Below are 72,089 nucleotides of genomic sequence, written 5' to 3'. Positions count from 1 at the left end.
GTGCGTAACACTAGGGTTACTCGTATGTCTACCGAGTTCGTTAACCGCAAAGGCAATGTCCGGCCTAGTAGAACCCATTGGATACAATTAAGCTACCAATAATCTGAGTGTATTCTCCATGAGAAGTACAATATTCGTGATTATTGGCTAGTTGTACGTTAGTATCTAACGGTGTCCAAGCTACTTGATTAACATCATTTGCAAGGATTTAATCACCACAATGAGATTGGCTTAACACGAGACCATACGGTCTTCTCACAATTTTAATCTCAAGGATTAAATATGCCAAGCCCACACCTTTGATCGCATGTCAAATCTCAAATTTAACATGTTCTCGGTAGATTGATCCTGTGATCGTTACTACCCACATTGAGTTTATCGTGTATAGACAAATAGTGATAACCTCGTCTGCATTACGTAGACATTATCGCATTTGTTTATACTAAAATCGTGACACATCATTGTATGATCAAAACCTACATGCCAAATACTAAGGCAATTGTTTCAACCCATACAATGATCTCACCAATTACACACTATCTTTCCATAGCGCGGAACCACAAAACTCTCAGGTTGTTCCATGTCTATTAAGAAAGCGATACATCCATTTCGATAAACTTCCAAGTCTCGCTAGACAGCTCTTGGGAAGTATCATCCTAATGGATTTCATTCTCATCACAAGAGAATATATATATTGAAGTAATTGTGGCACTTGCGTCGCATGTAATCTAAAATTACAAGCCTGGCCATTTTACTTTTAATATAACCAACCGGTTTTATCTTCCGACTAGTGATCCACTTAGGATCCCGAGGTTTTACAACCCGGAGGAAGAACAACTAGTTCCAAGTATGATTCTCTAAGATAGAATCTACTTTACTCTCGGTAGCCTCTCTCGGGTTCCAACCTGTAGAAATCACAACTTCTACATACGTTCGAGGCTCGTTTTCTAACAACCTTGTCAGAAAATTCAATTTATTTTTCTAGTAAACAAGTTAGAATATGCGCGTCACATTCTAGCATGTACTTCAGAAAATCTGGACCAAAGGATTTTTCAATCCTAGCTCTCTTGCTACGTCTAGCTTTGAGCTCGGGTTCTCTTTCATACCCTTCAACCATAGCTACGTCGAAAGTTTCTTTCAACGTGCTAGATCCTTTATTGAACCTTCACAGAAATACATCTTCAAGGAACGATGAATTTCTTGATTCAATTTATCGTGTTCTTATGTACGTCCAAACCATAGGACTCGTGTACTAAGAACCAATACACACATTTGGCAAGACACCCCCACATTTCAGGCATTCGTAAGACAGCATCCTACGTACCCATAATTCGTTAGAATTCCATGCGGGTCTTTCCTTAGAGCATAATCCAAAACAAGAAAGAAGAAGAAGGAAGAATGAAAGTACGAGTTAGGCAAAGTGCCTGTCTTTCCTTAAAACCGTATTTGCCACCTCTCAAAAGTGCTAGGAGCGTTGTGGCCTAGGTTTCCCAGGATAAAACGTACAACGGTTCGACGTTTGAGCACCCAAACGAACGAACCCGGCGAACAACAGCACGGGCAAAATACAGCTTCAAGAATGGAGTAGGAGCAGAATTTTGAGAGGAAAAGGGAATTTCTTTGTGTGTGTTCTTGTGTTGTATCTCACCTTCTTTCTAACATTGTGCCCAAAAAAAGGTTGCTCCCACAACATGTTTATATAAGAGATTGGTACTAAATAGCATCATCATGACACATTAACCAACATAAATTCAATTTAAAAATTGAATTATAATGTTTGAAACGGTCGTACTTATTATCGAAATAATATCAACGGTCACGAACTTAATATCCGATTAATTCGTACCGACTATAACGACCAGTTTCAAAAAAATATCTGAGTGACCGAGAAGTCCGTACAGACCCGAAAGTTTAGCAAATTGGGACCGAAAACCACACCCGAGTGGTCCGCAAGCACCGAAACGGTGCAGCACGAATCAATGCTTATAGCATTGACTCGTGCTCACCGAATCCACAGCACAAAAGGAGCTCACAACTTAATTTACTAATGAAGTTTGGAACTTTCGTCCATGCATCATTTCACGAATGCCACTTCAAAAGTTAATTGAACTTTCATCCTTTCGTCCATGCAATGCCACTTCATTAGCTAATTGGAACTTTCGTCCATTCAATGCCACTTAATTAGCTAATTAGAACTTTCGTCCATTCAATGCCACTTAATTACATTTGCAACTTTCGTGTAGTGCATATTAGAATGCTAATTTTAATTAGCATCTAAACTTAAGTTGACTTCTCTCAAATAGGTTCACTTTGAGAATCAATTTCTCATTCACCTATTACCCATTTTGAGCGTACATTATATCAAATTCTTCGTCTCACTACGAAGAACCCAAATCCACATTGGCCCGAACCAAATCGGAAGTGGATCCCACATATATTTGTACCACAAAGTAATCACTCAAAATGCTATTTTAATGCTATTTTTCCAACAGAGTGTTTTTCATGCATTTTGTAGGGATTTGGAGTCAAATTGAGCGTATTGGATGCATTTGCAGTCAATGAGAGCTAAGAAGAAGCTAAGGAGAACGCTAAAATACTTCAAAGAGAGCCATAGAGTGGTGTTTTCAATGGTATTGGTTATTTGGAAAATGCAATGCAAAAGTGGAACAAAAGAACAAGAAGTTGCAATTTTCGCTCATCTTAACTACTATGCGGTATTTGGATCATATCTCAGCCTAGAAATGTCCAAATGACGTGATTCTTGTTCCATTGGAAAGAAGACTCGAAGGGCTACAAATTTCATGAAACTATGGAGTCCAAATCTAATGTTAAAGGGGTCAAAATTGTTCTGGAAGTGGAAATTGCGTTGTAGAGTTGCCGGATTTCACGATTTTTGCATTGCTTTGCACACGGGCATGCGCCGCCTATGCGCCTCACCCCTGTATAGCTATATAAGCTAGCTTTCTCACTTTCTTATGCGGTTTTTGACCCATCTCGAACCCTAGGAGGCTGAGAGCTATTTTCCTTCATTTCCTTTCATCATTTTAGTTTATATTAGACTAGTTTTCTATTAGGAGATCAATATATCAAGCTTGTAACCATGGATTGGAGTTGGATTCCACCTCTACTTGGATACCTTCAATAGAAGTGTTTTCTTTCATTTATCTTGCTTTGATTTGTGCGTCTACATCTAAGATCAAAATATCTAGGCCTCTAACGCGCATTATGGGTAATCTTTTGAAATAGGTGTTTATCCCCAATATTATTGGATTGTTTGTGCACTTGGAGGTGGTTATCATTGGTTCATTCCCTATTTACATTCCTTATAGTTAATCCATTATTTAGTTATTTTATCATTGTTATAACTATAATTTATTCTGAGTTAAATTCTTGGGTTCTCATGCATTGATCTCATATCTCGATGCCTAGAGAATTGATAATTACACAAGTACGTGTCTAACTCCCAATCCTCAGTGAAACGACAAAACCCGTAGTACTTATCAATATTTTTTACAACGATCAGTCAACATCTATTGTGACTTCATCAACCTTATGATAGAGTATTGAAGCAAACGTAGAAGACGAGGGAGATGCAGCAATCGATTGAGCCTAACCAGTCAAGATCTTTGATTCCTAAGACATTTAATTGGCACGTATTATTTTCCTCTTCAACCGATTCCATCACGATAAGTGGTTGCTCCTGCTTAATAATAACAATTGTTGGTTTTACGGCCTAGGACAGCCGTTCGGCGGGTCAACACTACCATAAAATACTAGGTTAAAAGGAATACAGTATTTGAGAAAAATGGGGCAGAGTAACGTTAATAACTTGAATTCCGGATCCATTACAAGATGACTCCGAGAGGGTATTTATACAACGAGATAGATCCTCTATAAGGCAAGAAGAAGGAAAATAACTAAAATTATGCTTTGGAAACTATCGAGACTAGCACATTAATTGCCTAAAATAAGAAAATGAAACTACTTGCCGCCCAATGAAAGAATCTCCACGGAATCCGCCCTTAACCGCCTTTGGAACGCGCACTCAGTCGGGGACACGCCGACTGTCCAACCTGGTTGCCCATCTGGGCTAACTAGTAGCCCGGTCGGGGATACTCCAATTGCGGAGCCTGGTCGCCCGGGTGCCCATGCCTTCGCTACTTGTGAAGGAGGCCTCTTCCCTTGAACTGCTAAGCGTCCCAAGTAATCAGGACTGACTACCTCTGTTCTTCCAGGCTGAGTGCCCGACTGGGGGTATCTATCACCAGTCCCTCACTTTTCCGAAGTCTAGCCGAGTGACGACTTAGAAAAGTATAATAAAACCACCAAGTGCAGTACTCAAGCTCCCGACTAATTTCTCGCCATTTCCTTTAGCCTAGACGGGCACTCAGCTAAGCGTGTGTTGTGATGCTGACTCGTTTCGCCACCTTCCTAACTGGTTCCGAGAATAGGTACGGTCACTGACAGGTAATTATGGCAACTCCTCGATTCTCACCGGTTACAGCCTCGAGGCGGGTCTGTTCGTAACCGTCTCGTCAATCGTTACATTTCTCCCCACCGTTCGATGAGGGACACGTGTCGCGTTCTGGCCAGCCGGCCATACTTATAAATAGTCGTGCCCTTCTACTCATTCCCTTTCCGCACTTCTACTTCTCTATCTCTCCAAATTTCAGAAAACTCCTTTCCTCCTCTTCTTCTCTGGCGACCGGTGCTTTACCTCTTCTCGAGTCAGTTTCGTCTTCCCTCCGACCGTCGTCCCTTTCTTTTCGTCAAGGTCAACCCTCTCGCTTTTCCCTATCCTTTCTTTCTTCCGTTTTTATCATATCTTCGCCGCCACCGCCCGCTGCTTCTACCTCCGGTGCCTGTCAGGGCCAAACTTCTAACCTGTCGGCCACCACTTCTCTTCCAGCAGCGGCCTAGGGCCCCACCTAATTAGCCCCTGTAGACCCCCTGATTGACAGGGAGCCGGGCCACTTTGACAATTTGGAATGCCCGGTCGGCAACCGTTCCATCCTTCCCGAAGTCGATTATCAGCACGCCCGCCGGTTGTTGGGCACGACTATGGTAACTCGACGCTCAGGAAACCGGCTGGTCAGCGACCCCCCGGAGGCAAATACGTGGGGATCCACTACTAGTCGGTCCGCTGTGGGTTCCGAGTTCCTGTCTTTCATTTTCTCTCCCTTCTCCTCCGATACTATGGCATAGTGCCCGGGCAGTTGGTGCCTAACTCCTACCATCTCCTGGTCTCCTTTCTGACCTACTGCCACCATCTTGAGGTGCCGGCCTCTTTACCCCTCTTCCACCAACTCTTTCGGCACTCCGGGGTACGTTCAGATCCACTCCTTGGACGATCGCAAATTCCTGGACAAACTAAAATCCTATCCCATAAAGGCGGGAAGGAGGAGTTCTTTTTTGTTTTCCCGGCCGACTCCCAACCTGTCTTCGACTTCCTGTCTGCTTGGCAGTTGTGGTACTATCGCCTCGAGAAGAGGCCACCCCGCACAGACGATCTGCTGTCCTGGTCAAGCGGATCACTGAGGGTGAGCTCATATCCGCCAGGCGCTGGTCGCGACTAGGGGCCATGTAGAAGGCTGGCATCTTGTCGGACGATGCGACCAATACAGGTTTGCTTATGAATCCTGACTGACTGCCTGAATGTTGGAATTGTGTACAGACCTTCTAGGTTTTGTTTGCAGGGAACAACGATACTGAGTCGTCCTCAAGGGAGTCGGAAGAGGACGAGCAAGGAGACGAGGGGACTCTGGACACGCGCCACACGATTCCTCAGCCTGCCGTTGAACTTAGCTGTAACGACACTGCTCCGTCCTAGGTATCGTCCGAAGAACCCATGGCTGACTGCTGAGCGCTGCTCCGTGCTTTTGGCCGTGCCCGCCTGACTACCACAGATAAGGGTAAGGGCATGGCCACCTCGACCGACTCCACCCCACTACAAGCTGTCTGCAACTCAGCTCCACTGGTCATCGGTAGCTCGCCGACTGTCATTGTCTGGTCCGCCATAGATATTAGGCGGAGGAGGTCGACCACCCCAACTACAGCTAGTACCGCTCCTTCTCCTCGTCGGTTGGGAATCAAATGTCCGGGGGAGACCCATGTCGAAGCGCCGGCTGCCAAGAGCTTACTGGTCGGCCCCGAGGCCAACGAGTCAAAGGCCATCCACAAGGGTCAGTACCCGGTGAGCGAGTGGCTGGAGAAGGTTATCTTCTCCAAGGACCTTGAGTCCGTTGAGGAGGTCGATGCCGACTTTCTGCTTGATGGGGTCGCCTTCCGTACCTACCAAGTAGCCTAGTATGCTTTAATAATAATAATTATAATTTTAGTAGTACATGTTCAGTAGGAGTTTAATAAATGTAGATTAGTTATATATGGTCTCTAATATTATTATTATTATTATTATTATTATTATTATTATTATTATTATTATTATTATTATTATTATTAAGAAATAAGGAGAGACGCAACAGTTTAGTCGAATAAGGCGAACAAGAATCGGACGCATAGCAGATCCAGTCTTTGGGAAATCCGATTGAAAAGCTGAATGACCGGGCAATTTTGATGGGCAAGTTTGGAGGAAGCCGTTGATCCGGAACAGTATAAAAGATGGCCAAGCTTCACCTTCTTAATCATAATTAACTCCGGAACAATTCCGGAGGCGGCAATTTCCGGCGGTGGTGTCGATTTCTGGGCAAGCAGTTTTTCTAATTATCTGCAAGATTAATTCTAGCAACAACAATTCCTCTTTGTAGCAGCAACCATCGTTTTCTGGTTCCTTCTCTTTTAATATTACATATTGTTTTCTTCTGTTTTTTTTCCCAGTTAATGCATATTGAGTTAATCCGTTGACATTCAATTAGCAATAGTGAATTGTTGGGAATTGAGATTGTGATAAGAAAACAAAGCTGCCAGTTAAATTTGATTTAGTGATGCTTAATATTTGTTATGCCTAATGACGACATACGAACTGTACGTGTTTATAATTCAATTTACAATGAACAATCTGGATTAATATGAGTTTTAATATTGACAATTCAATATTTATGTTTTATTCTATAATTATGTATTGTGATTAATTATGTTAAAATTTGGTTCCTAGTCTTTATTCACTTCTATTTCGTTCCATAGTTATTCAATTATTTTTCTTGCCTGTAATTTCATTTAGTTAATCCATTTTAATTATCAATTCTGTTCTTTCGGCTCTTGATTATTATATTTTCTTAAGTTGTTTTCATTTGGTTTCCTGCGATTGAAACTTTATTTTAAATTTTATATTTTCATTCTTTAAGTAATTAAATTGCATATTATCAATTCCCTGTGGGATCGACCCTTGCCTTTGCACACTATTCACTACAGTGATTCGTGCACTTGCGAGGACATTATTTAAAATTGTCTATCACGGGCACCGAGGACTATCAGCCTGGGATGATGGACATCCAAAAGGAGATCTATGTCGTCCTACGGAGGAGATACAACGACTTCAGCCCTCACCGCTATAGGTTCCTGACTCCCTTAGTGGACTACACTACAGATCCAGCTACCCTCGCACATGACCAGGGGCAATCGACCAAGACCATTAGGCGGCTGGACAAATGGGTGGCCACCATGAAGCTCTGGCTGGGGCTAAAGATCCTGTCTTCTTTGATCTGGACGAGGAGGATGAGGGCGATCTGGGCGACCAGTTGTTGAGGCACCGCTCAACCCCGACTGCTGCCGCTTTGACTGACGCCTTCTCTAGACCATCGGTGGGAGCCACTGGCCAATCAGACAGTTAGAGTAGTAGCTCAGGAATCCCCTCCTCTTTTACCCTTCTGCATGTAATCTGACTACCCGCTACGAGCCCTTTTGAAATAAAACATTCTCTTGTCTTCTGTCCCCTGCTTGTTTTAGTGAATTTTGTTTAAGTCCTTTAGTGGATAAAGTTGACTGCGTACGAGACCCCCAAGAGACAAAACAAACTCCCAAAAATAGCCAAGTCACTTATTGGGCGAGGCTGACTGCCTACGAGCCCCTGAGAGACATTAATAATAATCAAAATGATTTTCAACCAAGCCATTCTAATATTTCTTGGGATGATAATCATGATTTTCAATCAAGTCATCCTAATTTTTGGGGTACTAATCAAAATGACTTTCAATCTAGTCATCTCAATCTTTATTGGGATAATAATCAAAATGATTTTCAACCAACTCCACCCCAACCTGAAAAATAATCTTTGGAGGACTTCTTGAATGATTATATTCAGGCTTGCAATAGGCAATCAGAAGCACATGATCAATGGTTCCAGATGCAACAAGAAGCTTATGAGCACCAGATGCAACAAGGAGAAGATGAACAATGATTCCAACAAAATGAGGCCACCTTTAAAAGATTGGAAGTACATTTAGAGCAAATTGCTAAATTTTTGCAAGGGCATGTGCCAGGTAAGTTACCTAGTCAACCTGAGGAAACTGAGGCTATAGGAAGTGGTGATATCAATGAAAACAAGTTAGAAGATAATACCATTTCAAAACATATTGAAAAATTGAATAATGATGTTGATGATATTATTGTTGAAAATGATGAACCTCAATTTCATAAATCTGATAATCCTTATGTGCCTCCCAAGCTCTCTGTGCCCCCAATCCCTATTGATGATCAAGCAGACAAATTGACCAAAAATGTGTTTGATGAAACTGTTGAGTTCCCAATTTTTACATCTATGAATTTGTCTGATAGATTTAACAAAGTTTTTGCAGTTAAGGGGTTGAATTTTACCGAAGATGGTAAGTTGGAGTTTGATAAAATCCAAAAAGAAAGTCTTTTGAATGGCGTTGATAAATTGGTTTCTTCTTGTTATTCTCACACTGCATGACTATATGAGAATTCTACAAATAAAAAATCTAACAAGGAAGGACCCTCTTCATCTTCTTTTCTTTCCTCTCACAACATTGGGGACAATGTTGAAAATAAGTATGGGGAAGGGGTTCTACCCACAAATCACAAAAAATTAAAAAATTTCAAATTTTTTAATTTTCTTAAACCTATTTATTTTAAAATTCTAGCATGAGTTTGAGCTTTATCTTTATAGTCTTTTAAATACTAATTGATAGAAATAATGCAGGTTTTTGACAGCTCTTAGTATGTATATTGCATGTGGCTAGTTGTTAATTTCTTTATTTTTATATTTTGAATAACTTTGTCAAAAACAAAAAACAAAAAAATCAAAAATAGACAAAAACAAAAAAATATCATAAATAGAATTTGCAAAATCACAAATACCCTTATATGTTTTATGCATTTTCTTCAATGGTTTATATGTTGATTTCACTTTATATAACCTTTTTCAAATTCTTAAATAATTCTTGAGTGCTATAAATTGTGGTGTAATGTGTTGGTTCAAGGATCACTTTGTGGCATAAGTGAGGTGAAATGAAAAAAAAAATATTTAAAAAATAAAATAAATGAGAGTGTTTTATTTATTTTATTTTATTTACAATATTTTAGATATTCTACTTCGCTGAATCAACCACCTACACATGTACCATAAATATATATATAAAAATAAGTGTTGTGGTCTGGTTTATGAGTACACACAAAATTGAAAACTCAAACATGCCTGGCATAAAATGGCGAGATTTTTTGGGAAAGTTCTCTTTGGAAAAAGTCATAAACAGAAACATAATGAGTGAACTTTAGAAGAGACGAGCATTTGCATTTTATTTTTAATAAATGCCTTGATCCTTGTTTCCTCCATGCATTGTGATAGAATATTTCTGAATTTGATTTAGGTTGAATTTGGTGAGTCTTCTCCTAGTTTTAATTCTTTCTTCTTCAATTACCATTCACTTTGATAATCACTCAAATTGTAGTTTGTGGAGTTGTATGCTACGTGGATACTAATTGAGTGTAATGTCCACTAAGCCATTTGTTTTACTCTATTTACTTTAGGTTGCTAAGTTTTATTATATTTGTTTTATTAAATTACTTTAATCGTCATTATATTTGCTTTATTAAATTGCTTTTATCTGCTAAGCTTTATTATAATTGATTTTAAGGGTTGATATTTAAATGATTGGTAGTATTAGGCATAGAGTGCAGAATTAGTAGTGGTATTGAATTCATGTTTTTAGATTTTTGTCATTCTGTTACATATCAAGTTGTCTGTGATTTCCCTTTGTTCCTAGTTTTTGATTATTTAGTTTTTCTAAGTTCTCTGCCTACTTTTGATTTAATCAGACTTCTTGGTAAACTCTTTAATTTATTCCTTCCAATTATTTTCAAATTAATTAAATTGCATCGTTACAATTTCCTGCAGGATAGACCCTTGCTTTGCACATTATCACTACAATTGATACGTGCACTTGCGAGGACATAATTAAAATTGTCCATCAATTTTTGGCGCCGTTGCCTGGCCGAAGAAGGCTCCAATATCTCCTTTTTTGTTCGGTCAGGATTTCCTTTTCCGCTTTGCATTGTTGGCCGGCTTTAATTTGTTGAAAGAGTTTCCACAACAAATAATAACTCTTCTTTTTGTGTTTTTTTTTACTTACATAACCCACATTAAAACTCAAAATAAAAATAACTTGTTAATACTAACCTAACTACGTACTACATTATAATTCTAGTTATTTATAATTATTAGATAAATATAAAATAAATAATAATTTAATATGATTATGCATAAAAGTATAACTAATTAATAAAAATTATTAATCCAACCATCATAAAATAAAGTATAAAATTACACTCATCAGCCATGACGAACTCCAAAACAGCAAGTCCCCCAGTGGGCGAGGTTGACTGCCTGCGAGCCCCCGATAGACAAAACGAACTCCAAAAAATAGCCAAGTCCTTCAGTGGAGCCCTTGAGAGGCAAGACGAACTCCAAAAACAACCAAGTCCCTTAATGGGTGAGGTTGTCTGCCTGCGAGCCCCCAAGAGACAAAACGAACTCCCAAAAATAGCCAAGTCCCTCAGTGGGAGAGGCTGACTGCCTGCGAGCCCCGAGAGACAAAACGAACTACAAAAAATAGCCAAGTCCCTCAGCGGGCAAGGCTGACTGCCTGCGAGCCCTCGAGAGACATAACGACCTCCAAAAAAGTGGGTAATGTTGACTGCCTGCCAGCCCCTGAGAGACAAAACGAACTCCAAAAAATAGTCAAGTCCCTCAGTGGTCGAGGCTGACTGACTGCGAGCCCCCGAGAGACATGATGAACTCCAAAAACTGCCAAGTCCCTCAGTGACTTGCTCGCGGCGTGATTACATGCCCAAACTTCCTGCCTGAGAATGTTGCTTAAAAAGGCGCAGTCAGTCGTCCTCGTTAGGAAGGGTGATAGGTTTTCCTAACTTGTTTGCGGTGTGGCCGCTCACCCAAACTTCATGCCTAAGAAGGCCGCCTGAAAAGGCGCAGTCAGCCTTCCTCGCTGGGAGGGGTGACATCTTCCAAACTTGCCCGTGGCGTGACCGCACACCCAAACTTCATGCCTGAGAAGGCCGCCTGAAAAGGCGCAGTCAGCCATCCTCGCTGGGAGAGGAGACGTCTAAATAGACCCGATTGATTACAACCAGCATCATAACGAACTAATCCGAACTTTATTGCTAAATGACTAGGTAACAAGCAACTAGTAAAGCTTTTGGCCAGTAAGGACTTATAACAAATTATTTTGAAATGAAACGAAGGCTAACTAACTATTGATAGATCTTATTCAAATGGTGAGCGTTTGAAGTGCGCTCCACTGGCTCGCCCTCTGTGGTCTCCAGTCGATAGGTTCCTGGGTAAACTTCTTCCGCTATTTTGTAAGGTCATTCCCACTTTATCGTCATTTTCCCTCCTTCGATTGGCCGACTGGCACTCCAATTGCGTAAGACCAGATAGCCTACTTGGTGATATCGTACCCGGGCCCTCTTGTCCTGGTAGCGCTTGACCGCTTGTTGGAATTTGGCCATTCGAGCATAAGTTGCATCACTCCTTTCCTCCAGGAAATTCTTTTCGATTTGCAGTGTTTCCTCATTGCCTTCATCATTGTATAATAGTATTCGCCAACTGGGTACTTGAATCTCAGTTGGGACCTTTGCCTCAAACCCGTATGCTAGCGAGAAGGGGATTTTAGTAGTTGCTCTACGGGGAGTCGTCCGATATGCCCATAAGACTTCTTCCAGTTGCTCGACCCAAGTACCCCCAAGCTCCTCTAACATTTTCCCCAAACCATCCAAGAGGGTAAGATTTAAGTTCTCTACTTGTCTATTTGGCTAGGGGTAAGCCATAGACACTTAGATATGTTGGATCCCATGTTGGACGCAAAACGTTGCGAATGCTCGGTTGTCAACTGCCTCCCATTGTTCGTGACCAACTGCTCAGGCAGCCCGAACCTACAAATAATATTTTTCCAAACGAAACGTTGGCATTGGTACTTTGTGATGGTGGCCAAGGGTTCGACTTCGGCCCACTTGGTGAAGTAATCCACGGCTGCTATGCAGAAACGCACCTGGCCGGGGGCTTGGGGAAACGACCCAAGTAAATTGACTCCCCACTTGGCAAAGGGGATCGCCGTCGTGACCGGGGTATAAAAGGTGGCTTGTTGGGTATCCCTTTTTGCAAACGACTGATAGGTCGGGCATCTCATTACTTCCTCCACGCAGTCTTTCACCATAGTCGGCCAGTAATAACCTTGAATAATGAGCTTTCGAGCCAACGTGTTGGCACCTTGGTGTGCTACGTAGATCCCTCAATGAGCCTCTATCATGACAATCTTAGCCTCATCGGGAGGCAAACAATGCAACAATGGTCCTCCGAAGGATCGTTTGTATAACTGGCCATGCATTATCTTGTGGGACTAGGCCCTTCTACGCATGCGGTCGGCGTCTTCCTTCTTGTCAGGCAGCTCGGACTCCTGCTTATAACTGATGATATTCGCAATCCAAAACCACTCGGGCTGGGTTTTGGGATCTGGATGGGGGGGGGGGGGGTAGGCATCCGGGTGATTGCACAGACCAGCAACGCCTCAGTGCTCGGCCTTTGGAGGAGGTTATCCTTGATCCATTCCCTATTTACATTCCTTATCGTTAATCCATTATTTAGTTATTTTATCATTGTTATCACTATGATTTATTCCTGAGTTGATTGCTTGGATTCTCATGCATTGATCTCATATTTCGGTGCTTAGAGAATTGATTATTACACAAGTATTTGCCTAACTCCCAATCCTCAGTGGAACAACAAAACCCGTAGTACTTATTATTATTTTTGACAACAATTAGTCAGCGTCTGTTGTGACTTCATCAACCTTATGGGGTATTGAAGCAAACGTAGAAGACGAGGGAGTTGCAGCAATCGATTGAGCCTAACTAGTCAAGATCTTTGATTCCTAAGACATTTAATTGGCCCATACTATTTGCCTCTTCAACCGATTCCATAACAATAAGTGGTGACTCCTGCTTAATAATAACAATTGTTGGTTTTACGGCTTAGGGCAGTCGTTCGGCGGGCCAACACTACCGTAAAATACTAGGTTAAAAGGAATAAAGTATTTGAGAACAAAGGGGCAGAGTAACCACCCTCGAGTCAAGAGCTCGCTTTCAATCTCAAAGAGCCGATTCTATGGCATCTTCGGTTAATAACTTGAATTCCATACTCGTTACAAGATGAAGCCGAGAGGGTATTTATACAAGGAGTTAGATCCTCTATAAGGCAAGAAGAAGGAAAATAACTAAAATTATGCATTGGAAACTACCAAGACCGGCGCATTAATTGCCTAAAATAAGAAAAGGAAACTACTTGCCGCCCAAGGAAAGAATCTCAACGGAATTCAACCTTAACTGCCTCTGGGACGCGCACTCGATCGGGGACACGCTGACTACCCAGCCTGGTCGCCCATCCGGGACAACTAGTAGCCCGGTCGGCAACACACCAATTGCGGAGCCTGGTCGCCCGGGTGCCCATGCCATTCGTTGCTTGTGAAGGAGGCCTCTTCCCTTGAACTGCTAAGCGTCCCAAGTAATCAGGACTGACTACCTCTGTTCTTCCAGGCTGAGTGCCCGATTGGGGCTATCTATCAACAATGTTTCTAATTCAAACCCCTCTGTTCTATCAAATGCAAAAAGTTTAGTACAATTGCAATTTCATATAAACCAGATTTTAGGATTGATTCCTCTAGAGTTGGAGATTTTGTAGAGTCGTCAAGTTTTTTTTTTTTGGTTGCGCGAATCAGATTGAAGGTAGCTAGTGTGTGGCTCCCTTTAGCTTAGTGTTCTCCCGGATATAAGTGGAAGAGATACGATGATCATATGATTTTGCCCTTCTCTATCAATTATTTTGGTATGTTTTTAGCATTCAATTTTTGCAAGTAATGTATATTCATTATTCTGACGCTATTCATGATTGCAACTCATAAAACAAAACCAGCACCTTTAAATCTAATATAATTATGAAATTGAAACAACAATCACCTGAAAATAACAATAATATTGTTGACCTATTTTAGATTCAAATATGTTCATTTTGCAAACTAGCACTAGTAACCCAATTGCGCATAAGACACTACCAACAAAAAAAGCGGGCAAGCAATGAAGACAAAGACAATGACAAACATATCCAACAGCGAATTAACAAAACTTAGAGCAATTCAAACCAAAAGTAGCATCTACTACTTAATATCATACCAACTACAATAAGTATTTGGATAATTGTTTTTAGAAAAGTGTAAACATTAATTTTTAATGCCAACTATAATGAACTTCTCCTATATAATCTTGCATTGATATACTTTGAATTATTTATTTAAATATAAAAGTTAGGCATTAAATTAGTCGCGCAATGCGCATGTAAAAAACTAGTTTTATTATAATCTTGTTGTATTCTATATTGCAATTATAAGTTTAATTTTGGAACAAGCAAAATAATGTTAAGATTGGATTTTTATTTTAGACAACATTGTTGAAGCTAAATTAGAATAGAATAAAAAATAAATGTAAAAGAAATGCACATTTAATTTTAGAATATGGAAATATAAGGAGAATTACTCTAAATACAAAATACTAGATAGGGAGCATAACTACGTAGAAACATACTAGATAATATTATACAACAACTTAGATTATAATTAAAAAGAAAAAAAAATAAGAAGAACAAATAGAATGCAATTATCAAGAATGACATACTCCAAGGATAAATTCTTGCAACATAACATTAATCCAAGACTAATCATATGGTGTCAAAGTCTTGAAGTTGAAAAGGATGCCTTAATTCATCTTACATAGAAGGAACATTACATAAACATATTGGAGTTCATAATGTAAAGAAAAATATTATCTCCCAAATTCTTGATTCTATATCAACTGCACATCTAAATGGAGTTAGAGCATCACTAACATGAATGGATTTTAACAGGGTATTGTCATGTCACATAGTGTGGTCTTGGTGAGGGTTAGGTACAAGTCTAGAGGGGGATGGATAGACTTGTACGGTCTCTTTTTTTTTTTTCAAAAAACTTTCTTTAACATCTCCCAATCAGGATGAAAATTGATTTCCTTGCTCCACCTCTTGGCTATTTTACTTGAATTCATCATTGTATTATCAAAAGTCCATGAACATCCTTCATGCTTTTCCTCCATCCTTAAAATCCTCCATGACAAAGAGTTTATTACTTTTCTAAGACTTATTCTGAAAGGACACCCCTCTTGTTTACATTCTACAATAAATCTAGATTTGTCATTCTTCACAAACTTTAGATCTTTTCCATTTTTAATGGCATAGTTATGAACAGTATTTTTAAATTCTTGCTTAAAGGCAAATGTCATTCCTAGAGTGAATTTAGGATCATTCATATCTGTACTTGCCCTAAAGTTAGTCCATAATCCACCACTTATCGCACCATCACTATCTGATTCCATAATTGAAGCATCATCAGAAAAGTTGTGGTCAAATATATCACTTTGCAAAGCCTTACTGCCCACCTCATTTTCTAAGTTATTCATTAAACCACTATCTTCAACTCCATAATCTATATGTTCATCAAACTCTATGTCATCCCTATTTTGAATATTCTCATCATCACCACTTAGTTTATTATACTCACTATCACTGCCATATCCAGCATTTTCACCCACAGATATTTACAAGAAAAAATCAAATCAAATTGTAACACAGATTCAAAGCAGTGATTTCTAAGCTAAATTTAAAGCAGTGATGGGTCCAAACTAAATTCACCCACAGATATTTACAAAGTATGCATTTTTTTTAGAGACAAAGTATGCATTTTAATACTTTGATTTTTGGATTACTTCCATGTCCCTTTTGCAGGTAAAATTTGACTCATCAGAATCAAATCATACAAACTGGAGGAGTTTTCCTACACACCTATGGACTGGCATAATCACATAAGCATTTCCCAAGAAGAACATTTTTAAGTTACCTACATCAGTTAATACCTAATGTTTTAGTTTAGTGAAATGAAATGATTGTTTAGATACTTCAGACATTCAGGAGAGTTTAGTTATTCATTATGTACTCAATGTTCTAATCAATTGGCACTCTAACTAATAATACACATAAATATTCATCACATAATGGTAGCACTCAAAAAATAAATAATTGAGAAGTATAAACTGAAACTTACCTATTGAATAATGGAAGTTGAATCATCAAACTCAGGAAGGGAGCATGTGTATAATTCTTCATCTCTCCATGATCTGTATCATCATCAACATTATAAAGGATTCAGTTCAAAATTCTACCTGAATTGCTCCCTAAAGAACAAAAATTACAGATCAATAGACAGTCCATGGAAACTGATTTGCTGTTACCATTTACTGTCTGAACATGGCAACTGAAATTTAAGATCATTTAGAACAAATACAAATAGAAATACAAGGCATCAGATTATTATTCTCTTCATCTGCCTTGTGAGAATTTATGAACACAAATGTTCAAGTAATAATCTTGCATGTTCAATACAACTAAATATTACATACTTAAACAAATTTAGTATCGTATTTCAACAAATAACATGGTCAATTATTCAACTTAAATTGCAAAAAAATATACATGCACGACAAAAAAATTTACCAGATCAACTGATTTAATATTTTAGCTAAATATTTTATTGTAAATTTTAGGTAATAGAATACTTATCTTCATTTCTTCGAACTCGTTTTCAGCTTCAAAACCCTTCTGCGTTTTTACACATATGTCGGATGTGTATTTATCTACAAATTACATGAAGAAATGAATTTGGGTTTCTCGGAAAATAGTTAAAATTACTTTTATATATTGTAAAATAAAACAAATTACCTGAAAGTGTAGGATCTTTCATGCGCTGCCATTGAAGACCATATTATCGTAGAAGGGTTTGAATCAGTTGTGTACTGGGTTTAAGAGGTTGAAATGATGGAATTGCAAGCATATTTGTATTATTTTGGGTCATGCGTAGCTTGGATTGGGATTTGTGGTGAAAGAATTTGCTTGGTTTCCATTTCTGTTGAGGGCGAGAGTTTTTAGACAGACAGGCGAAGAAGACGATGGGAAATGGGGGAGGGGAATTTGGGTTAAGATGGGTGAGTTTGGGTTTTATATGGGGAGTGGTTGGGTCGGGTATGGGCTGTAGTTTTGGGCTCTATATGTGTAATATATAAATGATTTAATTGGGCTGCTTGGCTGGTTTAGTTAAAAGAAAGAGTAAATACCCAAAATGGTCTTTCGACTATAGCTAAATTCACAAATTGATCCTCAACTTTTAATTTCAACCAATTAAGTCCTTAACTTTATAATTTTAACACAATTTGATCCTCTGTCTATTTGACCGTTTGTTGACTGTGATTTTTTAGGATATATATGTAATTTCATGGTCCATCGTTGGTTTTTTAAGGTACCGGTTGCATTTTCAGACCGCACTGTTACATTCGAATCCACTGCCGTAAGCAATCTACCAAATATAGTCGCCTTTCTTCATCCTCCCTTTGGATTCAATGTAGTAGAGTTCGTACCAGAGCGAAGAAGACGATGTGTTTCCGAACCGGTACAACGTCATCCTGGAGGCCTCCACGTGCTCCGACGAGAGCTGAAGGTTCTTCTAGAGATCGTTGATCACGATCAACAAATGGTCAAATAGATGGAGGGCCAAATCGTGTCAAAATTGCAAAGTTAAGGACTTAATTGGTTGAAATTGAAAGTCGAGGACCAATTTGTGAATTTAGCTATAGTCGAGGGACCATTTTAGGTATTTACTCTAAAAGAAATATATATATATATATATATATATATATATATATATATATATATATATATATATATATATATAATTAAGTTAAAATGCTTTTAAGTGTTTTTGCGTGGTTGTGCGATTTTAACGTGCGTCAATTTTGTATTTTGGGTGCGTGAGTTTTGTTCTTAACATGCGTGAGTTTTGTGTTTAACGTGTGTGGTTTTGTGCTTAATGTGAGTAGTTGTTGAAACTTAAAAGGTGCGTGTGTTTTGTGCTTAAGGTGCGTGAGGCTTGTGCTTAACATGCGTGAGTTTTGTGCTTAACGTGCGTGGGTTTGTGTTCTGAAGATATTTTGTTTGTGTGCTTAATGTGCGTGTGTTGTGTACTTAAAATGCGTCAGTTAATACTTAATGTGCGTCCAACCGCACGGGAATCCCCCTCCCGCACCTGATCTCTTCCCTATTATATATTTAATAATAATTTCTTAACCTAATATTATAACGTATATTATATATATATATATATATATATATATATATATATATATATATATATATATATACCAGGACTATGTGGTCCAATGGTACCCGGGTTGGACTTTCATAAAAAATAAATATATATATATATATATATATATATATATATATATATATAATATACGTTATAATATTAGGTTAAGAAATTATTATTAAATATTTATTTTTTACTGTTTTTTTTTTTTTGCAAAATTTATATTTTATCTTATTGAATTGAGTTATAATATTACACCTATTGTGCAACTTTTAATAATTATTTAAACCATTGTGTTGTTTTTTTTTCCTTTTTCTTATTCATTGAAGTAATAAATATATAGTTAGAATATTTTAAGATGTGTTCAAATAAATACATGGATACTAAATAATAAATTATAATTCAGAATAAAAAAATAATGACTTAAAAGTTATAAATTATTATTTTTATTTAATATGTGTTTATGATTACTTAATTCTTTTCCGGCTAATTTTTAATATAGAAAATATTGGTGAAGTTTTATGCAATGAAATTTATCATTAAGAAAATGATCAAGCGTCACAAATTAAAAATGTAAATATTGATTGGATTTTTTGAGGATTTACTTAGTAGGCTACTTCGTAGCTGGGCAACTATTGGTTAGAGTTTTGGTACATGGCAACTATATGTTGCTTTTTTCTAGAGTTAATAGTCCATGTTTCGTAGTGGTGAGACTCATCTTAACTATCTTCAGAACTGTGCTATATTGGCTCCAACTCTGGATGTGGTAGGTAGCATAAACGATTATATGAATGATAAGAATCATACTGAGGGTAGGATGTATTTGAGTTGTGATTCGGTTTGTAAATCTGATGCAATTGGAGACATGCTATCTTATTTTCACACCCCATGGTTCTTAAATGGTTTACGTTGTTCTGGAGTCCTGAATCATGCTTTGACTATAAAAGTTGTGTCACTTGTGGTGCTATTGAGAAATATAGACCACTCATTAAGACTACGTAATGGTACAATGCTAATTGTTACAAGGTTGGTTGGTCATGTTTTGGAAGCTCAAATCATGTGTGGAACGAATACAGGAACAAATGTTTTAATATATTCCTCGAATGTCGTTAACACCTTCTGATTCAAGATTACATTTCAAGTTCCAAAGAAATCAATTTCCTTTGATGCTATCATATGACATGACAGTAAATAAATGTCAAGGACACTATCACACGTGGGTTTGTTTTTTAGAATAACGATCTTTAATCATGGTCAAATGTATGTAGCAGTCTCAAGTAAGTAATCCTAGGGGATTAAAATTTTTTATATGTGGGGATAATGTATCATTTGTAAATACGACTAAAAATGTTGTATACAAAGAAATTTTCAATAATGTGTAATACAATTGCAATGTTGATTGTTTTTTCAATAATTATTTCATATACTATTCTATTGTTTTTTTTTTTACACTATTGCTTTTGTCTATATCATATGTCCGTGCATCGCACGGGTGCAACTACTAGTAAAATAAACAAATGCAAAAACAAAAATGGTCCCCACAGAATATGCATAAAGTATATACAGAAATGGCCTTCACATTTGCAAATGAAATAAACAAATGAAAAAGCAAAAATGGTCCCCATATGGTCAAACTGGATCCCAACTAAACCTTAATTTATACAGCAATGGGTCCAAGCTAAACCCTAAAATATATACAGCCATGGGTCCCAACGAAACCCTGATATATACTAAAGTATTCAAGTTTATCAATATGCTTCCCTAACTGCATACAAACACCCTCAACATTCCAAAAAAGCAAAGAATTTAACTTTTTGTCTGTGTACTTACCATGTGTTGCCCAATCCGATGAAGAACAGCTTCGCTGATGAGAAGCCATATCCACCGCATCAACGAACGATTTTACAACTTGCTTTCACAATCCCTTTACGCGTCCAACACTGAATGTTCACAATGATGGATTTTGGTGCTCCGCGCTGAATTTAAGAGAGACACTACATAAGTCAATTACGGTAGTGTTTTTGTTCTTCTCTCTTTGCAGACATTCGAGCAAAGAAGTGTCAATAAAAGAAAGCATATATTTAATTATTTTACATGGGTTAAATGTAACACCCCCGATTTCCAGGTCATTTTAAACTTAAACATGCAGATAATCTAACCATAATATAAGCATACACAGTAGAAGTCTTAACTATATAAAAGCTGGAAAACTAAGAGTGTTATGCCACATACACACTAAGGTGAACGCACAAGCGAAAACAACATCCACATCATCAGTCTAAAGGAACAAGGTCAAACCATACACAAGTCTAAAATCCAACATAGAAGGCACACAGGCCTAAAATAAACTACAAAGCCTGAGGGATCTATACTATCCATTACTAGATCGCGCTCGCCACTACTTGGAACCTGAAAAGCACATAGATAAATGGGACGACGCCCGGTCAACGAATAATGATGGTAACCCACAAATACATGTCAATAACATATATAGATAGACAGTTCATTTGCAAAATCATTTCGAAACGGAATACTGTATATATAAGTTTCAAAGCCAAGGATAGAAGTCAACCACAAGACTCTACACCACTCTCAATAAGAATAAGGGAACACATCCCAATACAACAAGAAGTAAACAACGTCAACACAAGAAAGACTCAAGGTGTATTCTACCATCACTTAGCAGAATATCACCCGACATACTCAACACAAGAGAATAAGACACATATTGGCAACACATGCCTTCGCGACATCACTCATCACGAATAGAGAATTACACAATGGCAACACTTGCCTTCGTGACATCACCCATCACGAATTGATATGCCTTCCTTATGCCCGGTTCCAACCTTATGGCTACCCCCAACCTTATAGCTAGTTCCAACCTTTACCTCCAAGACCCCTGTACTTCTGAGTCCAACATTTTCCCTCCTGGGACCGTCGTCCCCCACCAACGACCACCAAAAATTCCACCAATTCATAGTACACGAGGGTACCGATCACACACTTTGGCAACACATGCCTCCCAAGAAAACGTGAACCCATCACTCAGGTCACAAACTACATAATCGCGTCATGGCCACCACGAGGACCACTGCCGTACCTTGGTGACTAATGTCCCATACCATTAATCGTGCAATCCAGGTACAGCCACACACACAGCACCATCATAAGAATCAATCAACGGATCACAACGAAGATATGAAACTATACTCAACAAGAGAATTAAGGATCACAATTTGACCACAACGATGAATAACACAAGTCATCATCCACAATAAGAAAGAACAAACCACACACGCTAGCATTTAGACACCAAACTAGCATGCTTACCAAATGGGTAAACTAAACATAGTTCCAAAGAACACACAAGACTCATCGTGGTTCAACGAATCACAAGGTTGAACACTTAGCACGATTCAAGACACCAAAACCTACATGGAATCCTACCATATAGTTCTAGACATACGAAACATCAAGAAGACACTCAAATAGTTCCACAAAAGAACATCGGGAAGTCAAAACATCAAATACCGAGTCAAAAGAATCACGGGGAACAAATCCTCGCACAAGCCAACATTGTACCCCGCGTGTGGGGCCACGGGTGGACCCCCACCCGTGGTTCCGCCCGCGGGAACACACTCCCACACACCAACGTACCCTGCGGGTGGGGCGGCGGGTGGACCCCTACCCGCCGTTCCGCCCGCGGGTATAACCTCTGTACCAAAAAGTCCCTTCGGGGATTTTCAACACCAAGCTCAAATTCAAGTCCAAAACATGCCAAATCTCACCAAATACAACAAAATGACTTGAATCAAAGGAATAGCCAAGCAATGACACACATGAACCCTAATAACAAACTCCTAGATATGCATTTTCACAAGACAATGCATCAACACTCACATTTCATAGCAAAATCACATGTTGAATCCAATAAATCATTATATAGGTAAGCAAAATAGATTTTGTAGAGAATGGGTTACCTCTTGAAGACAAAACCTTCACTTAACACTTCTCAAAGCCCCTAACAAGGTTCACCTTCCACACCCACTTCAAGAACACACCAAAAGATCATAAAGATTTCATCTTTAGGAAAAGATACCTTAGAAAACACTAAAAACACAAAAGGAACATAGATCTTACCCTCCTAGATGCTCAAGAGTAGGAAAGGTGGAATCTTGGAGACAAACTTTGAAGATCTTGGAAAGCCTAAACTTAGCTTGGAGAGAAAGCTAGCTAGGTTTTTAGAGAGAAGGAAGAACTTTTAATTTCAAAGTGTTAGGAGAAAAATGAAAGATGTCTTCTAGGTTAGCTTGGAATACAATCATAAGGGAAATGTCTTCTTTACCCTTACTAAGATGAAAAAGTGTAAAGGAACAATGGAACTATTCACAAAGCTTTAGGTACAGCATCTTGACTTGGGTTGACTAGTCAATTACTAGTCCCCGACTATTAAATTTTCAGGAATTTAATGAATTAAATTACCAATTGGATTAGGATTAATTACTTAATTAATCCCTAAATAGAATCCGAATTTACGGGGTGTCACATCCTCTCCCCCTTAAAAGAAGCTTCGTCCCTGAAGCTTGGGTAAGACGAATTAAAATAAACGTTGAAACAAAACAACAATGTGATAACAGTGTCAAGAACATCCCTTTTTGGTCAAAACTCAAAGGATTCAAAAGATATCAAAAGCAAGTAAGAAGTCATCTCATTGCAAGGATTGAAGAATTAACCAACGGAGATATCGAGCTTAACGAACTCTAAACCACACACATCTACCAACTTATAACCAACACCAAAGATCTAAACAACTAACTCCTAATTAGACCTGGCAATTATGTACACGACCCGTTAACACGACACGAAACCGGACACGAAAATAACGGGTTAGTGTTTAGCCTTAACATGTCCCGGGTCGTTAACGGGTTGACCTGTTAAGGACCCGTTATGTTTTGTGTCTTAACGGGTCAACCTGTTAAACCTATTAAGAACCCGTTTAACCCGTTAATATTATCGTGTTAACCCGTTTACACGAACCCGTTTACACAAACCTGTTTAGAACCCGCTAAGAACCATTGTCATGAATGAGATTACAAAAGATATCATGAACATGAGTACATGACTAAGGATGAATTTACTACATTAGGCTAAAATCATACACCAATTATTGACGTTCAACAATATGAAGTTTTAACTTTTATTGTGTTCAATTTTATTCTAAAACTAGGCATGGACTTCTTTAATTATGATTTTTGGATATTATTTTATTATTTTATGAATGTTATAAATTGAATATTTTTTTAGTTTGTTTGATTTATTTAATTGTAGGTTTTATTTCTTTTATATATAACTTAACTTTAAATTTTAGTTTTTTTTTTAATATATTAATAGGTTTAGTGGGTTTAAACGTGTTTTGTGTCATATCGTGTTGACACGAACCGAAACCTATTAACAAAACGTATCTATCGTGTCAACCCGTTTAACCCGTTAAGAAATCGTGTTCGTGTACGTGTTACAAATTTGGACCCGTTAACCTTATCGTGTCGTGTTCGTGTTTAGCCTTATCGTGTTCGTGTCATTATCGTGTCGACCCGTTAACGAACCCGTATACACGAATTGCCAGGTCTACTCCTAATGCAAGCCACAACACCAACTACCCCAACCAAACAAGCAAGCAAAAACGAACACACAAAGCAAACAACAAGCAACTAGCAAACGGTGAAACGAGGTACCTGACGAGAACAACTCTGGATAACGCTCCCTCATGGTTGACTCCAGCTCCCAAGTCGCTTCTTCCACACCGTGATGCGTCCACCAAACCTTTACCATCTTCACTGCCTTCTTACGCGTTTCCCGGGTCTTAAAATCTAGAATCTTGAGCGACATCTCTTCGTAAGACATATCATCATCCAAAGGGATCACTTCCGGTGGTAGAACGTCTGTCGGGTCATGAACGTATTTCTTAAGCTGCGACACGTGAAAAACATTATGCACTCGCTCCAACTCCATAGGTAAAGCCAACCGATAAGCTAGATTCCCAATCCTCTCAAGTATCTCATAAGGTCCTATGAACCTGGGGCTTAGCTTGCCCTTTTTTCCAAACCTCATCACTCCCTGGGTGGGAGATATCTTCAGCCAAACTTTATCCCCAACCGCGAACTCTACTTGCCTTCTTGCCAAGTCGGCGTAGGACTTTTGACGATCTTGTACCGCTTTCATCCTTTCCTGAATCTGTTTAATCTTCTCCGCAGTGTCATGCAAAAACTGCGGGCCCAAAACTACCAGATTGACCAAATTCTCCCAGCACAACGGACTGCGACACTTTTGACCGTAAAGAGCCTCGTATGGTGTCATGCGGATACTCAAGTGATAACTGTTGTTATAGGAGAACTCTATTAGATCCAGGTGATCCTCCCATGATCCTTGAAAATCCAGCATACATGCTCTCAACATGTCCTCGATGGTCTGAATGGTCCTTTCCGTTTGTCCGTCTGTGGCCGGATGGAAGGCGGTGCTAAGATTCAGTTTTGTTCCCAAGGCTGCTTGCAAAGATTTCCAAAATTGAGATAAGAATCTTGGATCCCGATCGGAGACGATATCCCTTGGTACCCCATGATATTTCACCACCTGATTAACATAGGCTTGAGCCAACTGCGTCATTGACCACGTTTCCTTCATCGCGATAAGGCGAGCAGTCTTGGTAAACCGATCAACTATCACCCAAATTTTGTCCTTGCCGGTGCGGGTCACCGGTAGACCTCCCACGAAATCCATGGATATGGAATCCCACTTTCCTTGTGGAACTTCCAACGGCTGCACCAAGCCCTTAACCCTACAACGCTCTGCTTTAACCTTTTGACAATTCAAGCATCTACCCACGAACTCTGCTACCTCCTTCTTCATATTGGGCCACCAAAAGAGGTTCTTCACATCCTTGTATAATTTGTCGCCTCTGGGATGTACCGAGTAGGGTGTATTATGGCCTTCTTCCAAAAACTGACGCTTCAACCAATCACACGATGCAGGTACACATAAACGGCCTTCGTATCTCAACTCTCCATCCGTAGATAACTCAAACGGTCCCCCTCTTCCTTTGGCCAGGTCATCTCTTGCTCTCATTAAACTGGCATCCTTTAGTTGTTCCTCTTTGATCTCCTCCAAAAGTGTAGGTACGACCCTTATGTTGAAAAGACGGACTTCCGACTCAACCTCGCCTTGCTCCACCACTTCTTGGTTCATCCTTTGAAATTCCTTGCAAAGCTCGTCAGCCACTACCCAAATGGAACTAACGGCGTGTTTGGATTTCCTGCTTAGAGCGTCCGCCACAACATTCGCTTTCCCTTCATGATATTATATATCCAACTCATAGTCTTTGATGAGTTCCAACCACCGTCTTTGACGCATATTAAGATCCTTTTGCGTGAAATATACTTGAGGCTCTTGTGGTCCGTGAAGATTGTACAACGCACGCCGTACAAGTAGTGCCTCCAAATTTTCAAAGCGAAAACCACAGTTGCCAACTCTAAATCGTGCGTGGGTAGTTCTCCTCATGCACCTTAAGCTGTCGTGAAGCATAAGCTATCACTCTCTCATTCTGCATCAATACGCAACCTAGTCCTTTCTTGGACGCATCGTTGTATACTTCAAACCCTTCCGTCCCGGATGGCAAGATTAACACTGGTGCGGTCGTGAGCCTCTCTTTTAATTCCCGGAACGCTAACTCGCAAGCTTGATTCCATTGGAAGGGCATGTCCTTCTTTAACAACTTAGTCAATGGCTGAGCCACTTTGGCGAAATCCAACACAAACCTTCGGTAATAACCCGCTGAGCCACTTTGGCGAAATCCAACACAAACCTTTGGTATTAACCCGCTAACCCAAGGAAGCTTCTTATTTCCGCCACGGTTGTCGGCACAGTCCACTCCTTCACCGACCGAATCTTATCCGGATCCACCGAGATGCCTTTGCTATCGATCACATGAACCAAGAATGCCACACTATCCTTCCAGAATTCACATTTCGAGAGCTTGGCATACAACTGCTTTTCCCTCAGAATCTGGAGTACTGTCCGAAGATGCCCTACATGCTCTTCCTTATCCCGAGAGTACACAAGGATGTCATCGATAAACACGATTACAAAATCGCCGAGATGAGGCTTGAACACCCGATTCATCAAATCCATGAATACTGCGGGGGCGTTTATCAAACCGAACGGCATCACCGTGAACTCGTAGTGTCCGTAACGAGTCCTGAATGCGGTCTTAGGAATGTCCCTATCTGCCACCTTCAACTGATGATATCCAGATCTTAGGTCAATCTTAGAAAACACTCCGGCGCCTCGGAGTTGATCAAACAAATCGTCAATCCGCGGTAGAGGGTACTTGTTCTTGATAGTGACTTGGTTCAGCTCACGATAGTTGATGCACAGCCTCATGCTCCCATCTTTCTTCTTTACAAAAAGCACCGGCGCTCCCCACGGCGACGTACTCGGCCGGATGTAGCCTTTGTCTAACAACTCCTACAACTGGGTCTTCAACTCCTGCATCTCCTTGGGCGCTAACCGATAAGGAGCTTTTGATATAGGCGCCGTACCGGGTACAAGATCCACTGAGAATTCGACTTCTCTCGGAGGAGGCATTCCCGGAATCTCTTCGGGAAAGACATCCAGGAACTCGCACACAACGGGTATGGTCTGAGCCACATCCCCTTTCGCCTTCAGGTTTTCGACTGAGCACAAAAAGATCTCATGGCCTTTCTCCACGTACTTTTTCATCTTCAACATCGACACTAACTTGATTCCCGGTCCCTCCGTTGATCCTCGGTAAGACACTATCTTCCCACTTGGCCCTCTCAAAACCACTTTCTACTCACCACACAAGATTTGAGCTCGGAACTGCCCTAGCCAATCCATGCCCAGGACCACATCTACCCCGTCCAGGCCGAACTGGATTAGATTACTGGAAAACTCTTCTCCACCGATGACTATCTTAACGTCTTTGAAGAGACGGTCGCAGGTTTTAACTTCTCCGGATGCCACCTTAACACTTAGATTCACTCCAACGCCTTCGGTTAGGCCTAGCTTCTTCACGAGTCCCGGAGATATGAACAAGTTGGACGCTCCGAAATCGAACAAGATTACCGCTGGGACAGCTTGCACCAGGAAAGTCCCGATTACTACATCACTGTCCCCCGCTCGAGCCTCGCTTAGGATGAGGATCCTCTCTTGTGATGACTCTTCCGACGAACTCTGGGTTCCCAACCCATTACTCCTTCTTAGATCACAAGACGTCGGCAAGGTAGCTGCGCTGGGTCTTATCCGAGTGCACGTGCCACTTCGATTCCACTGTTCGACCACGCTAGGAGTGTTACTAACTCCCGTCGTTCTGGGTCTCTTAACCATATCACCCACATCTTCGAACGTCGTGGTACGCTGACGGGGAGGCATCGTAAAACTTCTACAACAACAACACTGTTACAAACAAAGCAACAAGCAAGCAAACAACTGAAAACAACACACAGCTCACCGCGCGTCCTAAGAGTCCTAACCTTAAACACTTTGATTCTTACGGTCGCTTAGGGTCTCAAACCACACTTAACCACTTAGAAGTCTAGACTTTATCATCCTAGGCTCAAACCTAGGCTCTGATACCAACTGTAACAACCCCGATTTCCAGGCCATTTTAAACTTAAACATGCAGATAATCTAACCATAATATAAGCATACACAGCGGAAGTCTTAACTATATAAAAGCTGGAAAACTAAGAGTGTTATGCCACGTCCACGCTAAGGTGAACGCACAAGCGAAAACAACATCCACATCATCAGTCTAAAGGAACAAGGTCAAACCATACACAAGTCTAAAATCCAACATAGAAGGCACACAGGCCTAAAACAAACTACAAAGCCTAAGGGATCTATACTATCCATTACAAGATCGCGCTCGTCACTACTTGGAACCTGAAAAGCACATAGATAAATGGGACGACGCCCGGTTAGCGAATAATGCTGGTAACCCACCAATACATGTCAATAACATATATAGATAGATAGTTCATTTGTAAAATCATTTCGAAACGGAATACTGTATATATAAGTTTCAAAGCCAAGGATAGAAGTCAACCACAAAACTATACACCACTCTCAATAAGAATAAGGGAACACATCTCAATACAACAAGAAGTAAACAACGTCAACATAAGAAAGACTCAAGGTGTATTCTACCATCACTTAGCAGAATATCACCCGACATACTCAACACAAGAGAATAAGACACATATTGGCAACACATGCTTTCGCGACATCACTCGTCACGAATAGTGAATTACACAACGGCAACACTTGCCTTCGTCACATCACCCATCACGAATTGATATGCCTTCCTTATGCCCGGTTCCAACCTTATGGCTACCCCCAACCTTATAGCTAGTTCCAACCTTTACCTCCAAGACCCCTGTACTTCTGAGTCCAACCTTTTCTCTCCTAGGACCGCCGTCCCCCACCAACGACCACCAAAAATTCCACCAATTCATAGTACACGAGGGTATCGATCACACACTTTGGCAACACATGCCTCCCAAGAAAACGTGAACCCATCACTCAGGTCACAAATTCCATAATCGCGTCATGGCCACCACGATGACCACTGCCGTACCTTGGTGACTAATGTCGCATACCATTAATCGTGCAATCCAGGTACAGCCACACACACAGCACCATCATAAGAATCAATCAACAAATCACAACGAAGATATGAAACTATACTCAACAAGAGAAGGATCACAATCCGACCACAACGATGATTAACACAAGTCATCATCCACAATAGGAAAAAACAAATCACACACGCTAGCATTTAGACACCAAACTAGCATGCTTACCAAACAGGTAAACTAAACATAGTTCCAAAGAACACACAAGACTCATCATGGTTCAACGAATCACAAGGTTGAACACTTAGCACGATTCAAGACACCAAAACCTACATGGAATCCTACCATATAGTTCTAGACATACGAAACATCAAGAAGACACTCAAATAGTTCCACAAAAGAACATCGGGAAGTCAAAAATCAAATACCGAGTCAAAAGAATCACGGGGAACAAATCCTCGCACAAGCCAACATTGTACCCGCGGGTGGGGCCACGGGTGGACCCCCAACAATGGTTCCGCCCGCGGGAACACACTCCCACACACCAACGTACCCCGCGGGTGGACCCCTACCTGCCGTTCCGCCCGCGAGTACAGCCTCTGTACCAAAAAGTCCCTTCGGGGATTTTCAACACCAAGCTCAAATTCAAGTCCAAAACATGCCAAATCTCACCAAATACAACAAAATGACTTGAATCAAAGGAATAGCCAAGCAATGGCACACATGAACCCTAATAACAAGCTCTAGATATGCATTTTCACAAGACAATGCATCAACACTCACATTTCATAGCAAAATCACATGTTAAATCCAATAAATCATCATATAGGTAAACAAAATAGATTTTGTAGAGAATGGGTTACCTCTTGAAGACAAAACCTTCACTTAACACTTCTCAAAGCCCCTAACAAGGTTCACCTTCCACACCCACTTCAAGAACACACCAAAAGATCATAAAGATTTCATCTTTAGGAAAAGATATCTTAGAAAACACTAAAAACACAAAAGGAACATAGATCTTACCCTCCTAGATGCTCAAGAGTAGGAAAGGTGGAATCTTGGAGACAAACTTTGAAGATCTTGGAAAGCCTAAACTTAGCTTGGAGAGAAAGCTAGCTAGGTTTTTAGAGAGAAGGAAGAGCTTTTAATTTCAATGTGTTAGGATAGAAATGAAAGATGTCTTCTAGGTTAGCTTGGAATACAATCATAAGGGAAATGTCTTCTTTACCCTTACTAAGATGAAAAAGTGTAAGGGAACAAGGGAACTATTCACAAAGCTTTAGGTACAAAATCTTGACTTGGGTTGACTAGTCAATTACTAGTCCCTGACTATTAAATTTTCAGGAATTTAATGAATTAAATTACCAATTGGATTAGGATTAATTACTTAATTAATCCCTAAATAGAATCCGGATTTACGGGGTGTCACATTAAAAATGACTAGAATACCCTTAACATAACAACGGTTGTGGCTAATTCCAGTGGGTTGGTTGGGTTCTTGGTCGGATGGGACCAAATCTGGAAAAAAATAAAAAGTTGAGCACTTATTATGTTCGGAATAAAAGTCATGAATCTCATTTGTCACCACAAGTAAAGTCGAGGAACCAAAAGTGGAAAAAACTATCATAAAAATGGAATTAGTTGGATGGAACATGCATGTGCCATTACTTTTCATTAAAAGAAATAGCATTGTTTTGGACCATGGTCTACAGTAAAATTTACCAAACATAAAGGAAAATTATTGTGTGGGTCATGATCCATACAGTGCTATGTGAATCCTAACAAAAAAGTACATTTTTAATATACTAAAAGTACATTATTTGTATATTGTGTGTACATTATTCAAAATAATGTACTTTTAGTACTCAAATAATGTACTTTTCATGATTACAATATACATTTTTAATATACTAAAAATATATTATTTGTGTACTGAATGTATATTACTCCCTCTGTCTCTAATTGTTTGTCACATTTACTTTTTGCACTGTTTTTAATGCGACATAACAAATGTTATTAACTTTCAAATTTTGTCCCTCAAAAGTAGGTTTCATTTGTACAAAGTACAATTGTACTTACCTCATTAGTTGTCTAGAAATTTGAAAATTTTAAATGGACAAATTGAGAAATGTAGTATGATAATTATGTTCAATTTTGAAATATGACATTATTTTGAGACAAACTAAAAAAAAAAAACGTAAGACAGTAAAATGAGAAGGATGAAGTATCTGATAGTATGGTTGTGTGTACCATGATGATTGAATTAGAAAATGATCAAACAAAAGATTTTTAAATAATACGGAGTATCTTATTGGGCTACCTCTCCTAGAATCATCATCATCCAATCGTTATACCATGCACCACGGCGCATATAGCACTGTACATCCCGCACCTCTCAAAACAACGTCGTTTTTGTAAGTTATGTAGGGAGTTACATGATTATGTGTATTTGTTTATACAATTATGTGTATTTATTTATACAATTAAGTCAATTATGTACATTTTTTTATACAATTATGTACATTTTTTTTATATAATTATGTACATCTGAAACAAGAAATTTATGTGTATTATATTAAGAGTTTATGTGTATTATGTTAAAATGTTATGTGTATTATGTATTATGTTATATTATCTGTATTATCTTTTAAAAAAAACTATGTGTAAAAAAAAAAAAAAAAAAAAACAACTTAAACAACGTCCTTTTGCATCAGGATGCACGATGCAATGCGCGCACACCATATAAATATCATCATATCTCAAAAGAGTTTTTTACACTTTTAGTCCCACGACTATAGTGGCACTGGCAGAATTGATCCACGACTTTTGAACCTTGCAATTTTAGTTCACGATTATTGATTTTTTTGCAAAAATGGTCCTTCTGGCCACTTTTCCGTCAAAATTTTACCAGGAAAAAAAAATTCTCTATTTTTAGCCGGGTTAAAATTGACATTTTACTTATCTCAAAAAATTAAAAGAAAAAAATTGATATTTGACTACATACAATATTACTGGGATACATACTACTGCCCCAGGCGGCGGAGTACATGTACCACTCCAATGCTGTTGCCGGATAACCCAACTAGCCCGGGGAACGCCACGGCCGCTCCGCCACTTACTGACAGCCCTGCCTGCTCCAGGAACTCCGCCGCCTGGGGCAGTAGTAAGTAGCCCAGTAATATTGTATGTAGTCAAATATTAATTTTTTTTCTTTTAATTTTTTGAGATAAGTAAAATGTCAATTTTAACTCGACTAAAAATGGAAATTTTTTTTTTCCGGTGAAATTTTGACGGAAAAGTGGCCGGAAGGACCATTTTTGCAAAAAAATCAATAGTCGTGGACTAAAATTGCAAGGTTCAAAAGTCGTGAATCAATTCTGTCAGTGCCACTATAGTCGTGGGACTAAAAGTGCAAAAAACTCTATCTCAAAAGCCCAAAATGTTCACCACTCTGTCACCATTCTTCAGTCTTCACCGCTCAGCTCCAAAACCCTTCCAAAACCTCCTTCCTCGATGATATTGCTGAACAGTGAACAGGCATGGCCACTTCTACAGGTTTTGCGCTTTCTTGTCGTACCAATCTCACTCTCCGCCATTGCTTACACAAGGTCTTTCTCTTTGATTTGTGCATGCGCGCTCGTGTGTGCATTTTGTACACACAGATCATTGAAATGTATCCATTCAATGTAATATGTATATATTTCTGTGTAAGCAATGAATTGATTCCTTCACCGGTGCAGATAATCCGTAAAGCAGCAGTCATGGCGTTCGATGAGACGGATAAAGGTTAGCAGATTTTTTGATCATTTTTGTTGTGCTTCATAGTGAATAATAATTAGTTAGGATAGCATGTAAACTTCATTTCTGTTTTGTTCTGTTTTGTTTTGGAACAAGAGTCTGAACTTATTGCTTTTGTACAATTGAGTCATTTAAAAGTATGCAATTGAAAAATCAGACAAGCAAAATTTGTGCAATTGAAACATTTTTATGAGTTCTTTTAGTGCAATTTAAGTTGAAAATATTTCAATCTTTCATCCCAACTAGTATGGCATAGGAAAGGGGATCCTGAGTATATACCGTGTAATTAATATGATCGGATTCTAGCAGGAAAATTTTGAAAATGTCCTAATTAATTACAGATTTTTGTTATTCCTTTTAGATTAAAGCTGTTCCATTTTTTTTTTTTTTTTTTTTTTGGTTTTCTTTTTATTTCATTTATTTATTTTTTGGATGGGGGGTGGGTGGATGGACTTAAAGTGATTGAAGGTTTTGGTGGTGGTACTAAAGCGCTGGAATGGAAGAGGTTTAATTCCAAGGACCTTGGCATTAGAACTTCAGCAATTACAAAACCTACAAGAGTTGTACTTAATTCCCTCAAAAAGAAAGGTATTTATGTATGCACAAATCATTTGAATTTGTTTAAGAATGCTTCCTCATTTCATCATGACTACCTGCTCTTGAGTTTTCAGTCATTGTTGGTTTCTTGTGACAATATCTACTTGATAGATAAAAATGTTTTCTTTTATTCATTTTGCAGGATTCCTTTTCAAATTGGTTCTCATTTTTCAAATTTTAAGCTTAAATTTGTTTTATGTAATAGCAACGATAAACATGGTCAAGGAGACCTTAAAATCAAATATGGACAATTATAGTGTTGTGAATGGACTATGGATTAAAAACCATTGGCTATAAAATGTGCTAGTTTCACATTTTTATGCACAAATTTCAGCATGTTCCCCAAATTATAGAATACTTATGTTCTGAACAAACCATGATAGCATACCTTAGTTATGGTCAGATGCAACTGATGTGATAATTTGTGTAATGTGGCAATGTCTTTACAAAGTAGATGATGCATCTTTTTTGCTTTGTGGGTGTTATGTGAAAGCCACTTTTGAAGGAAGGAGCTAGCAACCAGGATCACTTTGAGCCTTTTTTGGGATGAAGAATTAATCTTTACCTTCACACAGTCATTGACTCATTGTTGTTACTCTTTTTCCTTCTTGCTGACATCATAAATTCTTTCTCATATTTGGTGACATATTGTGCATATTTGTTTACTCAGTATTACTTGGATGGCTAAGTTGGCTGAATCTTGGCTTATATAAGAAAACTAAGTCACATGTCACCAGCTTTGTAAATTTCCATTTATGATAATATTGACAAAATCTTGATTGGACGTAACTCCCATGAAAGTATTCTGTGATTGTGGTATTTTTGAAGCTTTTGGATTTGTATTTTTCATTTTGGACATGATCCTATTCAACTCATCACTACTCTGGAAGTACTGGTGCTTCCTAGTATACCAGTATGCTTTTCTAAGGCTAGAATTTACACTGCTTTGAACTTTTCCTTCTTCTGCCCTTATGGTTTGTTATCCATGTCTCTAAATCTATTTTTTGTTTGGAGAAATTCAGTTTTCTTCCCCTAGTGAACATTTGAACTCTTAGAAGGTGTTTTTTCTTCATCTTTTATGGTTATCAAGTAACAATGGTTCTGTTTTATATTGTTTTGTTTTTATTTTATTTTATTTGGTTGTACAAATAATAGTCCGTATTTAAGGAAAGTATATTTTATTATTTAGCTACAGAAAATAATGTTTTTTCTTGTAGCTTAATCCATATAAGGATAAGGATATCTCTAGTTCACCTCAGATGAAAGGCCTTTGGTTACCTAATTTCTTCTTCCTCTCTATTCATAGGATTTGATGTTTACCTTGTGGGAGGTTGTGTTAGGGATCTAGTCTTGAAAAGAACACCAAAGGATTTTGATGTAATAACATCTGCTGATCTTAGAGAGGTTAGTCTTCTATTTCCCTACTGGACAATCCAATACTCTGCATAATTATTGCATGTGACTGTTACTTAAAAGTTAAACTTCTTGAATTACCTTCAAGTTTCTGCATGATCTGGCAATATTCTGTAAATGTAACCTTTTAAAGTCACCTTGAGAATGAATCACTAATGCCCTGCCAACTAACTATAAGATTCTTCAATTTTCTGGATAACATGATAACATAGGCTGAAAAGTAGAGTTTTTAAAAATATAAATTGTTTTTTTGATTTCTAAATCATAAAATAGAAAACCAAAAATCTTTACTCTCCAACTTAATAGAGAAATGTGAAAACACTAAAAAGATGCTTTCCACTTTCTTCATTAAAAAGGAAATCATTTTTCCATTTATTTTCCTAATGTAAAAGTATACATGAACTTTCACTTACAATCACCACCCTGTACCAACCTTCATCACCACCCCTTATCCCCCACCATTACTGACCTACTTTCCACACACCTACCATTGCAACCTATAAAGAGTCCCATATTGAAAATATAAGAGAAAACATAGGAGTTTATAAAGCAATGTGTTAAACTAGCTAATTGATTGGATTCAAGTTTTTAGTGTGGTTTGACCCATGTGCATTATAGCCCAGTTGAGTGACATTGGCCCAATCTTAGATTATAACACCAACTTTCCACCTATAACCTATTATTGTCATTCATGCTGCCCTACCACAATCATCCAGTCCATTCACTACCACAAGCAATATAGCTTCCCATCCAACATCTTCATTTGTCCACTATTTTAACTACCCACCACTATTTGTCTTGAATTTATTAACTCCAATGGAAATTACCATGGTCCACTACTTACAATCTTTTACAACCTTGTATAAAATTTGAGAAATATGAAAATCAAGTTTATCAAATTTGAAATCTGACCTAATATTTATACAATGTAAAATTCTATTTTATTTTTGTCTTGTTTACAATCATTATATAATGAATTTTAGGTTACCCCAAAATTTTTGATATTTAATTTTAGGTTACATAATGGTCGGAATAAAAATTAACAGTCTTACCTGCAAACCAGACCTGAAATTATTCAAATAATACAAATTTTATGTCAATATATGATCTTCAAAACTTGGAATGAATTTATAAGAATCTTCCCGAACTTCATTCAAAACTTTCAAATATCTAAAATAATAATGGTCATGTTACAATCTAATTGAAAGCAACAATGCTCTTCAATATTTGAAATTTTAAACCTAACTAGAACTTCATTTACTCCAAAATCTGAACTTTATGTCAGGTTTTTTATTTTACTTTTTAGGTCAACATTTTTTTTTTGTTTTTTTTTTAATTATCCAAAATGTGGGGCCTGAATGCCTGATCCAACTCGACTCCCATCGTTGCCCAATACCATTGCCACTTCACACTATGTAGGTATTTTTATACAAAGAAAGCAATAGGATTTAAATTATAAAATAATTGAATCTGAACAAGTTTTCTTATTTTTCAATGGAAAATAAAAGCTTTAAAAGTTTTAGAGAACTGAAATTGGAGAATGAAAAATATTTATCTGTAATGGAATGAACATTCAGGTTGCATTCATATTTAATGGAATAAACACCTCTCTGTTTATCTGATATGAAATGTACTTTAGGAAGCTATAGCTCTCTGTTGTTCTGAATGGCGTCGTTACCATCTTCTCAAGAATTTGCACAGAAGAAATCTGTTGGTTGCTCTATAATAGTATTTTCATTCATTGTTTTGCTCTATGCCTCTATGAATAAATATATGAATATAGTTTTGTAAGGCTTTTTTAAACATACCAAGATTGAGGTTGCATCAGTTTTGTAAACATATATTGATACAAAAATCTCAGAACTGGACCTTCCAGGTTACCTAGTTTATAATAATTTGTATAGATAAGACTAAATAATCTGTGTGATTCATGGTGAAACATCTTGGTTGCTCTGAACTACACTGACACAGTTTCTGAGGTTAACACAAAAGATGTTGACTTGAATGGATAGGATAAATGTCCTATTGTCCTGTAAACTTGTCACTTGTCAGTAGGATTGCACTCTGATCTTCAGTTGTCGACTTGTATTAAAACATGTGAGATTGATATCCTCATTCCTCAGAGGCTCCAGGTATTGGAGTAAAAAGTGAATGTTGATGCTGTTATCAAAAGTGGATCAGCATAACCTTCATAATGCTGATGCAAACAAACAAATAAATAAACAATCGAAAGAATAAAAGACCTTGCACTATTGAGTGTCTTTGAAGGCTTCCTAGGAACTCAATTTGAAGGTTACAATGAAGAAGGCCTGATCTATATAAAGCTTGGTGTAGAATGAATTGCAATTGTTTTCTTCATGGGGAGGATTGTCCTCTTCTGAGAAATACATTTTATAAATTCAGTTTTTTATAGTATGAAGGAGTTTAGCATAGATAAGCTTACTATGGTTTCATCTTCTGTGATAATCATTTCACTTGCAGGTGAAGAGAACATTTTCACAATGTGAGATAGTTGGAAGAAGATTTCCTATTTGCCATGTGTGTGTTGATGATACCATCGTGGAGGTTTGTGATTATGCATTGGCTTAATGCTTTATCCAACATGTTGCACTTCAAACTTGAGAACTGAGTTTAACATTTTCTGGGTTGCTAATGGCTTAGGTTTCGAGCTTTCATACCTGTGCAGGAAAGTCCCAAAGGGATATATGTTCGTCTTTTGAGAAGCCTGCTGATTGTGATGAGAAGGATCACCTACGCTGGCAGAACTGCTTGCGTCGGGACTTTACAATAAATGGGTCTGTTAACTATGTTTACTATTTTTCAGATTCATTCTATTTATTTGTATTCTTTTTACTGTGGTTTTGGTGAGGGTTGGCAAACAGGACTAGAGGTTATATATTATTGGCATTTCCCTCTTTGAAAGATTAAAAATCTGATTATTGCATGTTCCTTCATTGGTTTGGTGGAGGATAGAAAATGGAGGCATTGTTCCTAAAGATTAGAAAACATCTTTCAACCTTCTAAAACCCGAGTGCCACGGAAACTTTTTCCTTCCATATTTTATTCTAGTACCATCACTCTATCTGTTGAACCTTTCTTTTTTGAGGGGTGAGCTACAGAAGGACAAAGGACTTTTAAGATTTCTTATAAATCCGTTTCTTGCAGCACACTTACATTTGTATTTTCCTCTCTTTTTGTTCAGGTTGATGTTTGACCCGTATGCAAAACTAGTCTATGATTACACAGGTGGAGTCGAAGATATCAGGAGAGCTAAAGTGTGCAAAATTTATTTTTCTTTTTCTAACTTCATTTAGCTTGTTATCTCTGCTGTGCAGTTGCTTAACCATTTTCTTTGACAGGTCCAAACCATAATTCCTGCTAGTTTCTCTTTAATGGAGGACAGTGGTAAGTTCTTTCTTTCATATATAATGAAGAATTTTCACTTAATGGTATTTCTAACTCAATTTATTCTGTCTGTGGACATTAATAACATCTCTTTTTTATTTTTTTTTATGCGGGATTTACTTTTGCAGCTCGTATTCTTCGTGCAGTTAGAATTGCTGCACGTTTAGGATTTTGTTTTCAAAGAGAAATGGCTCTTACTATTAAAAACTTATCGAGTTCAGTCCTCAGACTTGATAGGGTATCCACCATGTTTTTATACCATTATATTTATTTTGTGTAATCAAATTCGCAGTGATTTATTCTTTGTATTGGCTAAATATATTCCAGGGAAGGCTCCTCATGGAAATGATTACATGCTAGCGTATGGTTCTGCTGAGGCATCACTAAGATTATTGTGGAGATTTGGCCTTCTAGAAATACTTCTACCAATTCAAGTATATTTTGAGTCTGGATGGATTTGTTTGTCAGTATGCTGTTTTGTGTATCCATATCTAAGTACCGTATCCATATCTAAAGTAGCTTTGTTTTGCAGGCAGCATATTTTGTTCGACATGGATTTAGAAGACGTGATAAGAGGTCCAATTTTCTGTTGGTAATTTTTTTTTAGTAAATTAATTTTGTCCCATAATATTGATTTACATATTTACTTATGCATACACACACATGACATTTTTGTTAATTCATTTTTAAGTTGAATAATTTCACCTGGACCCCCTGAAGTTTCTGGCTGTAACACTTGCACACCCTATTGTTTCGTAAATTACATTTAAACCCCTAGGAATTTCATTTTATTCCATAGTTTGAAAATTTTGAATTGTATTTTCATTTTGGCCCTTGAAGTCAATTTTCATTTCTTATTTATTATGGTCCTAGTTTCCATCCATTACTATCTTTTTTTATTCTCATTATCAACTTTTCTATTAAAAATTATGTTTCTAAAAAAAAAAAGTTTTTGCCCAAAAAGTTATTCATAGTATGTAAGTATATGGCTATCTTAACTTTTCTATTATTATGGACAGTTAAATGGTTTTCATTTAGTTTTGTTTAAGCAATTAACTTGGTGCTAATTCATTTTATTTCCTCTATGAAGCAAATAATAACTTTAATCTTGCATGTTTTCAATGCATGTAATCTGCCTGGGTTGGGATTTTTGGGCAATTGTAGGTGGTGGGTCAAGGGTGGGTGTCAAAAGGTTTACTCTTTTTTGGTGTAGGTCTGAGGTGAATTTAAAAAAGACTGACCTATCCTCTATCTCAATCATTGTGTAATTAATTTTTTTTTAATTTAATAAACTATTATATTATTTATTTTGGAAAAATATTTTATTAAATTTTGTTGAGACCAATGCATACAATACAAGTTGAACCCATGTTACAACATAAGAGCTCAAAATGGTCAAGATTATTGTTGCATATGGATCTTTAAGTCCAATCTTATATAGGGAATTAGGAAGGGTTGGGTGGGGGTGGGGGGGGGGGGGGTGTAATTACCCATTGCCATCCCTCATTGAGATGGTGACAGACTAGGAAGATGTAGAGGTGCTTGTATACATATAAAAAAATATTTAGAGTGAAAATACTTTTTGTTCATTTAGATTTGTACGTGAGGTTTATTAAATTCTTATTTTATATGTTCCATACAACAGTAAATTTGATAAATGAAAATAAATATTAGTGACAAGTATGAAGCATAATTTAATGTAGAATGCAACTCAAAGATAAAGAACATTTTGAATTTGTCTGGACTCTAAGCATAGTTAATTTGTTTGTTTGTTTGTTTGTTTGTTTTTTTTTTTTTTTCTGCAGAGTTTGTTTTCCAATTTGGACGAACTACTTGCACCTGATAGGCCATGCCACAATTCCTTATGGTGAGATTTATAAACTAAGACTTGATAGTTATAAAGACAGTGATATTGACAAGTGGGATAATATGATTTAGTGACTGGTGACTGCCAATATCCACATGAAAGGGGCTTTTAAAATTCTTATTGGAACTGAAAGAATTGACAAATTAATTTGTGAAGTGTCGTGCAAATGATATTTGGCACTATTGGTATTAATTATGAATGTAATTCAGTCAAGTCTGAATAGTTAAAGATTAAGCTAGACTTGATACAAAATTCAGAACTTGAATCTTGGCTAAAACTTGGCCAAGCATAATTTTTTGAACTTGAGCTCAACGTGATTCAAACTTCTAGTTTAGATTGAATAGACTTGATGGCAAAGTCATTTTTTTCTTTTTTTTTCTCCAGATATATTTTAGGCATAATTGATTATATGAATATAATTGAGTAAATTAGTAATTTATATTTATATTATATATAAATATGAAAAATCTTCGTAAAATTTGCAAGCTACTTGAGTCAAGCATTAAGATACTTGAATTTGGCTACTCATTACTTGTGTAGTTGTGTGGTTTGAGCTCGAGCTTGACTTGATAATAACCAAATCGAATTTGAAAAGAATTGCATCTGAGAAGCCTGTGAATAGCTTGTCTTGCTTAAAACCCCCCTATTATTAAACTATTAACGAATGAGTGGCTGTTGTGTTAGTTACACTAGAATAAAATGTGGCTTTCATTAAAGTTAAAATAGAAACACATGCGCAGACACATATTGTCGAGTCCAGCAAAGCTCTATAGCTATGGGTAATATTTGATGTTGTGGATTTATGAGCGTTACAGAATAATTGGGTTCTATAGGAGGGTATTCGATCTTGTGCTTGGTGGTTCTCTCTTTAATGTTCACTACAGGAATTGTTGTTCGTTTTTGTTGTCCTTGTTTCATTCAATCTTAGTACAATCCGCTTACTGTGTTTTTTATATCAGTCAAATAAGCTTGTCTATGGGGGTAATCCCAGTCAAGATGGTTAAGGATATAGACTTGTAATCACAAGGTCACAAGTTCGAATCCCAAGCTTCTTGGTTTGAGCCGGTCAGCTATGGGTAACCTAGGTCCTTGTGGTCCTTTGCCGGCTAGGGTCACAACTCACAAGGTGGAGTTTACCCCCATGCACACCCTCGGGTCGTTGCTGGGAATTTCCCTTGTCACCCCAAAAAATAAGCTTGTCTGATGTCTTTTTTACCAGGGTTGCAATTTTAGCATTTCATAAAGCGCTGTCAGAGCAAGCAAGGGATCCTTTAGTTGTTGCTGCATTTTGCCTTGGCGTGCACAATGGCGGAGATTTAACCGAAGCTTCAAGTATAGCTGGAAAGATCTCCAGACAACACGAAAGCTGCTTTCCTGAACTGCTGGAGCACCAGCATCTGGACTCAGCGGCACTTAAAGATGAAGTAGTGGATTTGGCACTATCGGTCCAAAGAGCATTGACTGCCATTACAGATGACTATTTTGTCTCGAGGGCAATGGCCGAGTACTCCAAAGTGCCATATTCAGACGTAGTAAGTTAATTAAATTACTCCCACCCCTTCCCCCCCAAACATCTTATCGCACTTCTATCTCTGCAGATTATACACAACACAAGCGGTTGAGTATTTTGCTTCAAATGCGTGCAGGTATTTGTCCCATTGACCCTATACTTGAGAGTGGGCAGGATCTTTGAATGTGTTCGGTTTGGAAAGGAAAAAGGGTTTGTGGGGAAGCAAGGAAGGAAGATCAATTATGAGCTGTTAGCATCTGGGAGCCTACAGGAAGTTCGGCATGTATTTGCGAGGGTTGTTTTCGATACAATATATCCATTAAGCCTTGGTAAAGATGAAACATAACTAAATTTTGTATTGTTGTTGTTAGTCGTCTCACATGGTAATTGGTAGGTGTGGAATAGAAAGTATAGAAATATTGTAGCTTTGGCCATAATGGGCAATTTTGTGCTTTGTTGATTCAACAATTTTGAGTTTCAGATTGTCAATGCTAGGCTTTTAATATATCACAACAGTTAAAATAGGGTCAAGGCCAAGAGAATGGGAATGTTTAGCACACAAGGTATATCACAAGGTTTTGTCATTTATACAAATAGATAATTGAATTAATCCCGAGTTAATTAGATGAACATTATTATTAAAAAGAATTCATTGTTGTAATATCATGATAGAATGAAGTGAAAATGGTCAAATTGTATATGAAATACATGAAATACGGAGTAACAATTAGGTCTTTAAATTATAAAAGATTTTAATTTGACACTTCAACTCTGATTAATTGGTTACCAAAAACTTTTTATAATTTAAAGGCCTAATTACTATTTGGAGTATAACTTAAAGGTGTATTTGATCCTAGGATGAATTTTAGAAAGTTATTGTATGAGAAAAATGTAGTGAGATTTTAAATCATAGAGATGCTATGTGTAAAAGCTAATGGCTTGAATTTTTGTATTAAGTAGATACTTTAAAAGGTTACTAAAGGAAAATGTAATTATACTTTATATAGATATATTCTGATTGTAATTGTACATAGTATTTCTAAATATTCAACTATAAAAAAAAAAAAAAAAAAAAAAGAATAAAAAAAAAAAAAAAAGGTGTAATTAAATTATAGGAGTTGTGAAGACATAAGATAAATTGCAGGTTAGAAGCAATTGATTGATCTTCAACTTTTGCTTCGGCTTCTCAGAGGAGTTTCTTCGTCTTCTACCAGTCTGCTCTTCAATTCAAAAACACATAGGGAAAGAATAATACATTTGGGAGCTTTAATTTGGCTTGTTTTTCATATCCAAAAGTTGGTCAATCAGCTGTAGACAAAAACAGGAAAAGGGTAATGGGACACATGCAAGCATAAAAAAAGGATTGGGGAAGGGATAACCCCAGCCAAGATGACTAAAGATATAGGCTTGTAATCACAAAATCACGAGTTCAAATATCAACTTTCTTAGTTTGAACCGGTCAACTTTAGAAAACCTAGGTTGGTTTATCTCCTTGTGACCAATATTTTATTTTATATTCTATCTTGACAATCATTGACCATGCTTATTGTTGAGCATATATAATTAATATATAAACATAAATAAATGTGCAATCCTATTATGAACTTAGACTTTTAGTTGAGATGGAACATCCTTCAATTTAGTATCAGAGTCAATCACATATCAAAGGGCTCAACTACAACAATCACACTTCACTTCAGGAGATCAAATTAGGAAATAGCAATCATTGCCCGGAGGGGCTTATGATATAAAAGGAGCAAGAAATCACCTACTTCCAAGTAGATTCTCCGATGAATGATCAGTTGGTGAAATAGTAGAGTGATGCCAGACATATCAAGAAATCGGTCAGAAGAAGACCCAAAGCATCAAAAACAAATTTTGGAGCAAATAATCCCCATACCTGCACCAAAATGTAGTTAGTGTATGCCAATGATGGAATTCAATCAAGATAAGTTGTTAAAAAATTACGACCTAACAAAAATTAGAGGTAAGGGATACCATCAAATGCCGTCTTTGTATTGCAACAGATAAGATAGTAAGCGTTGTGGTTGTAGCCAAAGTAAGTCCATAAATCAAATATACCTGAAAATAAGTAACAGGAAGAACCCAACTACTTCAGAAACTGTTTTCGAAAGTTGTATCCAACTAATGAATTGCTGATGCATATAATATATTTAGAGATAAAGCTTACTTGTAACAAGTTAATGTAAAATACTTGCTTCTTCTGGTCTGTTTTCTTCAAAGGACGTTGGCAGGCAACAAGAAATGGAAGTCCAATAATTGGAACAATGTGAGAAAAGCCGAAGGTGTCAATAGTTAGTAGGATAGCTTGGCGAACAAGGTTGAATTCATCAAACCTGGAACAAATAGATAAAGAAGAAAATAGTAAACTAGAAAAGAACTATGCTCCATTTTCATTCAAATAAAAATCAGCTCCTTTCCCCATCCACTCACATAGATAAAGAAGAAAATGGTAAACTATAAATCGATAATAAAGGTATCAAGGACCTTGTGGTCCACTGGTATCCGGTTGCTCCCTTATATGGGAGGTCTAGGGTTCAAGCCTCGGTGTAGGTGTAGATTGTAAATGTGGGTACCCCCTTCCTTTGTAATTAAAAAAATAAAAAATTGACAATAAAGGTTAATAAGGATACACAATTGTTCTCTTACCCAACAAAAGCAGCAGGATACCGGAGCCCATCAAACGTACACCTGGACAAGAAATATTATTCCATGAAGCAGCACAACAGAGCAACAAATCTGGAAGGAGATGGGTATGTTTTCCTTTTGAAATAGAGTAGATAATCACAACTGGTCACATACTTGAAAGAGAGTTGGAACTAGTTGGCGCCATGATAAAATTTTACAGAACAAAATTAGAGAAACCTTTCAAAAGCTCACTTGCACTTGCTTGGTGCAGTTATTTATTTATTTTTATTTTTTATTTTTTTTACAATAGTAACTGAATTTTATATCAATGTGCATAGGCACCAGGAGAAAAGAATATCTTACCAGTGACCAGTGCAGAAAAATAGACACACAGCTAATAGGCTCCATTTGGTTACTGGAGGGGAATACAATGTTGAACCCACAGTTTCTTCTAATCTCATCAGCCTAAGTATGCACCAACCTATGTAAGAAAATTTATTTACATAACATCAAGGCTGTCATAATTACAAAAGATCTTTGTCATTTAAAAACACGACAGGCACACTGGGCAATGGAATTGAATTCAACTTCCAAGACCAAAATTATAAAAAGAGCATGCACCTTCAACCACTGCTACTAAAGCAACCAAAGGCCCTTGCTTTCCAGATAGAATGATGATTGTTGAACTCCAAGCGAATAACATTGACAATGTTTTAGTATTGCATCTCTCCCAATCGGAGGTCCTCTGTTTACCAGAACATCGAGCAGTAGCCAAAAATGAAACTTGCAAAATACCTAAAAGATAGACTATTCGGGGAATCCAGTTTCCTTTAGAGCTGCCATTCGTCATGCTTAAACCAAACAAGTTAGTGTCCATAGCCCAATCTACAGCCATAAGCAAATAGCTACATATAGTTCCTGCAACAATATACTTTGAAATGCCCTGATAGGAGCTCTTGTATACTATAAATGCTAAAAACAAAAGAGCTAGTATTGGTAAGAGATCAGCCGCATAAATCCAGAATTTAGTATCTTTGTCAAATCCTAGAGTCCATGAAGGAAACGTCTTCAAAAATAATGAATTGACTGCCTGCTTTGACTGCCCTACTTCAATTCCAAATCTGAGGAATGGGACCAGGAAAACAAAAAGTAGAGCCTGTAGGGTCACAGAAACAAAGTAAAATATTAGGCTAGAGTTTTCAGGGCTTCTTTTGTCAGTATCAGCTACAAAAAGAAGACAGTTGTCTCTTAGCTTCAGAGATACAATCTGGCAGCAGCAGCATGAGGACCAAGGAAGGTGCTTTTTCGTAAAAAAAAAAAAAAAAAAAAAAAAAAAAAAAAAAAAAAAAAAAAAAAGAAAGAGACAATGGGATTTCACTAAGGTTAAGAAAGGTTTAGGGAATTGGGCTCTTTTAAGTATTGGACCTTTGTATGATGATGTAAATTATCAGGTTATTGAATTCGGTTAGGATTGTTCTGAATATTGTAATGGACTAATGAGCCTTTCTTGTAAGTGCATGTCCATAAACTTATTGTTCTGAATATTGTATACCTATGGTGCATTTCAATAAACTTATATATGTAGTAAAAAATCTTTAAAACCATAGCAAATACTTACTTCTGATTGCATCTTCTTAGCAGCTATTGCTTGGCGTAACTGAAGAATTCCAGTTGTTGCTAAAAGAAAACTAGCCACTTTGCCTTCTTCCACTGGAACCCAGAGAGCAGATATATACATTAAACAAAATAAAGAGATGAAAAAGACCCTAATTGATGGAAAGGACTATGCATCAATTCAGTGAGCAAATTTTGGGTGGATAAGAAACTTACAAATGAAACTGTTTGAAAGAAAACTAAATGCCCGGATCAAGACAGTAATATAAGCAAAAGTAACCTCAAAGGATATCCTAAAGTTGCCGCAGTAAGGAAAATGCAATCCACATTGCTTGTTCAACTTCGTGATGATGATGACATGGAGAAGAAGAGAAAGCAACATTATGACAAAACCAGCACCCATCATCTTTAAATTAAATTCTGTCCATTTTGATCGGGCTAGAGTAGTAATACTAGCCAAAATATTAGAATAAGCATTAATTTGCTCCTTGAGTGAAGGTAATGAAGTAGAGCAATTCCCATTTCCACATTGCACTAGAGCATCTTTGGTATGTGACCACATGTTTTGCGCCAGATCATAGAGGTCATCAATATGTGACAAATCTTTGTCTGAAAATCCAATTAGTGATGAAGCTGAATACACATCAATGTAATTCTTCACCTACATCAGTAAATTCATGCGTTGCAGATAAGAAGGCATTCTGTAAAATAAGATGAGTTTATAACATAAACACCACCTGATGCTTCAAAACATATTAGAGAACATAAAACTGATGTTGAAATGCTTGTCTGCTCAATTTCTAGCACCGAAAACATTAAAATCCATATCATGTCTAATATTTTAAACACAACATTGCAAAGTTTCCATTTTCATTTCACAGAGATATGTCAAGGAAGTTAGGAATTAATAAAACACACATCTATGCTGGCTTTAAAATTATTAAAAAAAAAAAAAAAAACATTATGTTCGAAAATAAAAAATTAAAGGAAATTGCTATCAAAAGAAAATAAATCAATCAATTGCTTTTAGAAAGGTCACAGGCTTGACCTCATCCCCTTTAGATGTATTATGTATACCCAAAAGAAACTGTTACCTATGTAAATCCCTTGAATTGCATAAGACTAGTAGCTGGCCAAATATTCCTTAAAGGAGAATGAAGAAAACTACCTGCCATGCATTGATGCAGAGCACATTGACATAATTCTGCATCCACTTCCCCAATTGGTCTTGATGACTACCACCGTCAAAACTTTCTGAATTCCACGTACCAGTGGCTAGTGAATATAGTTCAGCATTAACACGTCCAATGCTGAAAATTAGTGAAACTTGGTAAATCATCATCCAGAAATATCAGAGTATTTGGCACTATCAAGCAATTATTTATTTTCTAATGCGAATTAGTTTACCAACTTCAATGCTAATAACTGTTAAGAGTCAGTCCCACATCTATAAAATAAGAGAGAACATATGGGTTTATAAGGCCATGAGTTAGACTAGCTAATTGGTTGGATTCAATCTTTTAGTGTGGTTTGGCCCATGTGCATTATAGCCCAGTTGAGTGACCATGGCCCAATCTTAAATTATAACATGGTATCAGAGCCTGTTCGGTCCATGTTAGTAGGTTGTTAGAGGAAGTCTCCTAACTACCCATTTGAATTTTGAAATAAGTGGTTAGGAGTTCCCCTTTAGCTTGTATATAAGCATAGGCTTCCTGTACTCTGTTCATTGAGTTTTACGATTGCAATACATATATACACTTCCTTCTTTAGAGTTCAACATGGTATCAGAGCAGTAGATGTGGGTGGTGGGCTTTGGTCGGAACGAGGAGGCGCCGCCGCCGGGAGGATCGGAGCAGTCATCGGAAGGTCCACGCGCCGCCGCACTCCCGGAGCTCCGACGCCACGCGCCGGCGCGTGCGGTGTTCTCCGACCTCGCCTCCGGTCGCCGCCGACGCGGCTGGGATCGTCTCCGTGTGCCCGACACTCCTATATGAATATCTCCGTCCGGTGTTAAGGGGATTTTGAGTGGACTGGTTTCCAGACCTGCGTTGCTGCCAGAGAGTTGAAGCTGTTTTTTCCAGATCTGCTTTGCTGCGTGAGAAGTGAAGCTGGGTTGTGTTTTGTCATCTGCATAGACGTAAAAGCTGCGTTTCCAGGTTGGTCTTTTGTGTGTTTATTATGGCAGAAAATAGGACTATTACAGTGGTGTCAACACAATCTAAATTGGTTGATTTGGTGTTGGCACCTGATGGGTCCAATTTTGGGGAATGGAAGTTCCTAGTTGAAGTGAACTTGAAGGGTATGGGTAAAGCTGGACATTTAGTTGAGACATGTCCGGATGACCCTACCGAAGCCCAAGCGTGGCAGAAAGATGATGACGCATTGTTTTCGCGTATAATAAATTGTATTGATAGGAAGATAATCCTATCTTTACAGCACTGTAAGAGTGCGAAGGAAGTGTGGGAGTTAGTGAATCAGTGGTTTAGCGGGGCAAATAATTTAAGGAAGTTATATCAGTTATCCCAGGATGTTCATCGACCGTCTCAAAAAGGGCGGGACATCAGGGATTACTATTATGACTTCAAGAATGTGAGTGAGGCATTATGTGCTGCTATGCCAATTACTGATAAAGTGGATAAAATGAAGAAACAACGTGATCAATTGCATATTTTTAGTTGGATTTCTGGATTGGATAAGGAGTATGATGTTTTGAAATCACAATTATTGGGGAATAAGGAGTTAGACTCGCTCGACCAAGTTTTTTCTATGGTTCAAAATGCGTCAGTGAATCTTGGTACTGAGAGTACGTTGGAGATTCAAGTCTTTTTCTCACAGGGAGATAGTGGGACTGATAGTCGAGGAGGTCGGTCCAGGGGACGAGGTAGAGGGCGCGGAGGAGGTCGGGGGCAAAGGGCTTGTTATAATTGTGGTGATCCCGGTCATCTGCGTAACCAATGCCCACAACTCTCCGACCATAGGAGGTTTGCTAATTCTGCCTCTAAACCAGAAGGGACGGTTATGATAACTGAGGCAGAGATGGTTTTGTTTAATCAGTTAAAGTTGTCTTCCTCGCAGTCTCCCGCTAGTCCAGGGTCATTGCCGTCTCCGTCAGCTACCTTTGTTCAAACAGGTAATCCTATTGCTTGTGTTTCCTCCTCGTCTCGACAGTGGGTCATTGATTCTGGAGCCAGTGACCACATGTCAGGTAATCTAAGTATGTTTTCCGAATATTGTTCCCTTAAATATGGTCCTACCGTTACCTTAGCAGATGGTTCATCTACCTCTGTTTTAGGTAAAGGTAGTGTGAGTGTTAGTTCGTCGTTACCTCTCAATTCTGTGTTATATCTCCCAAAATTCCCGTTCAATTTATTGTCAATTAGTCAAATTACCCGGGACCTAAATTGTTGTGTCATGTTCTTCCCTGGATATTGTCTGTTTCAGGATCTGTTGACGAAGACGATTATTGGTAAAGGGAAGGAGGTCGGTGGGCTGTACGTGTTAGAGCGGCTGTCCAAAGATTCTGGAGGTGTTCCGGTTGGTTTATTGGGAAATATGTCCCCGTTTCAGTTGCACTCCCGGTATGGTCATCCGCCTTTGTCTGTCTTAAAGAAGTTGTGTCCGGGGTTAGAATCTCTATCTAGCTTGCAATGTGAGTCATGCGAGCTTGCTAAGCATTGTCGGGTGCCATACCCTCCTAGAGTCAATAATAGAGTCGAGTCTTTATTTCAGTTGGTTCACTCAGATATATGGGGGCCATGTCGAGTAGTATCAAAATCTGGGTTTAAATATTTTGTAACTTTTGTAGACGATTTCTCTAGACACACTTGGCTATACCTCATGAAATCTAGAGATGAGTTGTTTGGGATCTTTTGTAATTTCTGTGCGATGGTCAAAACTCAGTTCAATAAAATGATACAGGTGTTGCGGAGTGATAATGGGACTGAGTATTTTTCTCGTTCCTTCTCAAGTTATATGAGTCAGAATGGGATGGTACATCAGTCGTCTTGTGTCAGCACTCCCCAACAGAATGGTGTGGCAGAACGCAAGAACCGCCATCTGTTGGAGGTTGCTAGGGCGTTGTTGTTTCAAATGAAAGTCCCTAGGGTTTACTGGGCAGATGCTGTTCATACAGCGTGTTTCTTAATAAACCGCCTACCTACAAGGGTCCTTGGGGGTCAGAGTCCTTGTCATTTCGTCTATCCATCCAAACCGTTGTTCTGCCTCCCTCCTAAAGTGTTTGGGTGTACGTGTTTTGTCCAGGATGTTCGTCCTCAAAGAGGGAAACTCGACCCTAAGTCATTAAAATGTATTTTCTTGGGATATTCAAGTACTCAAAAAGGGTATCGGTGTTACTCCCCGGATTTGGGGCGATACTTGGTTTCTGCAGATGTCTCATTCTTCGAGAATACTCTATTCAGAGAGGAGTTCTCCAGTTCGTCTGATTGTAGTTCCGAGACAGATGATTTTCTGACATATATTGTTACTATTCCTGACTCCGTAGGAGTGGATTCTAGGCCTCCTGTTACGCAGGTCTATCACAGGCGGCCCAGAGAAGGTGATACGCGTGCAGCCCCACCGGTTCCACCAGTAAATCCTCCCTTACCAGAATCTTCGTCGACAGACCAGGATGTTCCTATCGCTGTTCGGAAAGGTACGCGTCGTTGTGTTCGTCCCATTCCGTCCTTTATGTCATATACCAATTTATCGGCGTCTTCACGTGCTTTTGTGTCCCAGTTAGAGTCTGTTCCTGTTCCGAAATCTTTGAGTCAGGCAATGTCCCATGATGGTTGGAGGCGTGCAATGGTAGAGGAGGTAGACGCCCTTGAGGAGAACCAGACCTGGGATCTAGTACAACTTCCCCCTGGTAAGGTTGCTATTGGGTGTAAATGGGTGTATGTGGTGAAAATGAACCCGGATGGTTCTGTGGCTAGACTCAAAGCGCGCTTGGTGGCAAAGGGGTACGCCCAGACGTATGGTATAGATTATACCGAGACGTTCTCTCCAGTGGCCAAGTTAACTTCTGTGCGGATATTTATCTCTTTGGCAGCTTCGAGTCATTGGCCCTTGCATCAGCTTGATGTGAAGAACGCTTTCCTACATGGCTACTTGCGTGAGGAGGTTTATATGGAGCAACCACCGGGGTTTGTTGCTCAGGGGGAGTCTGGGAAAGTGTGCAAGCTGAAGAGGTCCTTGTATGGGCTGAAGCAGTCTCCGCGTGCGTGGTTTGGGCGGTTTAGCAATGCAGTTGTTGAGTTTGGAATGCAGAGAAGTGCATATGATCATACTGTCTTTTACAAACATACTAACTATGGGTGTGTTTTGTTGATAGTATATGTAGATGATATTGTTATTACAGGCAGTGATGCAAGTGGGATTGAGGCGCTCAAGTCCTTTCTCGGATCTGAGTTCCATACTAAGGATCTGGGAGTGTTGAAGTACTTTCTGGGAATTGAAGTTGCACGCTCTAAGAAAGGCATATTTCTCTCACAGAGGAAATATGTGTTGGACTTGCTCGGGGACACGGGGCTGCTTGGGTCAAAACCGTGTGATACGCCCATGGATCAAGGCGTGAAGTTACTGGCAGGAGAAGGGGAGCCGTTTGAAGATCCGGAGAGGTACAGGAGGTTAGTGGGAAAACTAAATTATCTCACAATTACCCGTCCAGATATTGCATTTCCAGTGAGTGTGGTTAGTCAATTCATGAGTGCACCGACCCAGACTCACTGGGAAGCGGCGGTTCGGATTGTGAAATATTTGAAAGGTGCTCCTGGAAAAGGGATCCTTTATGCTGACCACGGGTATATGCGTGTTGAGGCGTTCTCCGATGCAGACTGGGCTGGTTCACCAGGTGACAGGAAGTCTATGACAGGTTATTGTGTGTTTGTAGGAGGCAATTTGGTCTCGTGGAAGAGTAAGAAGCAGAATGTGGTGTCACGCTCGAGTGCTGAATCGGAATACCGAGCTATGGCTCATGTGGCGAGCGAAATAGTCTGGGTGCGTAACATTCTAAAAGAAGTGGGTGTTGAAGTGAAGTTACCGGTAGATTTGTGGTGTGATAACTGTGCTGCCATACACATCGCGAATAATCCGGTCTTTCACGAGCGGACGAAGCATATTGAAGTTGACTGCCATTTTGTACGGGAAAAAGTGGAGCAAGGACTCATATCACTTACACACGTTCGGAGCGGTGATCAACTGGCTGACATATTTACGAAAGGATTGTGTAAAAGTCGCGTTTCATATATATGTAACAAGTTGGGCATGTTTGATATCTATGCTCCAACTTGAGGGGGAGTGTTAGTAGGTTGTTAGAGGAAGTCTCCTAACTACCCATTTGAATTTTGAAATAAGTGGTTAGGAGTTCCCCTTTAGCTTGTATACAAGCATAGGCTTCCTGTACTCTGTTCATTGAGTTTTACGATTGCAATACATATATACACTTCCTTCTTTAGAGTTCAACAGTCCACTTTGGGTTCACCCGGTTATGGGTATTGGTGGCGTCCAAGCTTAAGCCCACTTTGGTAGCGTCCAGATCTTTCGTTTCAGGGGGGTCTGGTCCAATTTCTAGCTCCACTTGAGGGGGAGTGTTAAGAGTCAGTCCCACATCTACAAAATAAGAGAGAACATATGGGTTTTATAAAGCCATGGGTTAGACTAGCTAATTGGTTGGATCAATCTTTTAGTGTGGTTTGGCCCATGTGCATTATAGCCCAGGTGAGTGACCATGGCCCAATCTTAAATTATAACAATAACATTATGAACACTTAATGCACAAAGACACTAAAACTAAAATAACCGCTTGAATATCTGAAAACATCTATAGGAATACACTTTCTTAAATTGCAGAAATCAGAAGCAAGTTGCTTCTGTACACTGAAAGCTTGTAGATAATGTTTTTTATTGGGAATTTTTATAGGAATGAAACTTTTTTGAATTATAGTTTTGGTATTACTGGTTATCTATATTGACCATGGTTTCAAAGTCAAATTGAACTATGGTGGTTTAATAAGGTGTCCTATAGGGTTTAAAGTCTTCCTTTTGATACTGAAAACATGGGGAGGAATGGGTGTATTGGGTGTGAGCAAGGAAAATGATGAATAGTCTTTGAGAAATGGCATTATCACGAAAGCTCAGTAAGAGAGAGAAGGAAAATGGTTAATAGTCCTGGACCATTAGCATTATCATGAAAACACAATATGAGTGAGAAGGAAGCCTCAGGTGCATAATGGATAAAATAATGGCTAATCTGTGACATACAAATATTCGCTCAACATTGTCAAGAAAGTCACTATTTTAGATTGTTCCAGAAGAGAAAGAGGGGAGTAGGGGGTTGGAGGGAGAGACATTAAAACACTCTTAGAAAACCAATTGATCTTATTTATAATGTAAAGCCAAAAAGGGATATAACATTTATCACTCACTCAGTCAAAGGTCACAGACTGAACAGCTTGGAGAAGGAACTGTCCATAGACTATGTTAGACATTATATGGTAGAAGAATATTTGATATGATCTCAGTATAATATCTTAGGGATAGTGTGTATAATATCTTAGGGATATTATTGATCCTTACCATAGTTAGTGTGCATAGCCTAGTATAAATATGTGTATCCTCTTGACTCAATTGTATGGAATACAGAGATTAGAACATGGTATCAAGAGCCACATAAAGAAAAAAAAAAACACAGAATTTTTTTTTTTTTTCCTCTTTCTGCTTCTGCGCACGGTGGAGGTTTGGGTCGGGATTGTCGCCGGCCGTTTGTCGTCACCACCATCAGGAGCAGAGTCGCCGATAGGCCGGACTGCTGAATTCGACGTGATTTCGCCCGGCGAGTGGCCCTCACGCGCCGCCTTCGTCCATCGCCGACTATCCACGCGCCGGCGCGTGTGCGTCACTCCGGCGCCGGAATCCACTCCGGTCTACTTTCCCGAGGTCGCCCAGTCGTCTACGTCGCTGCTCTAGGCTCGGTTTTGGCATTGGAGGTCCCGGTAATATCCCTCTTATTTTTTGCTTTGCAAGACAGTGAAGTTGTGTGGCTGTTTGTGTGTTTGTTGTGGCTTAGAGGTCTGATTCTGGAAGTTTGGTTGTCTGATTTGAGATATCTTCTTGTTGGATAGCCTAATGTCTGAGCCTAAGTCTATAGTTGTGTCCGATATTCTTCCAGTTAATGCAAGAATCACAGAACACAAATTAAATGGCTCAAATCATTTGGATTGGAAACGAACCATTAAAATATATCTACGTAGTATTGACAAAGATGCCCATATGACTGCCACCCCGCCTGAGGATGACAAAGCTAAGCAAACTTGGTTGCGTGATGATGCTAAATTATTTCTTCAAATACGGAACTCAATTGAATCTGAAATATTTGGTTTTGTTAGTCATTGTGAAACTGTCAAAGAGCTCTTAGACTATCTTAATTTTTTGTATTCGAGTAAGGGCGACATTGTTCGAATCTATTATGTTTGTAAGGCTTTTTATAGGGCCGACATGCTTGACAAACCTCTGCAGACTTATTTTATGGAGTTCAAGAAAACATATGAGGCTCTTAATGAATTAATGCCGTTCACAACGGATATAAAGGTGCAGCAACAACAGCGAGAACAAATGGCCATCATGAGTTTTTTGGCTGGTCTTCATCCTCGACTAGAACCAGCCAAGTCCCAGATATTGTCCAGTGAGGAGCTCAAATCCCTATCTGATGTATTCTCTAGAGTATTACGCACAGAGACCTATCAACCCCCTCAGTCGAGTAGTGTTCTTGTCAGTCAGAAGTCAAAGGGGGAGCCTGTGAAGTCGTCATATCACAATAGGGATCCTTATGGCCAGCAGTATAATCCAATCATTTGCCATTACTGTCAGAAACCGGGGCACATGAAGAAGGATTGCCGAAAGCTTCAGAATAGAAATCAGGGCAATCGGTCTGCCAATATGGTGTCTTCTGATACTCATGGTGAGAAAACGGTTGTATTCTCTGCAGATGAGTATGCTAAGTTCCTGAAGTACCAAGAATCCTCATCATCTCCCTCAACTGTAGCGGCTGCCACCTCAGGTAATCCCAACACTTGCCTCGTCTCTTCAGCTTCCAAATGGGGTATTGATTCGGGAGCCACGGATCATATGACAGGTAACTCTAGCCTCCTATCTACCTTTCAATCTTCTCCTTCAACTTCCCATGTCACTCTAGCTGATGGATCCACTTCTAGGGTGCTTGGGATTGGCACTGCTAATCCGACTCCTGATCTCCCGTTATCCTCGGTCTTGAGCCTTCCTAACTTGTCTTTTAATTTGATCTCTGTTAGTCAAATCACTAATGCTCTAAATTGTTCCATAACCTTTTTTCCCACTCACTGCATGTTCCAGGATCTTACGACGAAGCAGATTATTGGTAAAGGGCATGAGTCTGGTGGCCTCTATATTCTTGATTCCAGTATACCGAGAACTGTTGCCTGCTTTGGGATGGGTACTCCGTTGGAAGTCCATTGTCGTTTAGGGCACCCATCCTTACCATTGTTGAAAAAGATGTGTCCGCAATTTAGTAAGGTGTCCTCTTTAAATTGTGAGTCTTGTCAATTTGCTAAACATCATCGAGTTAGTTTAAGTCCTAGAGTCCATAAACGAGCACGTGCTCCTTTTGAGTTAGTTCATTCTGATGTTTGGGGTCCATGTCGTGTTATGTCCAAAACCGGGTTTCGGTACTTTGTTACTTTCGTTGATGACTTCTCTCGCATGACTTGGTTATATTTTATGAGGAGTCGTTCTGAATTATTTTCCCATTTTCGTGCTTTTTGTGCTGAGATACAAACACAATTTAATATACCTGTTCGTGTATTGAGAAGTGACAATGCTAAAGAGTATTTTTCTGAACCCTTTTCCTCTTATATGCTTGAACATGGAATTTTACATCAATCTTCCTATGTTGACACCCCATCTCAAAATGGGGTTGCTGAACGCAAAAACAGGCACTTACTAGAAACTGCTCGGGCTCTCCTGTTCCAAATGTGGGTTCCAAAACATTTTTGGGCTGATGCAGTCTCTACTGCTTGTTTTTTGATCAACCGTATGCCGTCTTCGGTCTTACATGGTACAACACCCTATCAGTGTCTTTTCCCTCACAAATCTGTATTTCCTATTCCACCAAAAACATTTGGATGTACTTGCTTTGTGAGAGATGTAAGGCCCCATATCACGAAATTAGATCCTAAATCTTTAAAGTGCATCTTTTTGGGATATTCTCGTGTTCAAAAGGGGTATAGGTGTTATTGTCCGTCAACGGGAAGATATCTCGTGTCTATTGACGTAACCTTCCATGAAGATGTTTCATTCTCACCTTCTTCAAATTCAGAAAGCCATGGCGACAGTGATGATGATATTCTCATCTATACGGTTACCACCGCTTCCGTTTCTATTCCACCTTCCCGACCACCAATTACTCAGGTATATTCTCGTAAACACCAGTCTGTTCCAAAAGAGGTTAACCTGAATCCCGACACTACTTTGGTTCCTGACAATACGCCAGATTCATGTCCTGAGCCGGATTCTTCGTCGTCTGATCCAGCTACCTTGCCAATAGCCCTACGCAAAGGTAAAAGAACTTGTACTTATCCTGTCTCATCGTTTGTTTCTTACAACCACTTACCCCATATCTCCTGCACTTTTATTGCTTCTCGACTCTATACAAATTCCTAAAACTGTCAAACAAGCACTGTCCCATTTTGGTTGGCGTAACGCTATGATTGAGGAGATGAATGCCTTGGATTTCAATGGTACGTGGAACTTGGTAGATTTACCTGTAGGGAAGAAGGCCATTGGGTGCAAGTGGGTGTTCGTGGTGAAGGTTAACCCTGATGGATCTATAGCTCGGTTGAAGGCTCGTCTAGTTGCTAAGGGGTATGCCCAAACTTATGGTATTGATTACTCTGACACATTTTCTCCTGTTGCAAAATTGACCTCTGTCAGATTGCTTATTTCTATGGCTGCTACATTTAATTGGCCTTTACATCAACTGGACATTAAAAATGCTTTTCTACATGGTGAGCTTCAAGATGAAGTCTACATGGAGCAACCACCTGGGTTTGTTGCTCAGGGAGAGTATGGTAAGGTTTGTCGACTTCGCAAATCTTTGTATGGCCTTAAGCAAAGCCCTCGTGCATGGTTTGGGAAATTCAGTCAAGCGATTGAGAGGTTTGGCATGATAAAAGGAAAGTCTGATCATTCTGTCTTCTATAAACGCTCTGAGAAAGGCATTATTTTATTAGTTGTCTATGTGGATGACATTGTCATCACTGGAAGTGACACCGCTGGTATTGTATCTCTTAAGACCTTTCTTCATAGTCAATTTCAGACTAAAGATCTTGGTACATTAAAATATTTTCTAGGTGTTGAGGTAATACGGAGTAAGAAAGGTATACTTCTCTCCCAGAGAAAATATATACTTGATCTATTGACAGAAACAGGAAAACTAGGAGCTAAGCCATGCAATACTCCAATGATCCCTAATTCACAGTTGACATCAGAGGGGGAGCTATTTGATGATCCAGAAAGATATAGAAGATTGGTTGGTAAGCTAAATTATCTGACTGTAACTCGTCCTGATGTTGCTTACTCAGTAAGTATTGTAAGTCAATTTATGGCATCTCCAACTATTGATCATTGGAAAGCTGTTGAACAAATCCTGAACTACTTGAAAGGTGCTCCACGACGTGGAATTGTATATCAAAACCATGGACATATGAACATTGAGTGCTTTGCAGATGCAGACTATGCAAGGTCTAAGGAGAATCGGAGGTCTACAACCGGATTTTGTGTCTTCTTTGGTGGAAACTTGATCTTGTGGAAGAGCAAGAAGCAAAATGTTGTCTCACGATCGAGTGCAGAGTCAGAGTATAGAGCAATGGCACAGGCAACCTGTGAAATCTTGTGGATATATCACATTCTCGATGAAATAGGGCTCAAGGCCTCTATTCCTGCGAAGCTATGGTGTGACAATCAAGCGGCTCTCCATATTGCAGCCAATCCTGTTTTCCATGAACGAACCAAGCACATTGAAGTTGATTGTCATTTCATTCGTGAAAAGATACAACGAGGCTTAATTTCTACTGGATTTGTGAAGACAGGAGAACAGCTAGGAGATCTTTTTACAAAAGCTATGAATGGGCCTCGAATAGATTACTTATGTAACAAGTTGGGCATTATCAATATCTATGCTCCAACTTGAGGGGGAGTGTTAGACATTATATGGTAGAAGAATATTTGATATGATCTCAGTATAATATCTTAGGGATAGTGTGTATAATATCTTAGGGATATTATTGATCCTTACCATAGTTAGTGTGCATAGCCTAGTATAAATATGTGTATCCTCTTGACTCAATTGTATGGAATACAGAGATTAGAACAGACTAGAAGTAACCAAGTGGGGTTGTTTACATATAGAAAATATGCACATGCCTCTCATAAAGAAAATATAGAAGTATAACTGAAATAAAGTACCAAAACAAAACAAGTATTTTTTTCCTCATATCAGACAGAGTCTATAGAAATAGAAAATGATAGCATGTATAATGTGGTTTTCAGAATCAATAAAATAATTAGAGAAACATTAATATAAATGAAGTTCTTATTCAGCACCTTCCAAATGGATAGGGAATTCCAAGCAGAGCAGACACTGTGACTGCAAAATCAAGCTGAGACCAAAAAACACGGCTTAGTGAATTTTCTAAAGAAAACATAATTCAGGACCTGCATAGAATGAGACTATGACTTAACCTGTTGGATGGAGCTGATGCACATCCTATTTCCATCCTGACATAAATAAAGTTATAATAGTGAAAAATGTAAGGGGGATGATTCTTAAGACTCTTTGCAAGGGAATATAGGAAGAAAAACTGCATTAATGTATCACATATACACACACATATTAATAAGTATTTCATATCTATAATTTAGTCATACCAAGTCAAGTTGGCAAGATGAAGTGTCAGATTCCAATGGTGAAGGAAATGGAGGCTTCTTAAAACTCATGGCAAATAGTGATGTCTCAACCTGCAAAAATGTTTCTTTAGGATAGAAAGGAAATTGCACTTTAATTTCTAAAATTTTCTATTATTATTATTATTATTATTATTATTATTATTAATTATTATTGTTATTATTAATTATTATTATTATTATTTGTTTATGTTTTTGCTTTATTTTGTTTTTGCATGTTTTTCTTAAGCTTTGCTTCTAGAGTCTGATGTTAAATGGTAGATATGGAACCTCTTCATCAGTCCCTCCACCGTGGTCACCATTGACAGTTTGCCCATGATCACCCATCACAAGAAGCATAGTATTTTCATGTAATCCTCCCGGTCCACTCTGGCTCTCCAACACATCAACAATTTGCTAAAGACACAGTCCAATACATTAATTCAGATTTCAGAGAGCCATAATAAGGCACAAAAAGCAACTATGAAATACGAAACATCACATAATGCCAAGAGTACTTAGATTTAATCATGAAAAACAACATAATAGAGGTAAGATTGAAGACAACCCATTCCCAGGCAGATAGTGTAAATTATCATGACTTCACAATTAAAAATGTTGCAACTGCTCAGATTCACGAGACATTTTACTAGAAAGTGTACAATCACCCAATAGTGAAGGTGTGCATCAAGGTTATTTCCCAATTGAATTTTTAGGAAGAAGTGAAGAGTACTGGTCAATCTACAACTTGAGCAAAATATGATTAGAGAATCCAGATATGTATTGCAAAGTAGAGATACAAGGGAAACAGTAAATGTTTAGGGAAAAAAAAAAAGCTTCCCCTCCAAAACTTTGATCAATACATTCATCCAAAGTCCTTAACTACCACCATCCCTGTTGTCTCTCTTCTTGTTCTAATGACAACCTCATTTTGTATGATTATTAAGAAGATATAAGACATGAAGGGGTTCCAACCCATTACAAAAGTATCACATACACCCCCAGACTCAGCCACAACCTTATTCAGTTGACAACTTAAACATGCAAAAATTTTAAATAAACAAAAGTACCTCCAAAATCGTGTTGTATTGCTCCAACTTCTCTATCATTTGAGTAGAATCAACACCAGATATATGTCCAGCATGATCCTTAGGGATTTAGAAATTAATATCAGAATAGAATTGCCAGAAAAGAGCGGAGGTGTAATTGCCATAACATTTGTGGTAGCTTATGATAATCATACCACTCCAAGAAAATGTGCTATAAGCACATCCCAATCATCTTTGTACAAGGAAGGAAAAATGTGCTCGATACAGCCATTGTCTACCTGGCAAATAGACATGTTGAAGATTCAGCTAAGGGGCATTGTTTTCAACGCTCAACCTTACACTAATTTTTCATTGAAAACACATTTTCAATGTGCACTTTCTCACGATGACCAAGTGTCAACAATGGCATTAATAAATAAAAAAAAAATAAAATAAATTTTAAAAAAACATACTGTATGAAGATCTTTAACATTGAAGGAAGGGAATGGAAAAGATCTGTTAAAATGTTTAGGGAACAACTGCACCCAAGTGTCATCTCCCATCATCAACACTTGCTTTTCATTGTGAACCATCTACAAATAGAAAGCAATACAATAAACACTAATGGTTAGGCATAGGTCGAAAAATTAAGGAAATGAAATTAATTCACTTAAAGAAAGTTACTATGAACGAGCATCCTCATTGTCACCTGATATATTAAATTATCCTCAATAATTGCAGGAGCACCAAAGCTATTTCCCACATCAATAAAAGTTGGAAGTCCACCAGTTGTCAAGCCCTGAAATCAGAAAAAGCAAAATAGAACATGTTGAATTTGAATGATCCACAAATGCCTGGCGGGTGGAGAATAACAACCACCCACCAGTTAGGCGGAGGAAGAGATGAAGAATCAAGGAATGAGAAAATATATATTGTACGAAAGTGAATAGAAGGTCTATCAATCTATGTTAGAAAGGGGAATACACAGCCCTATAAAATATAAATACATGCTAGAAGACTTGTAATAAGGAAACAAGTTTCCATATGCCTAAATCCCTAAGACGGCCTAATCTATAGAGATCCATATTACTTATATATTCCAGAACACCATTAATATTAGAAGACTAAACCTTTTGAAGCCCAAATGAGAAACTAAGCAAGGCTAGACAACAACTAATATAGCCAAGGAGAACAAGAATCATCATAAGAGCAATTCTTGAATGGCATAGATATGCCTGTTCCTAAAACTAGATAAATGAACAGAGGTGTGAGTAAGACCTGAGGGTTAAAGCTAATGTTCTTTCCTTATAAAACATCCTTGGGAGAGTAATCATAACGAGAAAATATTTACTTTTAGACGCTGCAAACTGGTGGTAGGTGGATCGGCAATAGCTTTGAAGATCCTAGCAGATGAACCTGGTCGAGTGGCGAGCTTATGCAGCACGGGCAATTTGTCCATCCATGGTTTTCTATCTAAAACCCAAGCAGAAAAGAGAGAGAGAGAGAGAGAGAGAGAGAGAGAGAGAGAGAGAGAGAGAGAGAGAGAGAGAGAGAGAAACAGGTGTTTAAATATTTACCATTGATGAGGGTAAGGAAACTATTAAGTAGCACTGACTAAGCTGGAATCAAAGAGTATTGGTACCAGTGGCAGGAAACCTTATCTCACATTTTAAAGTAGAGAGCAAGTGCAGATTGAAGGGGAAAGGGGGATGAAGTGCATACCTTGAAAAAATGTGCTGGGAGCAACAAAGTCAAACCTATTTTGAAGATTTAAAAATTTTAATGCAAAAGTAATTAATCAAATAGCTACTTCATAATAAGTTCATATACAATTGAAAAAGAAAAAGGAAATAAAAGAAGATTAAATAAGAGGAAAGAAGAGAAGAGTATGCAAATATGATGGTAGTACCTGAGGGCATCTAGAACAACGATGACAAGGCGATCAACAGATTGTTTGGTCCAACAACTTCGGCTTTGAGTATGAACATGGGGAGAACTTTTGACCGTTTCTTCTTCATTTCGATTGGGAACGGATGAAGAAGAGGGTGGAAAGCAGGGAGAATGGTGGATATCAGAGCACTGGCTGTAATGTGAAAGCTCAGTGCGAGTGAGAAGAAAGCCTCTAGTGAATAAAAGAATACCCAATCCATGAAGCAGACATATTCCCACCAACACCATCACAAAAGCCCTTCTTCCAGTACCCATCTCATGCTTCCACCACTCCTCTACTGCCATAGCTTTTCACTATGCAAAAATTGGACATAGCAGTTATTCTTATTGATCATTGACAAGCACTAAAAACAGTTAGATCGTTTATCTTAGTAAATCTATCATTTATCAAAAGCAGATATTCTGTCAGCTTCTGGCCTATTGGCTTTGAATGAGAATTAAAATACTGTGAAACTTGCAGCAAGCTGAAATGGAAAAAGTTGCAAAATTGGGAAAAAATGACACAAATGGCAAGGCAAGATATGAAATGCAGTCAGACAATAGGCCAATTTTTCCACAATGAAAGATAACTAAACTCTACGTATTGCAAATTTAAAAGTAGTAGCTATAAACTACCTAAAAATTACAAATTGGAATCAGCTAATCAGGTTATTAGGATTTATTTCAAACTGTAGCACGAGTAGCCTTCTCAGGGGGCTGAGTCGGGCTTTTAGCTAAGTAACCAGACAATGATTAATGAGAATTGAGAATGAAACCAAGAACTGACCGAGTGATGAGGGCTTCGCGACTTATTCGGCGATCGACCGATTCGCTAGTTCGTGACTGACTTTGACCCGGAAAGCCGCAGAGAGTGAGAACTGAAAAGAGAAAGAGAACCGAGAGTGAGATTCATGGAGAAGTAAGTTGGAAAACACCAAAACAAAACCTCTTATGCAATCAAATATATTAAGTCCACTGTAAATCAGAACCGGACTTTTTTCAAGCCACAAAGCCAGTTATACAATACTTAATGCAGGAGCTGAGCCTCACTGAACTTCATTTGAATTAGCAGTTAGTGAATTTCATCGAGCACCTTACGCGCAATATCAATCACAGGCGCCTTAACGTTCGTTTTTCCCTTTTTCTCAAATGCCCATGCTTCATGCAATCAGCTTGCCAATTCAACACCTTTCGCTTACCATGAATACATTATGTAATCGTATTCTAACGGGAATTTAATAAATAATAATAATAATATAAGTAAGGGCAGCGTGGTCGGATCCTTTCAAGAAGAGTTGGCATCAAAATTCAAAAGAAATGAATAAAAAAGAACAGGTCAACTCCGGTCGCCCATGGGAGAACCAACCTTGAGATTACGAAGGTGATAACCGGCTGGTTTGGAGCTTCGAGTGAAATAGCCCCACCATGAATGGCGACAGCGTCTGAGTTGCAGGAAGAGAGCAGAGAAAATTCGATCCAGAAGCTAAAACACCGGAATTATTATATTATTAAAGTTCTAGTGTTCTAACTTCTACTAAGTGTACTTCTAAATTATACTTCCTCAAGTTTACTTTGATGTGATGAATTTTGATAAGTTATATTTTTGATAGATTAGTTAAGAGTAGAGGATGAAAGTACATGTAATATTTTCCTTGTTGTTAGTGTTGACTTTTAACGGTTCAGGTACACCTAGTTATCTCAAAACTCTTCCCGAGAGTTCATTTACCATTTGAGCTACCCTATTGGGTTATCTCATCTCATCTATCATTAAAAGTAAGGTTTTTTATTTAATAAAAGAGAAAATAACATTTTTTTTCCTCTGAATTATATGTTTATAACACATTTTTTTATCTGAATTATTCATATAAGTATATTAGTCCCTTCAATTATTCTAAAATCAGCAGTTTTTCCCCATAATATATTAAATTAACATTTCTACCCTTAAAGTAAACATTTTATTTATTTTTCTTCTCCAACGAATTATTACTTATGACCACAGTTCGGTTTGAATTGAAACGGACACTATAGCAATCGAATTGAAAGTTTTCGGGTTATGATTCAGATCCAGAATTCAATATTTGGATTTCAGTTTATTAAAATCATGAATCGAAAAAACTAGATCCTGAACCGTAAACCAACACTTCGAATTGGAACAACTACTAGCATTAGTTTAAAATTAGAATTATAATATTTACAAATAGTGTATGTTATTTTTTAAATTTATTCTGATTCTTACATATAAGTATATATGACCGCAATTTGGTTTTGATTTTGAACCGCCGGTTCACGGTTTCAGATCCAGTTTGAACTGCTGGTTCAAACTTTATTTTAAAATTTTATTTTTTATTTTTAAAACAATCTAAATTCAACAATAGATGTATTTTTTTTTTTCAGTTCGGAACATGAACATGCCATTCTTGTTCGCGATATTAATAAGCTCTAAATATCGGGTTTCGATTCTAAATTGTAATCGGAATATTTCGGTTTGGTTGCAATAGTGTATGTTCGTTTTGAACCAAATCGTGGTCATTATTTGTTGGAGAAGAAAAATAAATGAAATATTTATTTTAAGGGTAAATATGTCTATTTAACATTTCAGAAGGAAAAACTGCCACTTAAATAATTCAAGGGGAAAGTGTTATAAGTATATAACTCAGAGGGAAAAACTGTTACTTTCTCTTGATAAAATAGTGTATATTTTTGTCACAGTTGGATGCTTGCATCACTGCATGGGTATTACTCTAATGTGTGCGTTATTATTCCATTAGAGTATATATGCAATCGTTATGCGTTGGACCCGTGTCCAGCATGCTTGCTGGGCACGGGTAACAGTGCCGTTAGGCACTGTTATCTTTTCTTTTTTTTTTTTTTTCTTTTTTTTTTAATTTCAGACCGCTTTGTTATAGAAATATATGTTCATAATTTTATTACTATATGTTAATAACTGCACATTCATTTTTTCAAAAAAAAAAACTGTACATTCATAACTCCATAACTGTACGTTCATAACTCTATAACTGTACATTCATAACTCCATAACTGTACATTCATAACTTCATAACTGTACATTCATAACTCCATAATTGTACATTCATAATTTTCGAAGCTCTATGTTCACAATTTTAGAGCTCTATGTTCATAATTTTATCACTATATGTTCATAATTGTAAGTTCATAATGTTAGAGCTCTTTGTTCATAATTCGATCAATAACTGTACATTCATAATTCCATAACTGTAGATTCATAATCTCATAACTGTAGATTCATAACTCCATAACTGTAGATTCATAACTCTATAACTGTACATTCATAATCTTCGAAGCTCAATATTCACAATTTTAAAGCTCCATGGTCATAATTTTATCACTATATATGTTCATAATTGTAAGTTCATAATGTTAGAGCTCTGTGTTCATAATTTTATAATTGCATAACTGTACATTCATAACGGCATAACTGTACATTCATAATTCCAAAAAAAAAAAATAACGCCGTTAACGGCAAAACGCGCGCGAATTTTTTTTTTTTTAACTAAATGACGCGCTTTTTTTGAAAAACGACGTCGTTTTGGGCCCGTGTCCACAATTCATTATGGACACGGGTCCAGGACATAATTTGCCGTATATATGTGTATTATATTTTTTAAAAAAAATCTACGGGCCAACGGTCTAACCCGATCCATGAGAAAAAAATTAAAGTTCGACTCTATTCGTAGTATAAAATGGGTTAGCCCTAATTTATTCTTTGTAACAAATGGACCGAATTGGGCCAACACAAATGGGTTGGGTTGAATTTAGATTTTGGGCTAATCTGTCTATTTGACACCTCTAGAAACACCTATGCAAGACCACGTGATCATCTCCATGTACGTGAATAATATGGCAAATTATATCGTGCACCGTGGTGCATAATCGATTATGCACCGCGCCAAAACGACGTCGTTTTATTTAATGAAAAGAAACAGAATTTTCGCAAAAAATAACTCTGTTCTTCAGTTTCATTTTGTATACACTGCAGTTTCAGTTCAACACAACGACAGTTTCATTTCGATATAACTACAGTTTCATTCAATATTTATACACTCAATATGTGAAAATGTTATTTAATTTTATTTTATATACACTATAGTTTCATTAAAACACAACTACATGATCATTTCAATATAATTACAGCTTCATTGTACAATATACACTCAAATATGTGAAATGTTATTCAGTTTCATTTTATATATACTGTAGTTTCATTTCACCATAACTACAGTATCATTTTGATATAACTACAGTTTCATTTGATAATATAAAAATAATATGTGAGACAGTGTCGGTTTAGACACACTGTAGTATCACTCCGTTATAATTGCAGAAACGGCGCCGTTTTGACGCGCGGTGCATAATCAATTATGCACCGCGGTGCACGATATAACGACTGGAATAATATGATTGTCCGTACGGGCAGCTCAGTTGGTCACTAAAGTGAAATTTGAGAAGAGGGTCACTAAAGTGAATAACAAGGTTGGATTCTCAATAAGGGCCTCGATAAAGCTAACAAGGTTGGATTCTCAAGAAGGGCCTCGATAAAGCGTTTAGGAGGAGGTAAAGACATTTACTTACTGCGCACAAGGAGCCCCCATCACTGCCGCTGGTGAGACTCGATCCCTGGTCATTCTTCCAAACTTTCACCTCTATAACCGGTTGAGCTGCCCATACGAGTTTCTCTAACATATTCATATTACATCAGGTTGTACACATACCGTATATAATTTTTTTTCTTTTTTTTTTGTAAATATATAAATAAATGAAAGAAGAAACCCCATTCCATCATTTTCTCTCTTTTCTTCTCCCTTTCGCAGCTTCTCCCTATTAAGAGTTAAGACTATGTTATGATTCTGGTAGGGAATACCCCGACCGACATAGCTTTACCCCGATCGGTGTGCCACTGTCCTTTTCTTCTTGTCTTTGCAGATAACAGGTCGGGTTTCTTGTGAAAGACCCGGTCGGGATCCGACCGGGAGTTACCCAAGCGATCGTGTCGACCACCGAGCGGTAGCCCTTTAGCGAGAGAGCTGGGGAAGGACACGTGGCGGCTTCACGCGTTGACAGACAGGGCACCCGGGACGACGACACGTGGTTTCTACGTGGGAAGCATGCCGAACGGCCGGATTTGTGTCTCCGGCTCCGCGGCTATAAATACCCGCGATAGCGACAGTGTGAGGGACTTTTGGACGATCGATAGGTTGTTGTTAGAGAATCCCGACCGCAGTCAGTCGGTACTCAGAACAGCCATTTAGATTGTACTTAGGGACTTCACAGTGATCAATAAGAGTTATTTACTTGCTTTAATTGGTCTCTTGTTTACTTAATTACCGCACTACGTGGCAATTAACACTATCATTTTGGCGCCGTCTGTGGGGACCCGTGCAAGAAAGCTATCGTCTTGACGAGCACCCGGTCTCTCATCAATCATGTATCCGTGGGCATACAACAACTTCGCTGACGACCAAGCGGATGCAGCGAGCTCATCCGACCACCCGGCGACTCACCAACAAGGTCAGAATATGGACCTCAACCTCAATCTCTCACCACCCCATCTCTCCAATACATACCCGGCCGCCCAACAGCCGGTGAATTACATACAACCGGGATATCAGACACCCGGTCCACAGTACCAGCAACAACAGATGCCGTATCCCGGCCAGTATCCATACCCGGTCCCACCTCAACCGTACGGGTATTGGCCCGGTCAACCGATGTACTACACATCGCCGGTTGGCTACCCACCTTTCACGCCTGCGTACACGGCTCCAGCCGCCGCCCCTCCAGTTTACCCGGCCGCACATGTAGAGCCGCAGCATCAGCCCACTTCCCGGGCTCGACGCTCGGCTCGTTCGTGTTGGGGTCGGGGGGTGCTGATGCGATGGAGGCACCACGGCAGGCCCAGCAAGCACCGGAGGTTCCAGCCCGAGCGGAGGATCCCGAAGAAGTTACCCGAGCGGTAGCTTTTAATCGTCTTCGACCGGCGATGCGACAACGCTTGGGGCCCCAAGACCCGAGCCGGCAGCCGGAAGACGTGCAGATGCAGGACGCCAGCCAGGAGGCTTCATCCGGGCGTAGTGGGTCGAGATCTCACCGTCGACGACGCGCTCGGGACACAGCCCAAGCCGCCCAGACGGCCGAGCTCATCGAGACCCGAGGATTGCTGAACACCCTCCAGGCGGAGTTCGCGCAGTTCAGGAACGCGCATCCCGCAACACCCCCAGTCGACCAATCGACCTTGCTCAGGACGCCTTTTACAGTGGCGGTAATGGCTCAGCCCTACCCGCTCGATCTGAAGATCTCCGGGGAGAAAAGCTATGATGGCCGTACGGACCCCGAGGTCCATGTCAATGATTTCTACGGCAACATGATGTTGAAGGGTGTATCAGACGCCGTGATGTGTAGGGCCTTTTACTCCACGCTCACCGGTCGGGCAGCGGAGTGGTTCCGAACTTTGCAACCGGGCTCAATTGCTGATTTTAACGCCCTGGCGATCAAGTTCGTGAGGAAGTTCATCACCTCCAAGGTGGTGAGAAAGCCCTACATGTACTTGGAGAAGGCCAAGCAGCTTGAAGGGGAGAGCTTGACCGACTTCCTTGTCAAGTGGAAGGCAGCGGTCGGGGAAGTCGAGCCAATGGATGATGCGACCGCTACCCACATGCTCCACATTTCCCTCCGGGCGGGTTATTTGTACCAAAACTTCATTCTACACCCCCCCGGCCACGTATGAGGAGGCCCTTCGAAGGGTCACAGATTATGCCAACGCCGGCGAGGCGAATGCCGTAAAACGCTCGCAGGAGCTCGGGTCTTCGTCCCGTAAACCGGCCGGCCGGGCGGAACACCGATCGGGTGATGATCATCCCCGATCTCGCACCAGGCCTGGTGAGTTTACGGCCTTGAACCGATCCGCAGCGGAGGCCATGCAGTACGCCCAGTCTTGCAATCTCATCAAACTCCCCCATCCCGATCAAGACGACCCTGACAAGAGTAAGCACTGTGCTTACCATCGATGTGCCGGGCATGACACTAAGGAGTGTACCCACTTGCGCCAACTCTTGGAAGAACTGCTCAACCTTGAGAAGTTGGACAAGTGTGTGGGGAAGAGAGAAGACACCAAGAAGAATACCGATCGGAGAGACCACCGGCGCTCTCACCACCGTTCCGATCGTTCTGATCGTGAGGGACGCTCCGATCGGTCAGGTTAGGACCGAAGAGACGATCGTCGAGATGACCGATGGGACCCTGACCCCCCGTCTAGCAGCCGACCGGCGGGGAAGCCGACCATCCACGTGATTTTTGGTGGGCTGGAGGACGCTTCCCGATCAAGAGACAACTGTCCGGTCGCAGTTGTAGAATCCCGAGAGAGCGGGAAGAGACAAAAGATGGAACCCATAACCTTCACCCTCGAAGATCAACCTAGCAGCACTGACCACGGCATGGAGGCGCTCGTGGTCACCATTGATGTTAAAGGGACGGATGTCCAGAGGGTTATGGTGGACACTGGGAGCAGTGTCAACGTCCTTTATTTGGACGTGTTTGAAAAGCTTGGACTCGACAGAAAGGAGCTGACTCCGGTCGGTGTACCAATGTCGGGATTTACCGGGGCGCTCGTTTACCCCGAAGGAAAAATAGTGCTCCCAGTCGAGATCGACACATCCCCGAAGTCGATCAGAACGGAGTTGGAGTTTGTTGTGGTCAATTTGCACTGCATCCACAACATTATCTTGGGCCGAACCGCAATTATGAAGATCGGTGGGATAATTTCCATGCCCCACCTGTGCATGAAATTCCCCACCCCCAATGGGGCCGGTGTGGTCCGCGGCGATGTTCAATCCGCCCGGAAGTGTTACACCCGAGCGGTCAACAGACGTGACTCTGGTCCGTCTTCCCGGGTGAACACTATTGCCAAGGAGGAATCTAAAGACCGGAAGGAACAACCCGAGCCTTCCGAGGAAATAGAGGAAGTTCCCCTGTCAGAGGACCGACCGGACAGGAAGATTAAAATTGGCCGGGCCCTCACCCCCGAGCTCCGAGCGGAAATCTTGGCCATACTCCGGGAGTATGCCGATATCTTTGCATGGGGGCCCGAAGACATGCCCGGGATCGACCGATCGGTAATCTGTCATAAGTTGGCCGTCGATCCCGCAGCGAAGCTGGTCGTGCAGAAGACCCGGTACCTTTCATCCGATCGCCGCGAATTTGTCAGAGAGGAGGTCAAGAAGATGGCGGCGATCGAGCACATCCGGCCGGTAATTTATCCCGAGTGGGTGGCCAATATTGTTCTTGTTCCTAAGGCCCCAGCTTGGAGGATGTGCATTGACTTCACCGACCTCAATAAGGCCTGTCCGCTCGACCCGTATCCTCTACCGAGTATTCACCAGATGGTCGACGAGACGGCCGGGACCGAGTTGATGAGCTTCATGGATGCATTCAAAGGATATCATCAAATAATGATGCACCATGAAGATGAGAGCAAAACAGCCTTCGTGACCCCGGACGGGCTGTATTGCTACCGAGTGATGCCGTTCGGCCTCCGCAACGCGGGAGCGACCTATCAGAGGATGGTTAATATGCTCTTCGCCGATCTGCTAGGTCGAACGATGGAAGCTTACATTGATGACATGCTGGTCAAGAGTCGGGACCGATCCGACCACACTCAGGACCTCCGGGAGTGCTTCCAGATCATGAGGAAGTACCAGTTGCGGCTGAACCCGACCAAGTGCACATTTGCGGTTCAGATCGGGAAATTCCTCGGCTACATGATGACCAAGAGGGGAATCGAGCCCAACCCGGCCAAAGTTAAAGCTATTCTGGACATGCAACCACCTTCTACCGTTCGGGAAGTCCAGCAATTGACCGGTCGGTTGGCAGCTCTCAGCCGGTTCCTCTCTAAATTAGCCGAGCGCGCTTTACCTTTCTTCAAGGTATTGCGTAAAGTCAATGGATTCGTCTGGGACGAAGAATGCCGAGCGGCTTTCGACGAGCTAAAGGAGTACCTCATGTCACCAATCGTGCTCTCGAAGCCCGAGCTCGGAGAAGAGCTAGACGTGTACCTCGCCGTGTCCGATCGTGCAGTAAGCGCAGTATTGTGCCGAACCGATCCGGAAGGGGTCCAGCCACCGGTATACTATGTAAGCCACGCGCTACATGATCCCGAGCTCCGGTACTCCCGGTTGGAGAAGGTCATCTATGCCTTGTATATTGCCGCGAAGAAATTAGCTCCCTACTTACAGGGTCGAGCAATTCGCGTTTTGACCGATCAACTGATCGGGCCAGTCCTCCGAACTGCCTCATCATCCGGTTGCCTAGTCAAGTAGGCGTTAATGCTGACCCCGTATGCGATCGAATACTGACCAAGGCCAGCCATCAAAGGTCAAGCCCTTGCAGATTTCTTGGTCGAGTGCACCGCCCGGGATACCCGACCCCCCGAGGTTGCGGATCCCGAGGCTGAGTGGTGGTCGCTGGCTACTGACGGGTCGAGTAGCAAGAAAGGGGCAGGAGGAGGAGTGGTGGTCACGAGCCCGGAGGGATTCAAAGTCTATTTCGCCCTCATGTATCAGTTCCACCCAACCAACAATGAAGCCGAGTACGAAGCCGTTGTCAATGGCTTACAATGTGCTCGGGACTTGGGGGCTGAATACATTCGAGCTCAAACGGATTCCGCGCTCGTGGTCGGGCAGGTTCTTGGGGATTATGAAGTCAATGGAGAGCGTCTACAACTATACCGAGACCTAGCCATGGAGAAACTTACCCAGTTCCGGGGGTATACCGTCCGGCACATACCCCGATTGGATAATGCCGATGCGGACATCTTGTCCAAATTGGTCCAAGACGCCCCGGAACACATGTCGAAGATAGCCCGGATTTTGGTGATCCCGAGACACAGCATCCATCGCTTGCCGGTCAATCCAATCCAACCGGTAG

The 72,089-nt window shown here is 39.4% G+C and overlaps 2 protein-coding genes, 1 long non-coding RNA gene and 1 pseudogene across 10 annotated transcripts; 1 reads left to right on the top strand and 3 right to left on the bottom strand.

The window, feature by feature from the left end:
* Positions 1-13,326: 13,326 nt before the first annotated feature.
* On the bottom strand, positions 13,327-17,507 carry LOC109166994. Of its 2 annotated transcripts, none has more exons than XR_002051769.1 (3): positions 17,282-17,507; positions 16,608-17,196; positions 13,327-14,077 (listed from the first exon to the last, which is right to left on the bottom strand). It is a non-coding gene; the product is annotated as an uncharacterized LOC109166994 (long non-coding RNA). The 2 variants fall into 2 exon arrangements; XR_002051768.1 differs by having other exon boundaries at positions 13,327-14,072.
* Positions 17,508-26,567: 9,060 nt separating this feature from the next.
* LOC109166986 (RNA-directed DNA polymerase homolog) lies at positions 26,568-27,137 on the bottom strand. Its single transcript, XM_019315886.1, has one exon. It carries the CDS (start codon positions 27,135-27,137, stop codon positions 26,568-26,570), a length of 570 nt encoding a protein of 189 aa, XP_019171431.1.
* A 5,646-nt stretch (positions 27,138-32,783) lies between these two features.
* Positions 32,784-42,449, top strand: LOC109167012 (annotated as a pseudogene).
* A 471-nt stretch (positions 42,450-42,920) lies between these two features.
* Positions 42,921-63,619, bottom strand: LOC109167011 (GPI ethanolamine phosphate transferase 3). 7 transcript variants are annotated; one of them, XM_019315907.1, is made up of 23 exons: positions 63,499-63,619; positions 62,920-63,010; positions 62,113-62,447; positions 61,926-61,960; positions 61,555-61,676; positions 60,913-61,002; positions 60,677-60,796; positions 60,419-60,502; positions 60,246-60,323; positions 59,467-59,592; positions 59,161-59,250; positions 58,975-59,010; positions 58,837-58,892; positions 47,375-47,516; positions 46,423-46,867; positions 46,211-46,302; positions 45,214-45,748; positions 44,956-45,073; positions 44,614-44,655; positions 44,135-44,300; positions 43,942-44,025; positions 43,712-43,843; positions 42,921-43,251 (listed from the first exon to the last, which is right to left on the bottom strand). In XM_019315907.1, the coding sequence occupies exons 3-22, from the start codon at positions 62,436-62,438 to the stop codon at positions 43,742-43,744; spliced, it is 2,889 nt and encodes a 962-aa protein (XP_019171452.1). In that variant the 5' UTR covers positions 62,439-62,447; positions 62,920-63,010; positions 63,499-63,619; the 3' UTR covers positions 42,921-43,251; positions 43,712-43,741. The 7 variants fall into 7 exon arrangements, with proteins under 7 accessions (XP_019171452.1, XP_019171456.1, XP_019171450.1 ...); XM_019315911.1 differs by having other exon boundaries at positions 43,716-43,843; XM_019315905.1 differs by lacking the exon at positions 42,921-43,251 and having other exon boundaries at positions 43,539-43,843.
* Between the last annotated feature and the right edge of the window lie 8,470 nt (positions 63,620-72,089).

This window comes from Ipomoea nil, unplaced genomic scaffold, assembly GCF_001879475.1.
Source record: "Ipomoea nil cultivar Tokyo-kokei standard unplaced genomic scaffold, Asagao_1.1 scaffold3142, whole genome shotgun sequence".
Classification (NCBI taxonomy): Eukaryota; Viridiplantae; Streptophyta; class Magnoliopsida; order Solanales; family Convolvulaceae; genus Ipomoea; species Ipomoea nil.
This window is presented reverse-complemented; position numbering and strand designations above follow the sequence as displayed.

Bases quoted from the DNA above. Each gene is read 5' to 3' on its own strand.
- LOC109166986 (XM_019315886.1), bottom strand. From the start codon at position 27,137: ATGAGGCTGTGCATCAACTATCGTGAGCTGAACCAAGTCACTATCAAG.
- LOC109167011 (XM_019315907.1), bottom strand. From the start codon at position 62,438: ATGGCAGTAGAGGAGTGGTGGAAGCATGAGATGGGTACTGGAAGAAGG. The intron at 60,797-60,912 runs GTGACAATGAGG...TTCTATTTGTAG, and splicing joins AGGATAATTTAATATATCAG to ATGGTTCACAATGAAAAGCA. The intron at 60,324-60,418 runs GTATGATTATCA...TAAATCCCTAAG, and splicing joins TAGCACATTTTCTTGGAGTG to GATCATGCTGGACATATATC.